The sequence below is a fragment of the Macrotis lagotis genome, chromosome 3 (genome assembly GCF_037893015.1).
Source record: "Macrotis lagotis isolate mMagLag1 chromosome 3, bilby.v1.9.chrom.fasta, whole genome shotgun sequence".
In the NCBI taxonomy this organism is placed as follows: domain Eukaryota; kingdom Metazoa; phylum Chordata; class Mammalia; order Peramelemorphia; family Peramelidae; genus Macrotis; species Macrotis lagotis.
In genome coordinates, this window is record NC_133660.1 from 290,663,415 (window position 1) to 290,732,345 (window position 68,931).

The following is a 68,931-nucleotide window of genomic DNA, read 5'->3' on the forward strand; positions in this document are numbered from 1 at the left end:
GATATGTTATTGTCTGATCTTGTTACCTCTTAGAATTCTTGTCTCTTCTCTAAGGATATGATTTCTCTCTCATCACACCCAATTTGGATCAAGGTGCAACATGGAAACAAAGTAAAGACTGACATTGCTTTCAGTGGGGGTGGGGTGGGGGAGGGAAGTAAGATTGGGGGGAAACTTGTAAAACTCAAATAATATCTTTAATAAAAATTAATTAAAAAAAGAAAAAGAAAATACTCATTCTAAAAATTTAACAGTCAGTTCTTCTAAATCTCTTGACAATTAAGAGGCTAATGGGATCCACAGGCTGCTTCTGGTTTCATTCCAGTGTGATCATGACATAAGGGATTCTAGAAATAATTTTGTTAATAAAATTATTAATAATAATATCTGACATTGATATAGTACTTTAGAGTTTGCAAAGTATTTGTCAAATATTATCTGATTTGGTCATCACATTTTGGAGGCAGGGGCTATTGTTTTCCTCCTTTACAGATGAGGAAATTGAGTCAGTTAGAGGTCAAATGACATTTTTAGGGTTACACAGATAGAAGAATCTAAGATCAGATTTAACCTCAGGCCCTCTTGACTCTAAGTCCAATGCCCTTACCTATTGGGACACCTAGCTGCCTAGTCCACTCATTTTATGGATAAGGGAAAAGACCTAGAGAGATTAATTAGATGGCTTCCCCCCAAATTCACAAAGATGTTAGCAGCAGAAGCAGGACTTGAACAGAATCTCAGAAATGAAAAGATCCCAAAAGAGCATCTTGTCTCACTGGTCCTTGAACAGGAATCACTTCTGCAACAATGCTCTAATACAGTCATGGGATAACGAGATGGTACAGTGTTATAGAGCACCAGTCCCAGAGTCAGGTGGATCTGGGTTCAAATTCAACTTCAGATACTGTGTGACCCTGAGCAAGTCTCTTAACCTCATTGGGAGGAAGGGCAGAGAGGGGGGGAAAGGAGACTGACATAACAGTCATTCATTCATACATATATACATACATACATACATACTCAATAATGGGGAACCCATTACCTTTATTTCATCTTCCATCTCCATTCCTTTGTATAACCATACCCCTTACCTTAAGCTTTCTCTGATTCTTAGAACCCTTAATTTAACCATTTACTATGTGGCCAAAACTATTATAAGTCCAGAAGCTTCGAAAAAAGACAATAATAGTCTCTGCTCTGAAGGAGCTTTCATTTTAATTGCCAATATAACATGCAAACGTCTCTATGCTAATTATATACATACCTGCCAGCATACAAAAGATAAATTGGTGATAATCTAAGCTCAGTTCAAATGCCACCTCCTAAATGAAGCATTTCTTGATCCTCCTAGCTACTTCTTTATCCCCTAAAAAAGTAATCTTGTGTGTATATATATATATATATATATATATATATATATATACACTTGTATATAGTTTGTTAACTTGTGTATTGGGTATATTGTCTCTCCTGAGAAAATATAATAAACTGTTTCATTTTTGTAACTAGTAATATGGTATCTGCCTATACTATACTGTTTGCAACATACTTAGTTTGTTTAATTTTTTCAGTTTCTCATTTTTTTTACAGTTAAAAATGATCAAAGGATTTTATAGAGATTTTTCTTTTTTTTCTAATTTTTATTTAACACAAATATAAAATGAGAAAAAAAACACTGTCATATACACAGTAGACCATAATAGAGGATTCCATAAAAAATAATAAATTTCCATGTCAAGAAAACCTATATAGTAAATGCTACATGCTGTTTTCAAAGCTACCCAACTTTGCTTCCTTGTTGGTTTCTTTCATTCTCTGTGGTATATATACTTTTTACTATATTTTCCCCTCTCCCCAAGAAGTCTATAATTAAATGTGGATATATATGCATAAATATATATTTATACATATATATTTCTATATACATAAATGTATATGGACATACATACATATATACAGGTATACACACATAGATATCGCTAAACATGGGAATAGATATCTGTAAACATATATGTTATGTTAGACTGTGCTGTACTTATTTCCTCCCATCTGTTTTTCTGAAGGTAGATATAACATCTTCCTTCATAAGTCCAAATCTATGTTTTTCTAAATTAACCAGTTCATCATTTCCTTTACCACAGAAATATTCCTTTCTTGATTTTCCTTTTTTATGTTCTTTAAGGTTATTATTTATTATGTTCAGAATGACTTGGTTGCTCAAGACTATTCTTAAAACAATACTTGTTACTGTATACAGTGTTCTCTTGGTTTTGTTCATTTTACTCTTCATTATTTTCCATGCTTTTTTTTTTAATGTTTTTGCAAGGCAAGTGGGGTTAAGTGGCTTGCCCAAGGCTACACAGCTAGGTAATTATTAAGCGTCTGAGGTGGGATTTGAACTCAGGTACTCCTGACTCCAGGGCCAGTGCTCTATCCACTGCACCACCTAGCCACCCCTCCATGATTTTCTAAAATCATTGAGCTCATTTCTTGTAACAGAGCAATATTCCATTCATGAACATATAGCACAATTTGTTTAACCATTCCCTAATTGACAAACATTCCCTCAATTTATAGTTCTTTGCTACCACAGAGAAAGCTGCTATAAATATTTTAGAACATAAAGATTCATTTCCTTTTTCTTTAATCATCTTGGGAAACAATCGTAATACTATTGCTTGGTCAAAGGGAATAGGCAGTTTAACAACTCTTTGGGCATAATTCCAATCTCGCTCCAAAATAGTTGGATCAACTCACAGTTCCACCAATGAATTAAGGTCTTGATTTTTTCACATTGCAACATATTTTTGAACCAAATTGAATGACAAAGATAGAAGGGGAATCCAGGTTGGAGTTAGATGCCATAGAAGAGGAAGTAAACATTCAGAAAGGGAAACACTAGTTACAAAGCACCAGCATAACTTCATCAGTATGATTTAATTTATTATTTCCTTTTTCTTGGGTGCTGGTGGGGGCACTTAAAATCAAATAAGTGGAAAATTGCAGTTTAAGTTGTTAAGTTGTAACAAAGCATTAGATAGAATGTGTCATGTTCTTATGGAGAAGATCAAGATGCTTAGGCCAGAGACGTCATTCTACTTTCAGAACTGTTCAGAATTGTAAATTGGATTTAGAGCTGTTAGAAGAGCAATTAGATTTGATCAGTTGGAGCCCAGAGGACAGAATCAGGAGCAAGGGCTGGTGGAAGTTAAGAGGCCAGATGAGACTTGATGGCAGTAAACATTTCCTAACAAGAACAGTTGTCCTCAAATGGGATAGAGGTTGCCTCCTTGGGATATATATTGGTTCCTCCTCATCAGATATCTTCAACCAAAGACTTAGTTTCAGTAGAGTGGACCGACCCTTCAAGCACGGTTTAATGAATAGGGTATGAGATTTGGATCTGGGTTCAGATTCTGCCTCAGAAAGTGGATATTGTTTGACCTCTGTGTTTAGGTTCCCTCACCTGAGGGGGAGGAAAACTGTGGCTTTCCGGTCTCTTGTAGTCTGAAATTTTTTATCCTTTGATCCTTCCAGCAAAAGTGCTTCTGGTGCCCCAGGTGCTGCATGCCCAGGTCCTTCCCTCCCTGGGAAATCCTTGGATTTCTCTGAGGTCCTGGACTATTAGCCCATGACCTCTCTACCCCACCTCTAGCTCCCTAACTGCAGACTGAGCAATTGTTCATGTTGGAAAATATGTTTGTATATATTATATATGTGTGTATTGACAAAATATAATTTTTGTGTGATCCTCTCTAATAACAGCTATAAATCCCCCCACCCCTCTATGCCAATATATCAACAATCACAGGATAAAATTGACATCCTAAAGGGAAAGATTCCCATGTTTTATGGAAGAATATAACATAGCTGGTAAGGAATAATTATCCTGAGTTAAGAGGAGACACTCCTACTCCCCAATGAAATTTCAAACAGTCATGTTAGCCATGAAGCAAACATCCTGAATGAGGGAAGGAAACTATAATATATATCATGACATCTTTATGGCACAATATAGAATTTCATTGACTTTCACCAATAATTTCATGATCTTTTGTCTAGCTTAGAGCTGTTCAAAATGTGGCCCATGGACAGCCCTGCAGTACAATTTATGTGGCCTGCCAGTGGGTTTACTAAAGGCTTTAGTAAATGAAGCTGAGCTACCACAGAGCTTTCACTAAAATGACAAATCAAAATATATTGTCTATTGTTTCAATAAAAAATTTTAAAAGTAAGGTCGGAAAGCCCTGGCTTAGTTCTTATAAATATGTCCCAAAAATCTCATGTTTATGCATACAAAAACAAAAACTTAAAGAACAATAAATATGTATGTTAACCTAAGTCTGTTTGTTCTTCCTTAAGACCAAACTCCAAAGATAAACGCATGATGGACTAATTCTATTGCCCTTTATTAGGGCAAACTCTGGAGATTATCAACATATATTTTATATATATATATTCATATATAGGAAAACAGATATATGGATTTATAATCTACATAGAGACCTATACATTGTTTAGCTGTGTCTGACTCTTTGGGACTCCCATTTGAGTTTTCTTGGCAAAGATACTAGAGTGGTTTGGCATTTCCTTCTCCAGCTCATTTTACAGATAAAGAAGCTGAGGCAAACAGGATTGAACAACTTGCCCAGGACCACACAACTAATATGTGTCTGAGGCTTGATTCCAAGCCAGCATTCTATGCTGGCTAGCTCCCCAGAGCTATATCTAGGGTGGCCCAAAAGACTTAGCACAGATAGACCTGCACTGACCTTTGGGACAGACTGTAAAGAAAATGAACTGTTGGATTTAGAACTGAAAGGGACCTTTGAGATCTGTTAGCACAACCTCCTCCTTTTACAAATAAACAAGCCTGAGGGACCAAGGCCAGCAAGTATCACTTATGAATATATAGACATTCTATATGAGTGTAGGGCATGTTTAAGGAAGACTAGTACTTCTAGTGTGATGGATGCCGAACTTTTTCAGGGTGACTTTCCACCTTTGATGTGTATCTGAGCCACTTAACTCTCACCAGTAAGCTGTGACATGCAGTGGGCACACCCTAGTAAACCATTTCAGCAGACAAGCTAAACCAGGATGAGGATAAACTGAAGGGTCTCAAACCCATTTGGAGAATTGGGGGGGGGGTCTACCCCAAGCATGTGAAGTCTTCCACAGTGGAATGGGTAGATGAGAACACTTCATTCCGACAGCCATGAAAACAGCTGAAGCAGGTGTGGAGTGCTTAGACACGGAAGAGGTCAAGGTCATCCACTTCATCTAGAGCCATCACCTGTTGTCTGGGCTCTGAGTTTCCATTAGAGAGTGAGGTTGGTGACTTTCTGCAATTCTGCCTCACTTCAATCTAATTTATGCATGCATCAAAAGAAATCACCCCCAAAATAGTAATGTCATTTTTGGTCTCCTTCGATAAAGGATCAAGAACCACCATAGGTATATCTAAAATTATTGAGGAGAGGAAGGTACCACTTGGGTCTGGAGGGTTGGGTACTTAGTTGAAACTTTGTCATTGACATTGCTGTGTGACTTAGAGCGCATCACTTTGCAAAATTTAAAGCTTTAGTCTAGACAAATGCTAGCAATTATTGTAATTAGCACAGGAAAGGAGTAGTCTTATGCCTTCCCAATGCAGTTATCAGGCAACGTTGAGGAATCTAATCATCCATGTTTGTGCTGTACCCTGCTACTAAAATGAATACAGAAGAGAGGGAGGCATGAAGGGAGGCTGGAAGAGAGGAAGGAGAGAAAGGTTGGAAGGGAGGAAGGGAAAGGAGGGAGAAATGAAAGGAAGGAAAGAAGGAAAGAAAAGGGGAGAGGAAAATTGGAAGGAAAGAAAGGAAAAAAGAACAGGTTGGGAGGGAAGAAGGAAGGAAAGAGGGAGAGAAGTTGGGAGGGAGGAAGAGAGGTAGGGAGAGTAGTTGGAAGGAAGGAGGGAGGGAAGCTGAGAGGAAAGAAAAGAGGAAGGGAGGGTGGTTAGAAGGAAGGAAGGAAGGAAAGAAGGGAGAGACGTTTAAGAAGGAGGGAAATTAGAAGGAAGGGAAGGAGGGTGGAAGGAAAGAGAAAGAAAGGAGGGAGGTTGGGTGGAAGGTAAAGAAGGAGAAAGAGGAGGGAAAGGGGAATAAAGGGAGGAAAGGGAAAAAAGGTGGAAGATTGCGAGGGAGGGAAGGAGGCAGGGCGGTTGGGAGGGAAGGAGAGGAGGAGGGAGAGTGACGGAAAGGGAGGGAAATGTGAGGTCCAGACCTGGCTTCATGCCTGCCCGGCCCTTTCTTGAGGACACAAATTCGCCCTGACCTCCACCGCCCCGTTCTTGTGGAGCCCCCCACAAGCACACCCTCCAGGGCCCCCACGGGGCTCTCAGCCCCTACACAAACCGCGCCGGCGCGGCTCCCGCACCCGCAACCCCGCGCAAGGCCGGCGGCTGCCCGGGCCCGCTCCGCCGCTCCGATGCGGGGCCACGGCCGGCCCCCACCTCCGGGTCCCGGGCCCCCGCCTCCCCCCGGGCCCCCACCTCCGGGTCCCGGGCCCCCACCTCCGCGTCCCGGGCTCCCCGGGGCCGGCCGGGAAGAGAAAGAAGGGGTGCGGGAGGGGGGAAGGGAGGAAGAGGCGGCAAAGCTGGGAGGAGGCGGAAGAGGAAGTTAGGGAAGGGGGGGCGAGAGAAGTGGCTCCGGATACCGGAAGGCGGGAGGGGAAGGGGATGGGCGAGGGGGGCAGGGCGGGGCAGCCCCGGACCCCCCCCGGGCCACGTGCTTCTGCGGCCCCGGGGCCGCTTCCGGGGGGCGGGGCCGGCGGGGCCCCGAGGCCCGTCAAGGTCAAGGAGGCCGGCCCGCGGGCGGCGAGCCGGCGCCGATCACGCGGACGGACGTCTCGCGACGCGCAGGCGGGGCGCGGCGGGGGGCGGGGCGGGGGGCGGGGCGGGCGGCCGCGCGCCGGGGCAGAGCGGCGCCCCGAGACCTTTCTGCCGCGGGCCGCGGAGGCCGGGCGCGCGCCACATCCGTCCCGGGGCGGCCCCGCCCCCGGCCCCGCCCCCCGCCCCCGCGCCCCGCGGCGGGGCGCAGCGCGCCTGCGCACGCCCCTCCGCACGCGGGCACGCAGGCGGCGCACGGCGGCGGCTGGGGGTCGCGAGCCGGCGGAGGAGTGGCGGGCGCGCGCGGAGCGGCCCGGGGCGTCGGACGCGTCTCCCCCCTCCCCCGTCCCCCTCCCGCTCCGCCTCCTCCCCCCCTCTCCCTCCCCCCCTCCCCCCGACGATGTTTCGCTACGAGGTGAGCGCGGGCCGCCGGAAGTGGCCCCCCGGGAAGAGGGGGCGCGGGGGGCGCGGGAGGGGCCGGGCCCGGGTCTCCCGTTACCGCCCCGGCGGCCGCCGCCCCGCCCGAGGAGCCGGGGGGCCGAGGCCTGCGGAGGGCTCGGCCGCTGCCCGCTTGGGGGTCCCTCGGGGGAGCCCCTTTGTGGTCTTCCCCGGCCCGGGGCCCCGCCCCAACTTTGGGGGACTTTCCCCGCCGCCCGGGGGGCCACGCCGGAACTTTGAATCCCGGGGTCCCGCCGGCTCGTGCCGACTTCCTTCCACTTTGGGGGCGCCCCGCCGCGCGGGGGGCCGAGGGGGCCCCGGGGTGGGGCTGGGGCAGGACCCGCCCCGCGGGGCCGCGGGAGACTCGGGGGAGACCCTTCGGCCGCAGCCCACCCGGGGTCGCCCCGAAAGTCGGAGCCGGAGCTTTCTCAGAACTTCCCCGGGCTCGAGAACGCCCAGACCCCCCGGGGCGAGAGGGGGGGCGGCCTTGAACTTGGAAGTGAGTTTGAGTCTTAGCCTTGCGGCGTAGGAGACCCGGGGCCCCGGAACGGCCTCAGGCGGGGGGGGGGGGGCGAGGCTGGCACAGCCTCCTCGTTCTCCGGGGGGGGGCGAGGCTGGCACAGCCTCCTCGTTCTCCGGGGGGGGGCGAGGCTGGCACAGCCTCCTCGTTCTCGGGGGGCCGAGGCTGGCACAGCCTCCTCGTTCTCCGGGGGGGGGGTCGAGGCTGGCACAGCCTCCTCGTTCTCCGGGGGGCCGAGGCTGGCACAGCCTCCTCGTTCTCCGGGGGGGGATTCGAGGGGACTTGGCTGCCCAGGGCACCGGCCGGGTTCCAGAATCAGAGCACTGACCGGAACCTGCCCCTTCTTCTGGTGCGCTCTTTGGGTGACTTGGGGCAAGTCTTTGCTTCTGTGTACGACTCAGTTTCCTCCTCAGTCACACAAGGTCGAAGTAAATAGCTTTTGATGCCCCTTCCAGCTTGGATGCAAATGCACGTGCAGAGTCATTTCTGATAGTGGGGGATGAACCATCAGGAAACATAAATGAGCTCCGAAGGGTATAGAAATTCTAAGAGGTTCCTATGAGGAGGGAGTAGATTATAGATAACATAGACTTGCCAAGCCTCAGTTTCCTTCTTTGTCCAGTTCTAAAATTATGTGATTCCTAACCTGGTGACTTTAAGGAAAGTGACTGACTTCTGAATTTCATACAATTGTGGCTGTAGAGCTAGAAGGCACCTCCCATCAGCTTGTCCATTCTCCCTGGTTTTACAGATGAGGAAACTGAGACCCAATTGACTTCACAAAAACCACAAAGTAATAAAGGGGGGCAGAGCTGGAATTTAGACCCAGAACCTCAAACTCCAAGACTGTCATTCTCTCCACTGCTCTAAATTGCCTCCCTCATCTTTAAAATAGTCTATTTCCCCATTCATTCCCCAACTTCTTGAACATCTTGATGTCCTCTGATTCTAATAATTCTAAATAAAAATTAATTTATGTAATGTTAGCACTTCTATGCTCTGTGATTCTAATAATTATTAGTGATAACAATTTATACAATGCTAGCAAAGAGCATTACAAATATCTCATTTGCTCCTCAAGACAACTCTGGGAGGGTTGTCCCTTTTGCATATGAGAATTACTGGTAGGCAAATTGAATGATTTGCCCAGAATCACAGTGCTGGTAAGGATGTGATACAAGTTTTGAACTCAAGGCTGCTGACTCCCAAGTTCAAAACATTAGCTAACTTAGAGAACTGAGTCGCACAGGATGACCCTAAGTCTCTGGTTCATTTACCCCTCTGGAACTGGCAAGAAGTCTCCCTGGAGCCTTAACATAAGCATCCCCATACTGTACTATCTTTTGATAACTGGAAATAAGGAATTAGGGATAAATGGATTCTTATCCTTTTTTTTAAAAGCAAAAAAAGAATAATTGAACAAATTGGAGGGAAAAATTCCTATGCCTTGCATTTGTGGTTGTGTAAGGCCATAAATCATCTGATTTATCATACTGTGCTTTGTTGAAAAATGGGATGAATCATGAGACTAAGGACTTGTTATAGTGGCATTTCATTTCCCAAGGTAGGGGTAAAAGAATGTTGGAAAATATTTAAAAGAAAGGAGTGATAGATTGGGAAATAAGTTTAAAGGGGGGAAAATACTAAAAACTCAGAGCCAGAATTAACTTTAAATTCCTTTTATTACTTTAACCAGTGAGATAAGGAAGTTGAGTATTAATTTCAATTTTAACTTACTTGTTGAGATTTAAGAAGAAACCCCTTTACTGGATAGCTGATGAATCATGTGAAATGCTGCAATCAAAATAGTGTACACAATATAAATATAGCCGGGTGCAAAAATGCAAAGAAAGGCAACAAAGCTGAACTTAAGTACCACAAAGTTGCCACCAAATGATTCAAGCCCCCAGCTATTCTTTGTGGTGACAACCAAAAAGTGCAAGTGTCAGTGGCAGGTGAGCCATTTTCATCCTTTGGAAAGCTGTTTCAGAGGAATGTGCTTAGCAATTTGGGATATCAGAAAGCATCTATGGTGGCAAAAATGTAACAACAAAAACCAAGATTTCTGAGAAGAGAAATGAAACTTGAGGAAGCAAAGAGGAAATAGGATAACTTCTGAAATACAACACTACACCGAAAGAAAATTCACTTTCAGAAGCAGTGTCTCATGTTAGATAAAGTTGTGTAGAAAGACAGACATCAGGGAAGTTAATGGACCACATTCCTCAACAGAGAAGACAATTCAAAACTGAGTATGAGTAGGGGTGTGTGGCCTTATTGAATATATTAACCCTGTCTCTTGCCTCTTCAGTCCCTGGAAGATTGTCCTCTGGATGAAGACGATGATGCTTTTCAGGCTCTGGGGGAGGAAGATGAGGATATTGATCAATTCAATGACGACACATTTGGAGCAGGAGCCGTTGGTAAGTTTCTAAGCCTGTGGCAAGGAGAAGTCACCATTTTAACATCCCTGTTCTGTGTCTCTCTCTAAAACTTTCAACACCTCTAAGTTTTATTACATGGTTGGGTTAAGATGAAGATGGGGGAAAGTGATAAGAGAATACAAGGATGGGAATTGAATCCTGTAAAATTCCTTAGAGGACTAAGGAACTGTCATTAACAGAAACAGCATTGTCTGGGTACTGACCAGAACTTTAAGATAAAGGGACCAAAGGCCTTCTGAAATGGGCCCTTGACTGTGGAGAAACCAGAAGGATGCCGTGTTCCAAGATGTTAGAGACTGCTGCTACAAGAGTGAAAAGGTCATATCTTTATGACAGTAGCATTTGTAGACGGCTGATGGTACAGTATAACAAAATATTGAGTGCTAATACCTAGAACCAGTTTATCCTTTAAGAGCATGTTCTGTTTCTGCCCTTTCACAAAATTCTTCAATGTTAAACTTAGAATTGGTTTATGGATATAGCATCATTATGTTTCAGTTTTTTGGTTTTTTTTTTTAGATTTTTCAAGGCAATGGGGTTAAGTGGCTTGCCCAAGGCCTCATGGCTAGGTAATTATTAAGTGTCTGAGACCAGATTTGAACTCAGGTTCTCCTGACTCCAGGGCCGGTGCTCTATCCACTGTGCCACCTAGCTGCCCCTTATGTTTCAGTTTTAAACCTGCAACCATGGAAAGAATGATCTTTGCTCCCTGAGTAACTTTCAGTATTGTTCTGGGAAAAGTTATTTGTTTAAAATATATTCCCTCTAAAAATGGAAATGATATTACTTTGTAAGGCTATTGGGGTATATGGTATTTAACCCCTCTCCCAACCCCCCCCCCCCCCATATGCACATCACTGTATCTCTTGGAACATTTAGAAGAACAGAATGCAGCAAATAGAGAGTCAAAATAATTTCCTGTGAGGTTACTTGCTAGCCTGGAGAGGAAGCGTGACTAAGAACTTTTCAGTCAACACATTTCTAAACAAAGAATTTTCTGGGATAGGGGATTTCCCTTTGAGAAACTCTTGATAAGAGACTGGAATTAAGAATCTATTGGCAGATTTTAAACATACACAAACACATACACTATGCTCCTTTTCTTCAATAATAATAATAAATAGCACCATGTAAATATCATTAATAGCAATTAGATTAATGAGCTTCTTTAGCCTGTTTTGTGTAATGGTTATATGCTCAGAGACTCATCTTTTTGATTTAATTAGCCTGCCAACACTGGTAACTGTGGGTAAGGGGTACCAAGTATCAGACTTCTTTAAGAAAATGTGTGATTCTGCTCTGTATAGGTTAAGTTTTTATTCTCTTGGAATAGCAAACTTGTACAATAAAGTTTTAACAAGGCAAAAACTTGTATACCAGACAAACTTAAGACTTGTTCACCTGTCATCTCTCCTTTATTGAAATTAAGGTATTTTTTACCTTCTAAAATTATAGTCTGTCTTTCTTAGGGATTGTGATGTCCCCAAGCTGTCTCCCTTAATGTCCTAATTATCTCTCCTGCTCTCATCCATGAATGTTCTCTGATCTTTCAGGGTGGCCTCAAGGCCATCTGGATTTACTACATCGTGGCTGGTGGGGTTGTCTGAGTCTAAAAGCAGCTAAGTACATGAGAGTCTGTCTTAATCTTTCCCTTCCTTCTCTGCCTTCCTTCCCCTTCTTCCTCCCCATCACACTTCTGTTTCTTGTTGACTTGCAGTGACACTTGTGACCTACATGGATTGAGATCAGACTTTCATATCTGAGTAACTGCATTCTTTAGGTCATGTGAAAAGTATATAGAGTAAAGTATTGCCACATAATGAGTGCACTAGAGCTCAAAGTGCCACCCACCATGTTTCTAAGGAACCTTAGACATTTACTGAAAAAAAGAATGAGACTGATAAGATTATGGAACACTCTGCAAATATGCCCTTTTTATTCAGGATTAAATCTCTAATTTTAAAAATAGAACTTCTTCCCCAGTGGTTTTATTCTTTTCAGTTTAGAAAAATCTATATTATCTCATCCAAGTATCCCTCCGATTGGAGAAGAAAAAAACAAAAGCCTTGTAACAAATACACATTGTAAAGCAAAACAAATTCCTGCATTGTCCACGTTCAAAAGCACATTTCAGTCTATGTTCCCAGTCCACCTCTTTTATCACAAGGGTAGGTAGTGTGCTTCATCAGTCTTTTGGAATCATAAACTAATGGTTTTAAAAGATTGCTCTTCCTGCTTTCTTTCTTCATTTGGTACCCAGATAACAGTAGGATCTTAATGGGGGAAAATGGCAAGTAAGAAGATGTACAGTGATACTCCTTGTACTGAAGGAAGCATGACCGGAAATAACTCATTATTTGTGTATTCTGTAGTTTTACAGACAAAACATTATCTGTTAGTTCCATGAAAATTTTTGGAATTTATAGGTGACTTTCTCAGATTTTTTTTTCAGTAAAAAGGAAGATGATGTGAAAATTGTCATTGAGCAGTTTAGTCCCATAGATAGGGAATTGTTGAGCAAGCAAGGAAGTCATGACTGGGAAAGCACCTTACATATTGGTACCTTTCTGTAAACATACTTGGTATGTCTTCCAGACCTTCCATCTTTGGTATCAGAATCAACCACTATTTCAGGATCAGGGAAGGTCCTTTGTTTTCTAATTAATGTTTCTAAAGCTGCAATGCTTCTCAGTGTTTGGTGAAAAATAGAAATGTTGTCAAATGTAGTTCTATATGGTTCCAAGGTTTGGGAAATTCTCTCGTTCCAGGGTGCACTGGTTTGCCATAAAGTTGATGAATATAAGCAATGCTTTTGTTTTAAGGCAAAAAAAAAAAGAATCAAAGGACAAGCTAGAGTCTTGCAATATCACAGAAATTCAGACTTGAAGGAACCTCACGGCCAATGTAGTCCAAACTGTGCTTTAACAACAACTCTACAACTACGTAAGAGTGGTTGATCCAGCCTCTCCTTGATCTCATTCAGAGAGAGGCAACACAGGCCTTATGGCAAGCCTGAATTTTCCTCTTCAAAGCTTTCCACCCATTGCTACTTGTTTTGCCCTCTAGGGCAAAGTAGAATGAAGACAATCCCTTTTTCCAACTGATAACCTCTATATATATTTTACTTCCCTAATCCTTGTCACAAACCTTTGCTAAACAAACCCATCTTCTTTAGGCTTTGTTTGGCATGATTTCAAGATCCACCAGTTCTCTGGTAGAAGGATTTATAGCTCATCTTGGTCTTTACTAAAATGTGAATTGAACACCAAATGCCAAACATGGCTTGGCCACCTGGTAGGGCAGCAGAACCCTTGCCTTTACTACCCTGGCTGCTTCCCTAGTTTCTTGCTGACTTATATCAAGCTTTTGGTCTAAAAATCCCAGATGCCTCTCCATTCATGTGTTTATAAGTTTTGTTGTTGATGGTGTTTGGTTATGTTCAAATGTAAAGAGTTACATTAATCTATGTGACTGAGTAGAAAATGTCCTGGATTAAGGATTAGAATCTGGATTCTAGTTTTGGCTCTGCTTTTTTTTTTTTTTTTAAGATTTTTCAAGGCAATGGGATTAAGTGGCTTGCCCAAGTCCACACAGCTAGGTAATTATTAAGTGTCTGAGGCCAGATTTGAACCCAGATACTCCTGACTCCAAGGCCTGTGCTCTATTCACTGTGCCACCTAGCCACCCTCTGCTTTTTTCCCTAGCAAGTTTCTTCTTTTGTTGCTCTAGTTCCTCATCTATAAAATGAAGGACCCAAGTGTTAAATGTTACTCTATGTAAAGAAGATTCTGTTTGCACATAAAGAGTTAGACATTTGTCCTTAATCTCTTGTTTTATATTGCCAAAAATAGACATTACTGATACATTTTCAGAGAATGTACAAAGAATTTATCTACAAGTTTAACACAATGTTAAACATAATAAGGTATACAATGAAAGTGGAACATTACTTTGTGAATGGCTAAAGAATCATTGATATTTAAATGAAGTGGAGTTAGAAAATTGTTTTAGTACCTTATCAAGCATCAGAGAGGCCAGAGATTTTCAGTTCTTTGGTGAATGAGATCAAGCTTGGCACTTATCTGAAAAGAGTGTTTCACATAGATACAGAAATGGAATAGTTATGTTAAAGAAGTTCTGGAAGAAATAAAAAGGTGTGTTTTAGGAAAGGTTGATGAGTGGTGATCAGAGCTCTGGTCATCACAAGAGTGAGGCCCAAAGACACTGGGATGGCATGGTGGTAGCAATAGGAAAAGATGCCTGGCAAAAACTATCACAGATTGGGGTAAAGGTGATATTAGGGCCTGGGAAGGGGAAAAAGCATATGCCAGTAAAATCTAAGCAGAAGCTGGATGAGGATTGTTAGAATGAAGAGGAAGAGGGGAAGAGGCAGAGTTGGAAGATGATGTAAGTACAGGAACATAGTGCAATTCTAATTTAATATTTCTGGGGTGGATCAGATTTGAGTGGGACCCACTAGTGGTGCCACCACAAGTAAGTCTCAGTAGCTTTTTTTTTTTTTTTTTGGCAAGGCAAATGGGGTTAAGTGGCTTGCCCAAGGCCACACAGCTAGGTAATTATTAATGTGTCTGAGGCCGGATTTGAATTCAGGTACTTCTGACTCCAGGGCCAGTACTCTATCCACTGCGCCACCTAGCTGCCCCTCAGTAGCTATTTTTAAAGATGCCTTCAAATCAGTTCCATCTATGCCAATGATACAGTAGACAGGACATTGCTCTGGTAAGTGAGGCTTTATCTGAGTTCTGATGTTCTTGAATCATGCAGTGGCTTTTATCTCACTTTCCCCCCTCTTTTTTAACCTACTTTATGGATTGGATTAACATGAAAACCCATTCAGCATGCATTTATTGAACTCCTTCAATGTTTGAGATGGGGTAAAATGCAAAAAGAAAAAAAAAGGAAATGGGCTCTCTGTGTTCCTGGAGTTAGACTAGAGAATACATGTACAGATAAGCTAATTTTAAGGTCAAAAGTGGGAATTTAATGAGAAATGCAAAGTACTGAAAGAGATGAAGAACCAGATTCTTTGTGGCTGGAAGGATAGAGAGAGAGCTTAGAATTGACAAGTAAAGGGGTGGCTAGGTTGCATAGTGGATAAAGCACCAAAGCACCAGCCCTGGAGTCAGGAGTACCTGGGTTCAAATCGGGCCTCAGACACTTAATAATTACCTAGCTGTGTGGCCTTGGGCAAGCCACTTAACCCCATTTGCCTTGCAAAAAAACCTAAACCCCCCCTCCAAAAAAAAAACCCAGAATTGACAAGTAAAGGGGGTTTAGGAAGCATTCCAGGCAGAAAAAATGGTATCAGTAAAAGCCCACAAGCAAAGACCTTTAAGAGCAGACATCCATATTAAGAAGTGGCAATTTGGTTAGAGGGTAGAATGTAAAATTGGAAATAGTGGCTAATAAGAAGAGAAAGATTCATTGTGGTCACCCAAATAATGGCAGGCCTTGAGTGAGAGGTTTGAGCTTGGGGAGATTCTTCAATCTAACTGGTAAGGAACTCCAATTTGCATAAATTTTCATTTCCTCTAGTCCTAAATTTCCTTGAACCCTTAGGTTCTAGGACTTCTGGGATATTTGGGACCTTGGATTTAATATAGCCACACATCAGAAGCCACAAAAGAACCAGATTCTTTTGAACACCAAAAAGAAGATGTTGGTGGATATAATCAGGATATGTACTCTACATTTTTTCAATAATGAATATTTTAATCTCAGGTATATCAAAGTACCCAGCATTGAGCATTTATTAAGCACCTGCTGTATACAAAGCTCCTGTACTTTCAGGGAATTTATACTCTCACAGATACTTGATCCAACAACATACAAATTTATCTATAATTAGTTCCATATAATAAAACTGAACCCTGATTTTTCCCCCCTTTTTAAATTAAATTAAATTTTTTTTACATTGTACTTAAAGATTTTATTTATTTTGAGTTTTACAATTTTCCCCCAATCTTACTTCCCTCCCCCCACCCCACCATAGAAAGCAATTTGCCAGCCTTTACATTGTTTCCATGGTTTATATTGATCCAAATTGAGTGTGATGAGAGAAACCATATTTTTTTTTTTTTTTTAGGATTTTGCAAGGCAAATGGGGTTAAGTGGCTTGCCCAAGGCCACAACAGCTAGGTAATTATTAAGTGTCTGAGCCCGGATTTGAACCCAGGTACCCTGACTCCAGGGCTGGTGCTTTATCCACTGCACCATCTAGCAGCCCTGAGAAACCATATTCTTAAGGAAGAAACATAAAATATAAGAGATAGGAAGATCAGACAATAAGATATCAGTTTTTTTTTCCTAAGTTAAAGGTAATAGTCCTTGGTCTTTGTATACAGATGGTATTCTCCATTGTAGAGAGCCCCAAATTATCCCTGATTGTTGCACTGATGGAATGAGCAAGTCCATCAAGGTTGATCATTGCCCCCATGTTGCTGTTAGGGTGTGAACCCTGATCTTAAGCACAGAAAACAGTTATTTCAATAAAGGGAGCACGGATAACTTTTGTCTTTGTATTCTAACCACCTAACATAGTATCTGGTGCATAGTAGGCACTAATTAAGTTAGCTCTCCTAGACCTTCTGGGCTCTATCCCTATGGCCCAGAGGTGAGAATATGGTGAAGAGAAGAGAGAAAAGAGGTGGCAGAGAAGTCTTTTGTTCCACATCTCATCTGCAGGTTAGAGCAGTACTGGCTTAGCTGACAGGGTTAGGAAGGAGCTCCAGGGTTCTGTTGGTTCCTTAGGAGGAAGAGGAAGAAAAGTGAGAACAAAATTTCCAGGTTCCTGCTCCTTTCAGAATAATCACCCAAGGCAAGAAAAGGATGGGGAAGATGATGGGCCAGAAATCAAGAAGCTTTTAGTCATGCTACATCACAATTTTATGTTCTTTTTCAGAATCACCTTTTTACAGGTGATTGCAGAGCTCAATCAAATTGAAATCAGTTTAGATTTCATTAAGTTAGCTTATTTTATTAAGTTAGCTCAGTCATCTCCCTTATCTTAGTACATTTTATTGATTCAAGAGGGTTCTAATCTATCTCTGATAGGAAGTCACCCCCTCAATGATGACTGTTTGAGGAGCATTCCTGTACTAGTGGATGAAGGATGTGCTTTTTTCTACCCTCCTATTAAATATAGCATTGCCAGCTTGTGGAACTGGGGATTCCTCCTAACAAATATATGTACATATGTATGCATGCACATCCATATACAGAGAGAGAAAGGAAGGGGGGGGGATTAAAGGCAGGTAAATTATATAGGAGTTATAACAAACTAATGAAACTTTGAAGGTGGAATTAGAAATAAAAGGGGGAGCGGCTAGGTGGAGCAGTGGATAAAGCACCGGCCCTGGAATCAGGAGTATCTAGGTTCAAATCCTGTCTCAGACACTTAATAATTACCTAGCCTTGTGGCCCTGGGCAAGCCACTTAACCCCGTTTGCCTTGCAAAAACCTAAAAAAAAAAATATTCTATTTCTAAAATCTTTCACAACCAGTCCCTTTTTTTTTTAAGTTTTTTTTTTTCAAGGCAGATGGGGTTAAGTGGCTTGCCAAGGCCACACGGCTAGGTAATTATTAAGTGTCTGAGACCGGATTTGAACGCAGGTTCTCCTGACTCCAGGGCCGGTGCTTTATCCACTACGCCACCTAGCCGCCCTGAAATAGAATATTTTTCAATGTAAAACATTGCAATTAATTAGAGATGTAGAGAGCAAGAGAAAGGGAAGAATCTACAAATGCTTTGACATTTTAGTCCTGAGCGATTGGAAATTAAGGGAGATAGAGGGAAGCAGGTTTTAGGGAAAGATGAATTTCACTTTGAGTTTGAGGTGCCAGTGTAGTAGCTTGGTTCAGAAGTTAGTTGGAACTTTGGCTAATGTAGCTCGAAGAAAGAGAGATCCAAGATTAGAGACATATCTTTAAGCCTCTTCCCCTTAGAGTTGATAGTGGAAACTAGGAGTTGAGGTAATTCTAAAGGAAGAAGAGACAATATAAAAAAGAGGTCCAAGAACAAGAGTTTATCTACCTCAGTGCCTTGCTGCTTTATAACATTGCATCTTTGTGATTTTCTTGTAGATGATGATTGGCAGGAAGCACATGAGCGCCTGGCTGAATTGGAAGAGAAGCCAGTGGCGACTGTTCAACAGACAGGCAATGGAAGCACTGACGAGATGGACTTGCTGGGAGACCATGAAGAGAACCTGGCAGAAAGACTCAGCAAAATGGTGATTGACAATGAACTAGAAGACCCCGCCATTATGAGGGCCCTGCAGACCCGGCCCGTTGTACAGGTGAGGGATCCCATCCTTGCAGTGTAATTGAATGACTGCTTAAGCTTGTAACTTTTTTGTGGTGCTGCAGTTCATAATAAGCTTGTTACTAAACATGAATAAAAAAAAATACTTCAAGGAGTGGTAGGCCTACATATAAGGCTGAGTGGTAAAACATGTTTTCTCAAATTGTTGATCTCTGTGTCCTCATTCAGGGGAATAGACTAAAACAACCAGGAATTTCAAATTGTTCCGGAATTCCAATAATTACTCATCTTTATTCTTTTTTTGCATCTCCAGCCTGGAGGTCTCAATTCTAGCATTTGGGATGGCTCTGCAGTTCTGAGACGAATACGAGGACCACTGCTTGCTCAGGTAGGAGCAAGGGTACGCAAAGGGTACACTCAGGGTACACAGAGGTTTACCATTGTGAATTAGATCATTATTTTAGCAGATTGTAAGCTCCTTGAGGAACTTTGTATCCCCAGTGACTTGTACAATTCCAAACACATGAATCCTGAAGATTGAATTCCACAAACATTTATTAAGGCATGGTAAAATGTGAAGTAACAGTAGTGACTGAAAAAAACCTAGTCTAATATGACATTTGTCTCCTTAAAAGAAAAAAATTCTTTTTTACCACTTCAATTTACTACTTCAATTTTACTATTGACCACTATAACCATGCCATGATTAGGTCATATTATCTCAAAATGTTTTAGTATCTCTGGAAATTACTAAAGCCACCTACATGTCCAGTTTTCTAATTGCTGTTTTTCAATCAGGAAATGCCTACGGTGTCTGTGTTAGAATATGCCTTGCCTCAGAGACCCCCTCAGGGTGCAGAAGAGGAGCGGGATCTTTCTGAGCGGGCATTACCAAGGCGTTCAACTTCTCCGGTCATTGGGAGCCCCCCTGTCAGAGCAGTCCCAATAGGCACCCCACCTAAGCAGATGGCTGTACCCAGTTTTAACCAGCAGGTATGTCTCACTCGCAGACACTCAGCCCAGGATATTGGGAATCTGGGCAAAATCATTTAATGGATTTGTTCTGGGAGGAGGGGGGGAGATTTTGGTAGGCACTGAATTAGAAAGGAAAATAGCCAATTTAGAGTAAAGACAAGAAAGATGCCCCTATCATCATCTGCTGCTGCTGCTGCTGTCTAATAATTGAAAACAAATAGGTTCCCACTCAGTGGTATTTTAAAAAAATATTTTGGTGACTATCCAAAACACTGCCAGATAATTAAAGGCTGGGGGGAATGGGAACACACAGTGCTGTCCACATCCCTTTGTACCCTTAAGATGTCCCTGCTTTCCCTAGAGCCTGTGCAGTCCTGTTCCATAGACTTTCCTCCACCTGAAACCAGCAGCTGAAAAGGAAGGCCCATTTGGAAGGTATGGGGGGAGGGAGGTACTGGTATGGCCCAGTCAGGATCACTTCTATCTGAAACAGTAGAAATAGTCACAGTGCATCATGAAGCTGCTGAGCATGGAGGCCATATCAGAATGCCACAGTCTCCAGAATGAGCCTTAGTTAATCCTCCAGCTTTCTTATCCATTCCCTATCCCTAACTGTTTGCTATGATGTGCCATCATGGGAGTGAGATTTTGCAAGTCCAAGAATTTGCTAGTACCTCCCTCAGCATGGAAGGGGTGGGGATACTGGAGAATTAGCTAAATCTCCCTCAGCTAAAATGGGCACAATGTTTGTGAGAGAGAAAAGAGCAGGAGGCCCATGCTTGAGCCACTTGAGAAGCAGAGTCATTGATTTCTATTTTACTTTATACCAAAATCTAAGGGGAGGGACACTTAGAGTAGGGGAAAGAGAAGCTGACTTGTATTGAAGGCCAATTCTTTGGGCTTTTTTTTGACCTTTTAGATTCTTTGTCCGAAGCCTGTTCATGTTCGTGCTCCGATGCAACAGCGATATCCTGCTCCCTATGGCGAGAGGATGTCTCCAAACCAGCTCTGTGGAGTTGCGGTATTATATGTTGCTACTTGCCATGGATGTGCATGTGTTTACATCCTCTCCCATCCTCTGCTGCCCTGAACCTGGATGTGTGTTTGCCTCCAACCTCTCTACTAAATTTCTTAATCTCAAAAAGTTCATGTTGATCGTTATTTTTGTTACTTCAACTTTCTCTTCTTTACAAATCCATATGCTATTAATTTGATCACTTTACCTTTGATTTTTTTAAGCCTTGTTTCACCATTTTCTTCATGTTAAATCACTAGTTTACTTTTTCTTTATCTTTCTCCCTTTTGTTCCTCCTAGAGGATAGCTTGAGTGTCCGAAGTTGTTAAATTTGTTTTGTTTTTAGGCATGACCCACTTAAATTATGTTTTGCATTCCTCTTGAATGTATATATTTTATTGATTGATTTGATGGTTGGTTTGTTTTGGATTTTGTGGTGGGGGAGGGGGGTTGTTTGTTGGTTTTTTGGTTTAGAATAAGCCTCAGTTTTCTACTTTTCTTTTCCAGAACTCTTCCCTTCTGGGCCACCCGTTCCCTCCCAGTGTCACACCTGTTCTCAGCCCCATTCAGAGAGCACAGCTTCTTGGAGGAGCTCAGGTAAAAAACCATGACTATCGGGGGGCAGCTAGGTGGTGCAGTAGCTAGAGCACTGACCCTGGAGTCAGGAAGACCTGAGTTCAAATGTAACGCTTAATAATTACCTAGCTGTGCGACCTTGGGCAAGTCACTTAACCCCATTGCCTTGCAAAAACCACGAAACAAAACAAAACTGACTCTCACACCAAATCAGGCTTCTGTCACTCCTTAGTATGTTTTGTGCTTTGCTTTTCCCAGGAAAGCTAGTTTAAAAAATTATTTAGTATTTTTTTCCCACCAGTAAAGTTATTTATTGATGAAAGAAATACTCTGGTGGATAAAAAGATGCTGATCTCTTGGTTTAAAGTCTTCTGCGGGGTGAAATGAAGGTTTTGTCCCTTTTTGGTACCCGAAGCCTGGACGGATGTCTCCCAGCCAGTTTGCTCGTCTCTCTGGATTTGTAAGCAGTCCCCTCGCTTCAATGAATCCCAAGTTGCTTCAAGGACGGGTTGGCCAAATGATTCCCCCAGCTCCTGGCTTCCGTGCCTTCTTTGGAGCACCTCCACCAGCTACACCACCCCCAGCACAGCAGCATCCCTCCTGCCCAGGACCTCACTTGCAAAACCTAAGGTAACTAAACGAAATCATAATCATTACCTACTAAAAGCATTTCGGCTAAGTGTAACTCATCTGGTTCATACTGGCCCCATGCCTGTTTCTAGATTGAGAAATTTAGCAACAAAGGGAGCTACCTTTGCTGGCCCTTCCCTCAAGTGTCAGATCTTCCTTCAGGAGATGCATATTCCCCATAACTTTCAGGGGCTTGCTTGTCAGCTACTTTGATATCGGTTCACTAAAGTCAGGGAAGTAGCTCAATGCCTACAGCAGGACTGTCCAACCTGTCTTTTAAAAGTTTTTATTGAAACAATAGACAGTATATTTTGATTTGCCATTTTAGTGAGAGCTTTGCAGTAGCTCGGCTTCATTTACTAAAGCATTTAGTACACCCACAGGGGGCTGCATTTTGGACCCTGTCCTAAAGCGACTTTCACTTGTGAGCCAAGTGATGAGCAGCAGGGGAATGACTCTCCTGACACAGGAGTACTTCTCACTGGGATGACTTCTGGAGGTATTTTTGTTTTTCCACAGACCTCAGGCCCAGTTGTTCAGACCGGACACAACCCACCTTCATCCCCAGCACCGTCGCCTCTTACATCAGAGACAGCAGCAGAATAGAAAGTGAGTACTAGCTTCTCCTGAGTTTAGATGGTATTAATAAAAGAGATTGTTTTTGTTTCACACCAATTGTTTTGATATTTATTGAATGCCCTTATGAATTAGACAATAACTACAACCACAGCAGTAATAAAAATAATAATAGTATTGATAGGGCAGTTTAAGGTTTGCATTGTCTGTTACATGTGTAAGCTCACTGGTTCCTTCACTATAGGGAAGCACCATTATTATCCCCAATTTACAGATGAGAAAACTGAGGCAAACCAAGGTGAAGTGACTTGGTCAAGGTCACACAACAAATATGTATCTGAGGCAAGGTTACAACTCAGAACTCCTGAAAATATATTAGTTCCTTTTGTATGTGTAAAAAAAAATAGAAAAAAGCATTGGGGAACAAAGGAAGGAGATAATCTAAATTTCACCTATATAGTTTTACAGTTCCCAGATATTCAGTTATGAATATGTAGCTATTAGACAGTGTGGTATAATGGACAGAGCGGTGGTCTTAGCTTCCAAAGATCTGGAGTCCAATGCTAGGTGCAACACATTTTAGCTTTGTGACCATGGGCAAATCACTTCACCTCCACAATTGGTTTCCTTACCTATGCAAAAATTTGATATTGCTTATACTACCTGCCTTGCAGGGCCTTTGTGAGAAGATTGCTCTGAAAATCTTAAAACATAGACATGGAAGTTGTTTGTTTTTTGTTGGGGGGGTTTTTGTTTTTTTGATTTTTTGCAAGGTAAAGGGTTTAAATGACTTGCCCCAAAGTCACAAATGTCTGAGCCTGGATTTGAACTTAGGTCTTCCTGAATTGTTGAACTACTTGTAAGAAATACTCTGTGTAAATTTGAATTTTCAAAATTATTGGTAAATAATATAAGCTTTATCTCTAATTATCAGAAGGATTCATATTAAATTAAAATATTTTGCATTTCGCTGACAGGTGTTTGATGCTCATCCTTTTAATTCTCTAGACTTTTACATTCCCCTCTTACTTAACTGTTTTCAGTCTCCTATCTGGGACCTCACTCACTTGACTTTGTTCCTGCCTGCCTGCTTAAACTTTGCCACTTTACTTGCTAGCATTTCTACATGCATGACAGAATACAAAAAGAATTGTAAGGGAAACAATGAACCTCCAATTTGTTCAAGTTCCACATGTTACTTTTAAAATGCCCTACTTCTCCATACTTGCTTCTTTGTACTTGGGAACGTGCTTCTATGGCCGGCAAGCAATCTCAATCACTCTCTCTCTCATTTTTTTAAATTCCCCATAATAATAATAAAAAACAAACAAGAGAAAGAGGAAAACCAAGGAAGCATGACTAAGCAACATGAATACACAAAGTGGTCATCTGTAAAGCTAGGGCTCTTTCTGCACTTTGAGTCCATCACCTCTCTCTATGAAGCTCGGTCACAGATCCCTCCCCATGACATGCTTGCTCATTTCTTTGTTTGAAGTTCTTAAGCCTTTCTTTACAATGGTACTTCTGCATAGATTATTCTCTGGGTTCTGTTCACTTCATTCTGCATCAGTTCATTTCTTATGCCACAGTATACTCCATTACCTTCACATACCATGGTTAGTTCAGTCATTCTCTTAGTTGGGGGAACCCATTAATATCCTTTTCTTCTCTTTTTCCACCCTTTCAATATTCCCTTAAGGATCAGGATGTTTTGTTTGTGGCTGTTCCATTCCTGATATCTTCTTCCTCCTTCCCTCTGTCCCCCAACTACACTTGTTTCCCTGTTGAATTTAATACAGTTCCACAACAAACTGTATGTTTAACCCTCTTGTGTCTATGTCGGATAAGAGTGCCATTTATCTGATGCTATTCTTCTCCAAGATTGTATTCTCTTCTTACACCCCTCTACTATGAGTGAGTTCTATCCCTTCCTTCTTTTTCTACATTAGTATTCTCTTTTCTCCTTTCTTCTCTTAAAGCCCTCAGAACAGAAACAGTCCACCCCCAAGTCTTTGGTTTTTCTTCCTCAATACCCTTTGAAGAAATTAAAGTTCTGATGGGACATTTGTTCCCCCCCCCCCCCATTAGAATGTTAGCTCTGCATCAACATATATTCCCTTTCAGTTGCTCAGATAAATTTCCCCTTGTAGGATTCTCTGAACTTTTGAGTTTATATTTCAAAGTTCCCACTCAGCTTTGGTCTTTTCATTCAGAAATGCTGGAAAATCTTCTATTCCATTAAAGCTCACTTGTTTTTCTGTAGGTTTATACTTAGCTTTGCAGGATAACATCTTTGGTTGTAAGGTTATCTCTTTTGTTTTTTGATTAAGTAGAAGTTACCAGGTCTTCTGTGATCTTGACTGTGAGGTCTTGATACTTGAACTGCTATTTTCTGAATCCTCACAGGATTTTAATTTTATCTGAAAAATCTCAATTTTGGCTATGATATTCCTAGAATATTTTCTCATGGAATGTTTACACGTAACTCCAAGAGTTACTACTCTCCATGGGTATCTGTTTGAATACATTGTAATGTGATTCTTTTGTAATGTTTTTAGTTGAATATCTTTCACATCTAAGGTTCTAGAAAGAAACTTCTCTTGCTTCCATTTTGTTACTTCATACTATTTCCCATCACCTTGCGTTCTGGCTTTTGATCACATCCCTTAAATAAAATTACCTTCTCCAAGGTTACAGATAACTTAATTTGTCAAAATCAGAAATCAGTGGCCTCTTCTCATCACTTAACTTTCTTGACTTCTTTACAATCTTTGATGTTATAGAATACACCTTCCTGCTAGATATTTTTCCATGCATTTTCATGACACTAGTACCTTCTAGTTCTCCTACATCTCTGGCTGTTTTTGCAGAATCATCATCCTTATCTCACCTCCATGTTCTTCGTTTTCATAATTGAAGATCAATATGAGCTTGATGTCAAGGTCAATGTATAGTATCTGACTGTGACTAATCAATTCAGAAGAGCTTTAAAAACTACCAGAGGTCCCATATTATACTGTTGGGGTTCTACTATACCCCAGTGTCCTCTTCTGGGCCCTTTAAATTGCCTTTATATAGCACAAATTGACTATTGACTATCTCCACCTGTATGTCTTGTAGGCATCTCAGACTCAACATTTATCAAACAGAATTTCCCCCCTCAAAAAAAAAATCATCTATATTCATATTCTTATTTCTATTTAGAATACAACTATTCTTTAGTTACCTAGGTTTAAAACCTTACAGACTCAGAAATTATGAATTATTTTCAGTTCTTTACTATCCCTCAAATTCAAGGAGTTGCCAAGTCTTATTTATTCTAGCTTCAAAATATTTCACCTCATTTCCCTTTTTCTTCATTCATATAATCCTCACCCTGCTTCAGTGCTTTATCACCTTTCACTTGTTACTATTACAGTAGACTACTAATTGGCCTCCCTACCTCAATTCTCTCTCCTTTCTTGTCCATTTTCCACACAGCTATTGAACTGCTATTCCAAAAAGACAGATCTGACCTGCTCAAGAAACGCTTGTCTCCAGTATCTCATCCTGATTCCCTTGTTTAGCCCTTAAATCCCCTCATAATCTGACTTGAACTCCTCACACATGACTTTACTCCATCCAGTCTACATTCCTGTTGGACTGACCTTCTCACTCTTCTCCTTGTAGGTAACATTCAGTCTTTCATCTCTGCCTTTGCATTGGCTTTCCCTATTTTTGGAATGTTCTCTCTTCTTACATCTGTTTTGCACTAGAATTCCTCATTTTCTTCAAAATCATCCCAGTTAGCACCTTCCACAAGATCCCTGTCCTCATCCTCTCACATGCTAGTGTCGTCCTCAGAAATGTGTGTGTGTGTGTGGGGGGGGGTGTTTTACACACATATAATTCCCCCCCCCATAGACACTTCTTAAGTAGAGGGAGTTTTTTTTTGTCTTTATATTCCCAGTATCAAGTACATAGGAAGTACTAGTAGATATTTATCAAAGGAACTTTTGGTCTTAGACTTGATGACTGTCTACCTAGTGTCCCTCTTATTTTTATATTGTATTTCTCGTGGATTAATAATATCAGATGCTTAGTGCCTGGAAAACTTTCCTACTTAATCCTTGGCCTTTTGCATGCTCTCACACCTTTTGTCAAATCACCTTTCTGTCCTTCAGCATAACTTCTGCTACAATTAATTGGCTATATTTACCCTGTTATTTCCAGGAATGCCTTGACATGAGTGTAACTTTGATTCAGTATGTATAATATATAGTTAGCTGTATGTACTATATTTTCTATTTATTCATTCATTTATTCATTTATTGGTTGTTGCAAGGCAGTGGGGTTAAGGGACTTGCCCAAGTTCACACAGCTAGGTAATTATTTTGTGTCTGCGACTGAATTTGAACACAGGTCCTCCTGATTCCAGGGCAGGTGCTCTATACACTGCGCCATCTAGCTGCCCCTGTACTCTTCTTAAATAGGGAATATTCCATACGTGTTCTTGCCTGACAGTAAAAGATGAGGTGTTGAGATCAAACATAATCTTATGGCCAAGTGACAAATAGTTATCAAGCTTTCTGACCATAAAATTTAGTGAGTTATATGGTTTTCCATGTGCTCAAAGAGTTTTTTAAAAATTTAATTTATCACAAACTTCTCCAGTGGAGAGCCAAAATATGTCCTTCCATTTTTATCAGGAGGATATGGAGCCTTGAGATACAAAGAAGCATTAATCAGTTCAACGTAAATCTTTCTAGTTTTTGCAAGGCAAATGGGGTTAAGTGGCTTGCCCAAGGCCACACAGCTAGATAATTATTCAGTGTTTGAGGCTGGATTTGAACTCAGGTACTCCTGACTCCAAGGCCAGTGCTCTGTCCACTACGCCACCTAGCTGCCCCCAACATAAATTTTTTTTTAAATTTCTTTAGTTTTCCAACTACATATAATAGTAGTTTTGAGTAATTTTTTTCCTATTTTCTCCCTCCTTTTCCTCCCCCTCCCCTACAATGCAATGTAATATAATTTCTTTATAACAATGCTCAGCATAGTCCCTAGAAAGCAAGCAGTACATCAGTTATATATGTGAAATCATATGAAACATTTCCATATTAGCCATATTTCCAAAAAAAAAGACAAAGAAAGTAAGATAATGCTACTTCAATTTGCACTCAGAGATCTTCAGTTCTCTCTAGAGGTGGATAGTATTTTTTCTTCCTAAGTCCTTTGGAATGTCTTAAGATCATTGTATTGATCAGAATAGCCGAGTTTTTACAGTTAATCATTACAACATTGCTGTCACTGTGCACAATGATCTCCTGGTTCTTACTTCACTTTGTATCAGTTCATATGGGTCTTACCATGTTTTTCTGAAACCACCCTTCTTGCCCTTTCAAATAGCACAGTAGTGTTCTTTTTTTTTTTTACAGGTTTTTGCAAGGCAGTGGGGTTAAGTGGCTTGCCCAAGGCCACACAGCTAGGTAATTAATAAGTGTCTGAGGCCGGATTTGAACTCGGGTACCCCTGACTCTAGGGCCAGTGCTCTATCCACTAGCCACCCCACACAATAGTGTTCTATCATAATCACATGCCACAACTTGTTCAGCCACTCCCCAATTGATGAGTATCCCCTCAATTTTCAGTTCTTTGTCACTACAGAAAGAGCTGCTACAAATAGTTTTTACTTATAGGTTTTCTTTTTTTTCTTTCTTTTTTTTTTTTTAAGTTTTTTGCTAGGCAATGGGGTTAAGTAGTTTGCCCAAGGCCACACAGGTAGGTAATTACTAAGTGTCTGAGGCCAGATTTGAACTCAGGTACTCCTGACTCCAGGGCCGGTGCTCTATCCACTGTACCACCTAGCCGCCTCACAAATCTAGTAATAGTATTGTTGGATCAGAGGATTTTTTTTTTTTTTGTTGGGTCATAGTTTTGTAGCCCATTGGGTCTAGTTCCCAGTTGTTTTCCAGAATGGTTCAAGTGATTCACTATTCCATTGACAGTTAATTAGTGAACCTATTTTTTCCCAGAGGGGAAGAATCTCTCTTGTTTTGAGACTGAGTTGGTAAATACTTAAGTATTAATACTGTCGTTTTGTATGTTTCTTGTGCCCTCATGTAGTTATGATAGGGCTTTAAAAAGAAGATGACAAGACTCTATCCATAGATTGCCAAGACCATATATACAGAAAGGAAGAAATTTGTCAGTTCACCTATAAACTCGGATTAAGGTTTACGCCTGACTTTTCATGTTGTATGTTGATCCAAATTGAGTATGATGAGAAAGAAATATCCTTAAGGAAGAAACAAAAAGTATAAGAGATAGCAAGATCAGACAATAAGATACCTGTTTTTTTTCCTAAATTAAAGGGACTAGTCTTTGAACTTTGTTCAAGTTCCATGGTTCTTTATCTGGATACAGATAGTATTCTCCATTGCAGACAGCCCCAAATTGTCCCTGATTGTTGCACTGATAGAATGATTGAGTCCATCAAGGTTGAACATCACCTCCCATGTTGCTATTAGGGTGTACAGTGTTTTTCTGGTTCTGCTCATCTCACTCAGCATCAGTTCATGCAAATCCCTCCAGGCTTCCCTGAATTCCCATCCCTCCTGGTTTCTAATAGAACAATAGTGTTCTACATACATATACCACAGTTTGAAGCCATTCCCCAATTGAAGGACATTTACTTGATTTCCAATTCTTTGCCACCACAAACAGGGCTGCTATGAATATTTTTGAACAAGTGATCTTTTTACCCTTTTTCATCATCTCTTCAGGGTTAGACCCAGTAGTGGTATTGCTGGATCAAAGGGTATGCTCATTTTTGTTGCCCTTTGGGTGTAGTTCCAAATTTCTTTCCAGAAAGGTTGGATGAGTTCACAGCTCCACCAACAGAGTAATAGTGTCCCAGATTTCCCACAACCCTTCCAACAATGATCATTATCCTTTCTGGTCATAATGACCAAGTCTGAGAGGTGTGAGGTTGGTAACTCAGAGAAGCTTTAATTTGCATTTCTCTAATAATTAATGATTTAGAGCAATTTTTCATATGATTGGATTGCTTTGATCTCCTCATCTGTAAATTGCCTTTGCATATCCTTTGACCATTTGTCAACTGGGGAATGGGTTTTTTAAAAAATATGACTCAGTTCTCTTTATATTTTAGAAATGAGTCCTTTGTCAGAATCATTAGTTGTAAAGATTGTTTCCCAATCTACTACATTTCTTTTGATCTTGGTTACAATGATTTTGTCTGTGCAAAAGCTTTTTAATTTAATGTAATCGAAATCATCTAGTTTGTTTTTGGTGATGTTTTCCATCTCTTCTTAGTCATAAACTGCTCCCTTTTCCATAAATCTGACAGATTAAACTAGTCTTTGATCTTCTAATTTGCTTCTAATTTTTTTTTTTATGTCTACATCCTGTGTCCATTTTGATCTTATCTTGGTGTAAAGGGTGTGTGAGGTGTTGGTCTAATCTAAGTTTCTTCCATACTAACTTCCAATTTTCCCAGCAGTTTTTTTCAGAGAGTTTTTATCCCAATAGCTGAACTCTTTATACCTGACTTTTCTTCTTTTTTTTTTTAAAGCAATAGAGTGTTTATTAAAGATATTATTTGAGTTTTATAGTTTTCCCCCAATCTTGCTTCCCTCCCCCCACCCCCACCCCACAGATAGCACTCGTCAGTCTTTACTTTGTTTCCATGTTGTACCTAGATCCAAATTGGGTGTGATGAAAGAGAAATCATGTCCTTAAAGAGAACAGAATTCTCAGAGGTAACCAGATCAAACCATAAGGCAGCTGGGTTTTTTTTTTCCAAATTAAAGGGAATAGTCCTTGTACTTTGTTCAAACTCCACAGCTCCTTATCTGGATACAGATGTATACCCGACTTTTCAAAGAAAATCTCATTTGATAAATCTCTTCCCACCAGATTCTGGACTGTCTTTTGTTGACCACTTTAATTTAGATATTATGTTCTTGAACCTGCAGTGCCAAAGATGTATCATTCCAAAATTCTTCATTTTTTTTAGATTAATTGTCAACAGTCAGTCAACAAGCATTTAAGTATCCAGTCTGTATGCTTTACTGAAGCAAATGCTGGCGATACACAAAGAAAAAGCAAAAGGCATTCCTTACCTTTGAGAGCTCTTAGTCTGATTGAAATTTGGATTAACTAAATACTATGTATGTTCAAAAATAGAGTAGAACACTATGTTCAATTGGACAATAGCAAAGCTCAACAGAAAACAGCTGCCAGTAAAGAAATTCTGTGAGGTTCAGTGGTTTCTGAATGAACCAAAAATATCAACTCTTGAAACCCCAGAATTATATATTAGCCTGGACAAATTGATTTTCCTTCCTCACGTGTCTCCCTGTCACATTTCTATTCTCTTTGCCCTCTCACTGCCCGCAGTCTCCATAAAATGGGTGCTTTATTGGGAGAATCTCAGTGAGTAGATTATGAAATACAAAATTCTCCGTTTTTAAAAAAATACTCTCTCACTTTAAATGGAATGCAGTGAATTTTCTGCTTATACTTTTTCACATTGTTTAGTCATTTTCCCTGAATTATGACTTAGTTACATATCCCCATCTAAAAAAATTTTTATTTGGTACAGTTTACTTTTTTGCTATGCTTTACATCATTGCTCCAGTTCCAACATCTTTTTTCTTTTCAGTTTCTATCTTGCAGTTAACCATACTGTGTGTGTGTGTGTGTATACATATATAATATTGTAATATAATATGTTATTCTCTAATCACAAATCCATTCCCTCTTGTACTACAGTGTTCAAAACCATGCTAACTCCAGCCCTAGATTACTCCTGGCATCTGCCTTCTCCATTCCTCCCACATTTTGCTTAATGGAGTTGGAGGAAATCATACAACTGAGATGACTATTAAAAGCCAATATTATGGAATGTGGAACTCAAAAGCTTGCAAAAGGATGAATGTTGAAAACTATTTTTGCTTATAGGAAAAAAAAACACTGAAATAAGATATTCCACTAATGCTTTCCCCTTTAAAACCCAACAACTTGTTCTTTCTGCAGGTGGTTTATTAGCCATGCATGAGGCTACCATATGAGGGTTGCCTCTCTCTAGTTTATTCTTCTTTTAACTTTGCCATCTCAACTTTATCCACATCCCAAATCTTTGAGTGAATTAAGCATGCCTTTCTTTTCCTTAGTCAACATCGAAGTATAAATGGTGCAACAGGGGATCGAGGAAGTCACCGGAGTAACCATCAGGAACAACTACGAAAGGATCCATATGCCAACCTTATGTTACAGCGGGAAAAAGATTGGGTTTCGAAGATCCAGATGATGCAGTTACAAAGCACTGATCCCTACCTGGATGACTTTTATTACCAGGTATATGCCATTTGCCAATTCTTTGATATCTTTTTGGATTCCTAACTGGTTATTTTAATCAGTTAAATACTTGAATGGCTTTGTGATTTCACTCACGTATGACTACTTTTAGTGATGCAGATTTTGATACCTGTACTTGCCTATTTCCCCGTTGAGATTCTTGTTCTTGTACCACAGCTACTCTATAGTGGAGTAACCCACTGGAGGGTAGATTTTAACTTACTGTTGGTACCATAACAGCATTTAGGCTGTCAACCTGTTATCCTTCACCCTTTTTTACACTGCTGATACACATCTCTTTCAAAATACATTTCTTGGACAATAATTTTCTTTTATTCCCCCCTTAAAAAACAAATATCTGTGTGATCTTTTGAAAACCCTAACTGGTTCTGGACTTGTAAATTCTGTTCTTCAAGCTGAATGCAACATATACCAGTCCTGTGATGTAGTGGAATGGTTTATTTATTTTGGGGGGGCTCATTTAAATTATTTCCAGTAGATCTTTTTCAGTTAAATGCATTAAGTCCTTTGTGCATTACCTTTACTCACCATTCTGGTTCTGTCAGAAAAGAACACTGGCAGCCTTACACAGATGACTCATTATTTCTAGACTGAGATTTTTCTTCTAAAATAAATACTTGTGGGACAGCTAGGTGTCAGAGTGGATAGAGCACCAGCCCTGGAGTCAGGACTACTTGAGTTCAAAATCCAGCTTCAGACACTTTATTTTCTTCAGCATTTTTTTGAATCTCCTTGACTAAGTTGCTGACTTTTTTTTCATGTTTTTCCTGCATCTCTCTCATTTCTTTTCCCAATTTTTCTTATATCTCCCTCGCTTTATTTTCAAAGTCTTTTTTGAGCTCTGTCATAGCCTGAGCCCAATGTCCATTTTTCTTGGAGTCTTTGGATGCAGAAGCTTATACTTCCTCATCTTCAGATTGAGTATTTTGATCTTTTTGGGATCATAGACAATGTATTTCTCAATGGTGTTCCTCTTTTTTTCTCTGTTCACTCATTTCCCCAGCCTGTGCCTGGTTTTGGGGTGCTTCCTGAGCTTTTGAGTATTATTGGGACACCCCCCCCCCAACAAGGATCTCAGTGTGTGAAGCTCTGTCTTCCCTCCTGGTCTCTACCATGGGGCTAAGGTTGGGGAGGCCTGCTGTTCTATGGGAGGCCTAGACTGTGATTAGAATCTGAATGTGGTCAGAGCCCCAGAGTCCTGTTTCAGGGACAGAGGACAGACTTGGGAAGTCTCTCCACTCCCCTACCTATGGTAAGCTGAGAATTCAAGGCTTAGTTGCCTGGCGGCTCCTGCTTGTGGAAGGCCTCCTTTCTTGGATCTGGGCTGCCTAGGCTACTGAGCTTGCTGAGTGCCTGCACTTGCTCTGGCAGAAGTTGTCCATTCTGTACCCCCCACCCCACCCCGCTGATCTTCCAAGCTGTGTCCTATACTCCCAGGGGTGTAGGTCAGGAAACTGCCTTTGCCATGAGGTGGGGCCCCCAGGTGCCCTGGGGCTGCCTCCAGTAGGCTGAAGTTCCTTCACTCTGGCAGGCTACCCCTCTAACCATGTGGAACAGAGCCTTTCCACTATTTTCCAGGTTACCTTGGTCTGGAGAATTGCCTCACTTAGATCTTTCTGTGGGTTCTGTCTCGAAAATTTAGAGTCATAATTTTATGATTTTTGAAATATGGCAAGAGCACCCAAGAGAAGCCCTTTTCTTGCTGCCATCTTTGGCTCTGCCTCCCCCCTTAGACACTTAATAATTACCTAGCTGTGTGACCTTGGGCACGCCATTTAACTCCATTGCCTTGCAAAAAAAAAAAACCTAAAATAAATAATTGTCACCCACTTCATATTCTTGAATCCCTTTTCACCTCCATCCTGCACTTGCCATATCCTATTTTTTCTGACCATCCTTCTGTTTTGACTTCTAGAATTCCTTCTAGAACTTTCCTTCATTTTAGCCTCATCTTGTGCTCCTTCTATCTTCTGCTCTTTACAGAGACCTAATTAACCCTAGATAATACTGCATCCTCGACTACTCTCTTTTAGCACCAGCTATACTTTTTTAATTTTTATTTTCATTTCATTTTATTTTTGAATGAATCTTGGTTACTTATGACTTCTCATCAATGGCTTTGGTCAAACTACAGATTTAAAAATGAAAATTTCTCCATCAACATTTAATTATTGTTCTATTTCTGCTCAATATGATTTTCTTTTTCTTTTTTTACTCATTTCCTACCTAATTAAGCACAATGAGGGAGATATCTCTGATATTCCACTAGTGAATATTCCACGAGTCTATTATTGCCCTTTGGGTATTTCCAAGTTCCAAATTCTCTCCAGAATGGAAAATGTCATCCACATCCAGAATAAAAACTAGGGAATCTGAATGCAGAACAAAGCATACTATGTTCACTTTTTAAAGCTTCCTTTCTCATGGTTTTCCCCCTCCCTTAGTTCTAATTCTTCTTTCACATGACCAATATAATAAACATGATTATACATGTACTGCTACATCAGATTGCTAACTATCAAAGGGAAGGAGGGGGAAAGGAAGGGTGATAGAAAAATGTGGAAGTCAGAAGCTTGCAAAAGGATGAATATTGAAAACTATTTTTCCTTATAATTTGAAAAAATAAAAACTGAAATAAGTTATTCCACTAATGCTTTCTCCTTTAAAACCCAACAACTTGTTCTTTCTGCAGGTGATCCATTAGCCATAAATAAGCCTGCTATATGATGGCTGTCTCTGCCTAGTTTATTCTTCTTTTAACTTTACCATTCAAATTTATATTTACATAGTAAATAGTAAGGCTACTTCAGGTCCAGTTCTGAAGTTTATGAGTTTTTATTTGCAAGGAAGCTTTTACTCCTGTTGCATTGAATGGGCAACTACATACTTCTATAATTTGTTGTCAGATGTTGCCAACTAGGTTGCAGTAAGGCCAGAGAAACATTTCAGAAAAATGCTAAGTTTTTTTTCTCTTCTGCATTCAATAAGGTGTTGGGTGTGTAAGTAATAACAATGCTAGTTACAACATAGATCAAAACTAACAAGCAGGATCATGACTTTTGGTACCTATTTTATCCTCTTTAATAAACTAGCTATGATCTTGTTCAAAAAACCCCCAGCTTCTTCCCCTTGGTCTTAGATACCTTGTTTCAAGAAGACTTCCATACTTGGATGAGGTCTGTTGATGTGGGGAGACCCATCATGGATGTAACTATATTTTTTAATGTATCCTAGCATTGTGGTTCCAGAAGAAGAGTTGCAGTACTTCATGTCCCTCCTGACCCCTTAAAATATTTTAGTAAACAAAGACAAAGCTACAGCAGAGCTCTCAACTAAAATGGCAAATCAAAATATATTGTCTTTTGTTTCAATGAAAACTTTTTTTTTTATTTTTGCAAAGCAGTGGGGTTAAGTGGCTTGTCCAAGGCCACACAGCTAGGTAATTATTAAGTGTCTGAGGTTGGATTTGAACCCAGGTACTCCTGACTCCATGGCTGGAGCTCTATCCACTGTGCCACCTAGCTGCCCCTTGATGAAAACTTTTAAAAGCCCTGCCCTATGCCATTTAGGAGCCTTTGTCAAGATATTCCATGTCCACTCCAGTCTTTCTTTTATACACCAATATAAAAAGTGCCCTTTTACTCGGAGACTTCAACATAGGTGAATATTCTCACAAATACTTTAAGCTCCAAATTCCTCAGGCTCCTTAAGAATCATGACCTTCGGGGCGGCTAGGTGGCGTAGTGGATAGAGCTCCAGCCATGGAGTCAGGAGTACCTGGGTTCAAATCCAACCTCAGACACTTAATAATTACCTAGCTGTGTGGCCTTGGACAAGCCACTTAACCCCGTTGCCTTGCAAAAAAACACTAAAAAAAAAAAAGAATCATGACCTTCATTCCACCTCAGCTACACATGGGATCTTTCACATCTTTAACTATTCAGAGCTTCTCATCACTACGCCCTCAGCAGAAGACTTCACCTTATACTTTGCTGAGAAAATTAAAAACCTTTTCCTATGTACTCCCTTTTCTTTCCTCTAGAGTTCAAACTTCCTTGATACCATCCCCTCTTTTCTTCTCCTTTACTCCACTCCACTCTGAAGAGGTAACCTTCCTCATCAAGACCAGCCCCAGGTACCCCAATTCTCTCTCCTTCTGCATTCTGTAACAGATTAGCTCATTAAGATTCTTTTCTCTAAATCTTGGAAGGTCTTGAATGAATTGATGCTGACTGCAATGAGCAGAACCAGAAGAACATTATACACATTAAAAACAACATGGAGTGATGATCAGCCATGATATACTTGTTCATTTCAGCAGTGCAATAATCAGAGACAATTTTAAAACATTTGTGATAGAAAATACTATCTGTATCCAGAGAAGGAACTGTGGAGTTTAAATGAAAATCAAAATTTATTATCTTCAATTAAAAAAAAGATTATTTTCTCTAATCTTAAGCTTTTATCTACCGATTCTTTACTGCCCACAAATATACCTGTCTTTCATCTATTTTAAAATACCCTCAACAGACTTTATAGTCTCCTCAAGCTTATGTATTATATCTCTTCTATCTTTCTAAACCAAACTCAGGGAAAAAACTTGCTCTCATATGTCTGGCTTCCAGTTCCACCCCTCAACTTAAACTCAGTTTTATCAGTGATCTCTGAATTGTTTGATTTAATGGCCTTTTCTCAGTCTTCATCTTTTGAACCTCTCTGTTTCATTTGACATTGTTGACAACCTTGTCTTCTTGGATATACTCTTTTCTCTGTTTACATAGTAAAGCTTTTTCTTGATTTTCTTCTTGCCTGTCTGGCCTCTTCTCAATCTCTTTACTGTTTGATAATAACTATCATGCCCGCCCCCCCCCCCCCACTTTGTTCTGGGCCTTCTTTGCATTCTCACTTTGTGACCTTATAAACTCCCAGAGATTTAATTATCTTTATGAAGATGACTTCCAGATTTACATTTCTAACCCTTCTCCCTCCCAAAGATCACTCATCTTCAACTTCTTTACTGGCCATTTCAAATAGGATAATTTTCTCATTCATTATCTGTTCCCCAAAACACACCCTTTTCTCAATTTCTGCCAAGGGCAGATCCAATTGTGGGTACCCAGGTCTGAAACTTTGGTGTTATCATGACTCCTCACTCTCTTTCAACCCACACAGCTATCAGGTGCCAGCTCTTGTCATTTCTACCTCCTACAACATCCCTCACATCTGTCCCCTTCTTTCTACTCATACAGTCATCACATTGCTTGAGACCTTCATTGTCTTTAATCTGGATTGTTGAAGTAGTCTCCTAATTGGGTGCACTGCTTCAAGACTCTACCTCTCATACAGCTACCAGAGGAATTTTCCTAAAGCACAAATTTAAGATTGAACTTCTCAGGGCAGCTAGGTGGCACAGTAGGTAGAGTACTGGACCTGGAGTCAGGAATATTATTGGTCTTCCTGAGTTCCAATCCAACTGTGTGGATGATGTTTACAGAGCAAAACACTTCACTCTGTTTGCCCCAGTTTCCTCATCTGTAAAATGAACTGGAGAAGGAAATGACAAACTTCTCCAATATCTTTGCCAAGAAAATGCCAAATGAGGTAAGAAGAGTTGGACATGACTAAAAAAAGGATTAAATAACTCAGTAAAGTTGTAAAGTGCAGGGCTCCTATTTTAACTTGTTTTCAAATATAAACACCTGATTTGGTTTTAAAGCACTTAACAACCTGGCCTCAACCTGCCCTTCTAGTTTTGTTCTTTGACTTCCCTTCCTGCCTTCTGTGGCCTTGCTGTTTCTTTATACTTCATCTTCTTGGTCTAAATTGCCTGTCCCCTAGTATGTTCTCCTTCACCTCTAACTCTTAAAAGCCTTTGTTTCCTTCACAATTCACCTCAGGAACCATGTTCTACAGGAAACCTCTTTCTATCTTCCCTAATGGCTAGGACAACTCTCCACCCCCCGCCAGGCCCTTATATTTATTTCTCGTGTGTGTGTGTGTGTGTGTGTGTGTGTGTGTGTGTGTGTATTTCCTTTTATATATGTATGTGTTGGCACCCCAGTAGAGTAGATGCTCTTGGAGAACACTAGTTTATTTTTGTCTCTGTATCCTAAGTCTTTAGTACAATGTCTGGCACTTAGATTTGTTGAAGGGTTGGATCTCTCACAAAATAGATTCTTAGAGTTTACACGTATACTGGAATATCAGTAAGCTGAACACTCTTATTACCCTTGTTAGTAGAATTTTACTGAGATTGAGCCGGCCTCTATTCTGAGTGAAACAGTATCAATCATCAAGTAGTGGTTTAAATTTATTACTTTCATTGCAAGGAACATTTGCAAATCGAGATTAATCCAGTTTGTTGTAATGGTAGCAGAAATTATATACATGATCATAAGTGTGAAGGGAATGCGGAGATGGATCATAGAACAATTGGGTTTGAGTGATTTTTCTCAGGATAAGCCAGTACAAGACAATAAAATAATCATGGCAAGGCTCGAGAGTCACAACTATCCAAATAGGACAGCACAAGTGTCCTTGATTATATAGTCTTGGGGGTAACCTCATTATTCTGTTTGGGTATAGAACAAGTTATACAGGTCAGGAAAAGAATGCAGGCTTGTCAGAATTAATGAATTGCTCCAGGCAGCTTTGTTTTCTTTGATTCCCAGACCAGAGTCTGCCTATGAAAAGAGTGCTCTGAGAAACAATTATTAGTAAATTCATTACAGATCTCATATTGATCAGTATGAAATCATAATCCCATTCCCAATTATTTTGAATCATTAATATTAGATGGTCAAGGTATATGTCAATTGATGCAAAAATTGTATTATAATTTACTTTGAAATAAATTTTTCATTATGTCTTATTTTCTTGGCTTTTTATATTAAAAAAAAATATGCTGTCAGTTGACCCAGCTTAAATTCTGGGTCTTCTGGTGTTAAAAATGATTTATAATATGAAACTTTGTTTAGCATGGTTATACACATAGAACCTGTATTAGATTGTATTCTGTCAGGGGGTGGGGGGGAAGGAAGGGGGAGAAAAATGTAAAACTCAAAACCTTGCAAAAAAATGATTGTTGATAATGACTGTTGCTTGTAGTTGGAAAATTAAAATATTTTTAAAATAAAATTTTAAAAATTTATTTAAAATTTTGAATTTTTTAAAAAATAAAATACTTGAATTTTTAAAAAAAGAATCGTACGTTCAGGCAATAAATATTATCAGGCAAAAAAGAAAAGATAATTTATAATTCTTTCTGCCCTCTAGAACTACTTTGAGAAACTGGAGAAACTCTCAGCTGCTGAGGAAGTACATGGAGATGGCCCCAAGAAAGAACGTACCAAGCTGATCACCCCACAAGTGGCAAAGCTGGAGCATGCCTATAAGCCAGGTGAGTGAGTGCCTTATCACCCCATTCATCATATCAGAGACTGAGATTATTGGAGGTAGTTCAGGGCTAGTTAGTCTGAAGTAATACAAGAGGCTATGGGTGCTTGGTAAACATAGTGGCCACATCTTAGTGCAGCAAGCACATTTCCCATGACCTCTTAAAATAAAGAGGGAAATATTTTCAATTATTATTTTGATCTGTGTTGAAATTGCTTAAGAGATTATTGGGAAATCTGCTACTCAGAGTTTGGACATAAAGGATTATATTTTTTTCTCATAGTTTGTTGAGGAATTAGCATGTTTTTAAAAGCTGTCTGCCAACATTGTTGCGGTTGTTTTGTTTTTATTTTTGTTTTTACAGTTCAATTTGAGGGCTCTTTGGGAAAGCTTACTGTCTCTAGTGTGAATAATCCCCGGAAAATGATTGATGCTGTGGTAACATCCCGGAGCGAAGATGATGTAGGTGTTTAGCAGTATTGTCTGCTTACAGGGATCTGGATCATCACCTTTTCCTCTATCAGTGCCTTACAGCTGTGGGGTGGAAAAAAGAGTTGTTGTTTGTCTGGCATCTGTCTAGTTCTTGAGAGTACATCATGGTTTCTTTGGCATTCCTCTCCCACTCTTGTCTCCTATCGGGGGTGTGTGTGTGTGTGTGTGTGTGTGTGTGTGTGTGTGTGTGTGTGTGTATGCACATGCAACATACATACATGCATGCTCATACACATACTTATATATGTATTCGCTTCCCCTCACCTACATAGAATGTTAATAAGTATGTTTGATGTCCTTTGTTCAGTTCTCTTGATATCCTTTCTATGGCACTGTCCACCATAGTTTTTTCACTTTCAGCAAACAAAAGCTCCTTGTATAGCTGAGTTTACACAATCCTATTGCTATATTACCTGCAGGTTGATATTTAGAATGTGCTTTGGGATGGGTCTGCTAAAAGACACTGCACTGAGACATTTGTCTTTTCCTAGGAGACCAAAGAGAAACAAGTTCGGGACAAGAGACGAAAAACTCTCGTTACAATTGAGAAAGTGAGTTCTAATTATTATGCTTGCAGTCATTCAACCACTCTTTATACACATAGACTCCTAATCACACACATACTTAGAGCTCTTAAATATGTGTTTATGTACAAGACACATGAATATAATGAGGGAAAATTTGCCCTTTGCCTTTTGTAATTATAAGAAGGATTTAATCAAGTGTGTGTGTGTGTGTGTGTGTGTGTGTGTGTGTGTGTAATCTGTTCTTCTTGCAGCAAACACTACTCTTTCATCAAACATCTCTAGAAAACATTGTAGCTTGAAGTTTTTGAATACAATCCCAGAATTTTTGTTGAAAATTTAGTCAAAGTCTAGACCTATTTTTGCCACTTATAGCCATCTGGAGAAAAGCTAAGTGGGAAGGAGATGGGGCAGTTCCAACGTTGAGGGAAGTTCCAAGTTAGTCCAGATCTGTAGTATCCCAGGTTAATTTCACTACTAGTCAAGTTTTATTTAATATCTCTTGTCATTTGGAGTTGGGAGGGAGCAGGGCTGACAGCACAATGCCCTAACCCAGGGGTCTCTGATTGTCCCACTTAGACATACAGTCTGCTCCTGGATGTGGAGGATTATGAAAGGCGCTATCTTCTAAGCCTGGAAGAGGAGCGACAGGCACTGATGGAGGAGAGAAAACAGAAGATATGCGATATGTATGACAACCTGAGGGGGAAATTGCCTGGGCAAGAGAGGTAAGAGCTGCTGTCTGAGAGAGCATAAGTCGAATAGCGTCTTTGCATCTTGCCTGCAAGGAGATTATCCATCATCTGCCCACAAACTCAGGGCTTTTAGAATAGTTGTTTCTCCCAAATTATTGATGGGCAAACCCCTCCTTTTCAGTAAGTCTTTTTCCAGAATTGGACTGATAGAAGTCTTTTTATTTTGGAGAAGCAGAAATGAAGAAGTGAAATCAAACATGACTGGAGTCCTTTGCCCTGTCTGATAACTCAGAAAAAATGTAATTTTCTCTTCCAGTTCAGGAATCAACTAATGACATATTGATGAATTTTAAAGGAGCATTGAACCTGAATAGGTCCCTATGTGAAGTGAGCTGGCTCCCCATTTTTTCAGTAAGGGTTTCTCCTGGCGAAGTATGCATATAAATATAAAATACATACTAGATCTTTTGACAAAGAAAATAAATGAAATGGTTCAGTACATTGACCAAAACATTTTCATGCCTAGAAAGTTATTTTTTATCTTTGAGAGTAAGCTTTGAGTTTTGACCATGTATATGATAAATCACAGTTAAGGAAACCTTGTATGGGAATTTGGTTGGCAGAATTTTAAATGGAATAAATTGGGAGCTCCCTGTACTATTTTTGACTTTGATATAATTTGAAATTCTTTGTCCTTTTATAGGCCAAGTGATGACCACTTTATGCAAATCATGTGTATTCGTAAAGGGAAGAGAATGGTTGCCCGTATCCTCCCTTTCTTGTCCAAAGAGCAAGCGGCTGATATCCTTATGGCAACAGCCAGGAACCTGCCCTTTCTGATCAAAAAGGATGCCCAAGATGAGGTAAATAGCACAAGAGACACCCTGCCTTCACAGTTCATAACAAGTTAGACTTTCAACTTTCCTTTGCTTGAAGGAAAGAGAACTCTAGAATGTGAGTTCTGGTCATTGTATGTTCTGACCTTAAGTTTTAAATTACTCGGGAGGTAGAGAAACAGACTGTGTAGAGAAGGAGGAAGCAACTGGTATATTGCTGTGGATTTGTGGGGTTGGTTTCTTTCCCATTTAGCATGTTCTTCGTGGTGTGTTCAAAGTGTAGTTTCTGTCTTTCCATGGATTCTTCTCAGGAAGTGTTTATTAAGTGCTGTGCACTAGGGAAATTGGGTACAAAGACTTGACACATCCCACTGGAAAGAAGCTTCCGTTCTAATTTGGGAGAAAACAAGCAGATTTATAAAGCTATGGCTGTGATTCAGCATCAGTGAAAATGAATCAAGTAATGTCCATGAAGCCCAGGCTAATATTTGTAAAACACAAGATGGAGAAAATCTGGGAAGAACAGCAGAAGAGCAGAAAGAGGTATAGCAGACTGTTTCAATCATAGTCATCTGGGGCTGCTACTTGGAAAGATCTTAGGAGCCTGGAGTAGAGAACCAGAGGATGTTCGTTCCATCTGGAAAGGGCCTTAGAGATCACTTTGCTTAAGTCTTACTTTATAGTTAACTAAGGGCCCTAGAGACGAAGTTAATATGTTATTATATTCGAGGAAAGAATATATTTGTCTTAGCATGATGAAAACACTAAAGAAGGGGCAGCTAGGTGGCACAGTGGATAGAGCAGTGGTCCTGGAGTCAGGAGTACCTGAGTTCAAATCTGACCTCAGACACTTAATAATTACCTAGCCGTGTGGCCTTGGGCAAGCCACTTAACCCCATTTGCCTTGCAAAAAACTAAAAAACAAAAAAAACCACTAAAGGAATGACTTTACTCTCTTAAAGTATACAAAAATTGTTTTGAGACACTGACCATTTATTTCCTTAAAGTACTAAATGGTTTTGTATTATGGTGGGTTGCATTAACTGGGTGGATACCTTTGAAGATAGAGTGGGTAATAATAATAGCTGGCATTCTTATCTGGCCAGAAAAAAATGAGAGATGGGACAAATGAACTCTTAGATTTCCTTCTAATTATTCAACTCTTGGTTTTTGGAGTTTAGTACCTCAGTTGTATAGTCTGGACCAAAAGTTTCCTTTTTTTTATCTTAATGATAGTTTTCCTAGTTATATGTGAAGATAGTTTTCAGCATTTATTTTTGTAACATTTTTCTCCCTCCCCCCATAAGACAACCTAATATAGTTATACATGTTCAGTCATATTAAACATATTTCATATTACTCTTGTTGTGAAAGAATGTGAAGAAGAATTAGAATAAAAGGGAATAAAATATGAGAAAGAAAAAGAAATTTAGAACATGAAAATAGTAAACTTTAGTCTTCATTCAGACTTCATAGTTCTTTCTCTGGATGTGGATGGCATTTTCCATCACAAATCTTTTGGAATAGTCTTTGATCACTGTATTGCTGAGAAGGTAGGCCGAAAGGTCTTAACTTGCGATCTATGAAAAATATATTGATTAATGTGTTTCTAGTTGGTTTAATTTGTGCAGTCAATTCAGTTGCAATCCTGTGTATTTTATACATTTTAAAATGTAATTCTGAAAAGGATTCCACTTGACTTCAGGCCATTTCAGGGTCCCCCAAAAGGCTAAGAACCCCTTGTCCTCAGCATTGTGATCAAAAGGATAGTATTCTTGTTTTGGTAAGCAGTGAATTCATTCTGTGAAGGTAGGCAGGTCACTTTGTCTTTGCTTCTCCATAAAATTCCTTAAGAGGACAAAGGAGATAATAGATGTGAAAACACTTTAAACTTTAAATGTACTCTACAAGGGCAGCTAGGTGGCACAGTGGATAGAGCACCAACCCTGGGATCAGGAAGACCTGAGTTCAAATCTGGCCTTAGACATTTAATAATTGCCTAGCTGTGTGACCTTGGGCAAGTCACTTAACCCCATTGCCTTAAATAAATAACTTATTTTGAGAAGTACTCTACAAGCAGTCTAGAAGTACACAACAAAAAGTTACAAAGAGAATTTTATCCTTTGATTTAATGATTCCATTGTTGCAAACAGCTCTGACAAAAATAGCTCTCCAGAGGTTTTCATAGCAGCATTTTTTGTAATTAGAAAGGAAAAAAAACTGGAAATAACCTAAATGTTCCAAAAGTAGGGGAATAATTAAACAAATTAGGCTACATTGATATAATGGAATTCTCTAATGTAACTAAGAGAAGGAATGTAGGGGAATCTGGAAGGACTTTTATGAAATAATGCTAAGTGAAAAATAGATGATGAAAAATGAATGAGAATTAATAGGAAAAATCCTTATGGGATCATAATGTGAGGTCCTGAAAGTTTTATATTTTCAGCATTAAAATTATTGCTAAATAATTTGTTTCAATATATTGAATGTTAGATTGTTAATAAAATATTAAGCATTTAAGTGGTCTCTAAGTTCAAGATAATTCTATTTGTTGGATATTCATAAAGGGATTTCATGCCTTTGAGGTGGTGTGAAATTGCTAATAACATGGACTTGATGTTGGGGTGCTTTAGGGCATATTTAGAGGGATATATCAATTTTAGCCCCAAATGATTTAGAATTCTCTCATTGTGATATCTCCCCCTTTTATGGAATCTTGTTTCAGATGATTAAGATTGAAACAGTCTGCCCTTTCTCTTCCCTGCTTTGGCTGGAGGGAATATCCAGTGCTAATTTCTGATGCTTTTCTTTCTTCTTAGGTATTACCTTGCTTATTGAGTCCCTTCTCCCTTCTCCTTTATCATCTTCCATCAATGACTGTCACCAGCCTTCTGCAACAGCTAATGAACCTACCTCAAAGTGCAGCTGCACCAGCACCCGCCAACCCACACCTCACTGCTGTGCTCCAGAACAAGGTGCTCTTGTGTTCTTCCTCCCTCTGAACTCCAATATGGCCTGCATTTTCAATCTGAGCTAAGTTGCAGGTCCAAGCTAGCTTACAGGGACTTATGTAAGAGTCTAGGCAGGAACTGTTGGCATGTTTCATGTATATCACAATTTCGGATAAAAATACATACTTTAGATAAACTGGGTGGAAATAATTATGTCTAATCCTGCTCATCTTCTTTCTCCTTTGGGTCAGAATTATCCAAGTAGTTAAATGAACTGTGTGTCTGTTTATTCCCATTCTTTTTTTCTTTTTTTTGCAAGTCAATGGGGTTAAGTGGCTTGCCCAAGGCCACACAGCTTATTAAATGTCTGAGGCTGGATTTGAATTCTAGAACTCTAGAACCAGTGTATTCACTGCGCCACCTAGCCACCCCCATTCCCATTCTTTTCTAAATACTAAGAGTAATAAGGATATTTTAAAGACAATAAAATTTGTTTCTCAATTTTGTCATATTCAAAAGGATAGAGATGTACATTCCAAAACATCCCTAGCTTCCTGTTTTGATTTAATTATCATTAAATTTACTACCCAAGTCTTTCTGGAATCTGTTCATATTTTCTGCTTTAACAATTTTAGAGATAAAAAATTATCTGACTTTATTGATAGGAATTCCTCTTATTTTGATATCTCCAGGATTTGGTAAATAGGTCTTTGTTTGCACTTTCCTTGAAATTTCTTATTTGTAGGGGGCCCTGGAATCAGGAGTACCTGGGTTCGGATTTGGTCTCAGACACTTAATATTTGCCTAGCTGTGTGGCCTTGGGCAAGCCACATAACCCCGTTTGCCTTGCAAAAAAACCCTTTAAAAAAAGATTTCAAAAAAAAGAAATTATTTGTAGTAATTATAATTATATTTCTTAGTGTTTGTATCTATTTTGAGATTTTACTTTCAAAAAGTCTGTCCTCCATTAATTACCTTGATAATTTAGCTGCTTTACCTAGACCATTCTCATTTCTTCTCCCATGAAGTTAGTCTTATTAACAAGCCTTGACTTTTTTTCCTCCTTTTTTGTCTGCATCATAGTTTATGGCTTCCCATTATTTGATGGGTATAAGTTTTTAGGAAGCAGATTTCAGTTCAATTCAAGGAAGAGCTTCTCAATAGTTAAAGCCATCCTGTATGATTTTTTTTTTTTGCCTTTGGCAATGTCTGCCCAAGCCAGTTGACACCTTATCGGGGATGTAGATAATAAATAGGGGCTGGGTTCATTTATTGCTCAGACTCCATCCCATCTTGACTTTGTTTCTATCACAGTGAAGAGGAAGCAGTAAGCAAAGTTAGGCAATTCTTTTCTCTCCCCAGAAGGGTATTAGTCATGCTATCCCGAGTAGGGATGACTCCTGTTTACTCTTTATTATTGACTCTGTTTACTCTCAGATTTTCATCTTTTAAGTGTAGAACAAGTGAAGGGGCAGGAAATGTTAGTATAGGGTCTCTGATTGAGGTGGCAGAAGAGGATGGACAGACCTACATTATTCCCACCATCCAACTCCTTCGCTCCTATTCCCAGGCTGCTTAATGGAGCTGGAAGTCATATAACCTTGCTAACTAGATAGGTTAAATTCATAAATTCATAAACTAAATTCATAAATTCAAGTAAATCCTATCTAAAACATGGCGATCCCTTTGTTCTTCTCTAGTTGGTTTCATATCTTAACAGAAAAGCTTTTCTAAACTTTCCCTCCTCATCCAGCTAAGGATCTTGTCTCCTATCTTACTGAGATGAAGCCATTCAATGGGACTACCTTCTACATACCTTCACTTCCTTTCAAAACCCTTTCACCTTGTCCCTGATTCTTTTCACTTTCCCCCCAATATCTAACAATGATATCTTGTGCTTGACCTACAGCCAAACTTTTTACATATTTCCTTGGTTCCATCCCATTTTGTCTTCTCCAGCTGATTATAACTTGTCGCCATCTTTTCTTCTTTAATCTTTTAACCTCTATCTACTGAATCCTTTCCCTGTTGTCCAGGTATTCCTTATCCTTAAAATAGCTTTCAATAGGGGCAGCTAGGTGGCGCAGTTGGTAGAGTACCAGCCCTGGAGTCAGGAGGATCTGAGTTCAAATCCAGCCTCACCTAGCTGTGCAACCTTGGGCAAGTCACTTAACCCCATTGCCTTGCAAAAATCTGCTTGAGACAAAATGGCAGTAAGTTAAGCTGGGACTAATCTTGAATACAGGAAACTAGATGGCTCAGTAGATAGAGTGCTGAGTCTGAATTCAAATGCAGCCTCAGATACTTAGCAGTATCTTAGTAGTACCACTTAACCTGTGTTTGCCCAAATCCCATTGAGAAAGAAATGGCAAATGAGTCTAGTATCCTTGCCAAGAAGACACATGGACAGAACAGTCCCTGGGTCATGAAGAATGTGACATGACTGAATGACTGAATAACAGCAACCTTCCCTTGAAGCTACAGTGCTGTATCTATCTATACCTTTGCCCTTTTTGGCCAAACACTTAGAAGTTGTCTCTGTTCCTCCTCAACTATTGATGTGCTGATTTCTGACCTCATCACGTGACTAAAACTCCTCCCTCCAAAATAACCTATGCTTTCTTAACCACCAAATAGAATTCCTTGTTTATGATTCAAATCTGAGTGTTCCTTCTTCCTGCCCTCTCTGCCACCTTTAACACTGTTTAAGTGCCAGGCCCTGTGGTAGAGCTTTATACTATCATTTGATCTCTGACAAAGGTGGGATTATTTGCATTTTACAGTTGAACACACTGAGGCAGATGAAGTGAAGTGACTGGGATATTGTGACACTGCTCTGTCCCGGTTCACTTTTCCTTCTCCATCTCCTTTGCTGTTTTGTCCTCCATGTCCATCCCCTCCTAACTATCTCTGTCACTCCTAGGTTCCCCTGTTCTTTTCTCTCTTTGTGCTTTGTCAGGGACCTTGCTGGTTCACATGGATTTACTTGGAATCACTCTTAGATCACTTTATCTTGTTCCAGTCCCCTCCACTCCAACCCCCAACTTCATCATACTACCATTTTGCTACTGGACATTTCAAATCAGACAGCCCTAGGGACATTTCAAGCTCACCATACCAAAAACAACCAATTAACTTCCTGCCACAAACCACCCCTCTGCCACATTTCTTGTATCTGCTGAGGGCACCATCCTGCCAGTCTCCAAGGTTCATAGCCAGCATTAGCATTGACTTCTCTACTCAATTGCCAGATCTTTCCATTTCTACCTCTAAGTTATTCCCAAGCTTTTGTCTCACCTCACACAGCTGCCACCTTTGTTTAGACTCTATCATTTCTCATGTATGTTACTGTGATGACTTCCTGTTTTGCCTACCTGCTCAGGGCTCTTCCCACTCCAGTAAATCCTCAACAGTGATCCTCAGTTAATTGTTTTAGAGCTCAGATATGATTGTCTCAGCCCCTAGTAAATGTACTCTAGTGATTCACAATTGCCTCCAAGATAAAATAGAAATCCCACAGTTTTAACTTTAAAGGCCTTCACAGTCCTTTTTAAAATTTTCTTCCCTTTCCATACTCTGTGCTTCCATTTCCCACCTCTGTAAGCTGGCACAGGCTGTCCTGTCACCCATCCCTCCTCATCTCTCCCTCAAATCTTTCAAAAAGACATGGCTCAAGTACTACCTTTTCCATGAAATCTTTGCTGAGCCCTTTCAGTGTCCACTCCCCACCCACCAAGCTTCCTATTAGGAGAGTCCATCATGGGGGCAATGATCAACCTTGATGGACTTGCTCATTCCATTAGTGCAACAGTCAGGGACACTTTGGGGCTGTCTGCGTTGGAGAATACCATCTGTATCCAGAGAAAGACCTATGGGGTTGGAACAAAGACCAAGGACTATTAACTTAAATTTAGAAAAAAAAAACTGATATCTTACTGTCTGATCTTGCTATCGCTTATACTTTATGTTTCTTCCTTAAGGATATGATTTCTCTCATCACATCCCATTTGGATCATTGTACACCATAGAAAACACTATAAAGACTGACAAATTGCCTTCTGTGGAGGGTGGGGGAAGGGAAGTGAGATTGGAGGAAAAATTGTAAAACTCAAAATAAATAAAATATTTATTTTAAAAAAAATTTTTAAAAAAGGATAGAGTCCATCTCTTTAGATTGAGTTTTTATAGACTTGGCTATGGCCTTGGTTTTCTCCCCTGGGAGTAGGGATAATCTCCTTCCCTCCTCCTGTATCTCTGGCACATAGTAGGCTTGCTTGCTTGCCTGACCAGCAGACGGCTGCCTTTTTGCTCTCTGTACAGTTTGGCCTATCATTGCTCTATCTGGTCCTGAGCCGAGGAGAAGAACTACAGAGTTCAGACGCGGCTACCGAGTTGATGCAGGACAACCAGTGGTGAGTCAGGGAAGGGGTGGTCATAGTGCCAGGCCTTTGCCCGGCTTCTGGCACACTAATTGAGCAGTTCCTTTCTCTTTCTCACATTCCTTTTGTGGCTTTTTTTTGGGCAGGACAGAGCTGATGTTCATGGCCACAAGAGAACTCCTGCGGATGCCCCAGATGACCTTGGCTAAGCCCGTCTCCACACCTGCAAACCTCACATCCCTTTTTTCTCGATATGTTGACCGACAGAAACTGAACCTGCTTGAGACAAAATTGCAGTAAGTTAAGTTGTTCCTAAATCTTGAATACAGGAGCAAAGTTAGATGCAAGGCAGGAGAGGGAGGTGAAATTGAGGACAAAAGAAGAGACTAAAGAAAGGGATGTCCTGGTAGAGAGTAATGTTGGATTGAAGATAGGAAGAAGGGTGGGATCCTGGAGGAGGAGGGAGTGGAGGCATTTCTCTTGAGAATTTTTGGGGAATTCAAGGCATCACCAAAAGAGCTGGAGGCCTGCAGGCCTGAGTTTAGATGCACCTAACTGAGATATTTCCTAGCTGTGTGTCCTTAGGCAAATCCATCTGCCTCAGTCTGTTCAACTGTCAGAGGATCAAATGAGAGATTATAAAGATCTACCACAGGGCCTGGTACTTAATATATATGTTTGATCCCTTCCCCTTGTATAAACATCCTCGCAGTGTCTACTAGATGACTTCTTTTTGGCTTTGTTTTCCTCATAATCTCTCTTTCTCTTTAGGTTGGTTCAGGGGATACGGTAAAAGAGCTCTGGAGGCACCTGTATCTCCAGGAGGCCGATATCTGCACTGCTGCCATCACCAATGGAGTGTTTTCAGTGGGGGAGGGAAGGTGGCTCCTTCCCCAAAAGCAAAGCCTTGTGGAATTGTTTCTCATCGATAACTGGTATTTGGAGACAGCTCTGATCTCCTGCCTCCTCCTCTCAGCTCGGGGAACCTTGGCTGGCTATGACTTTTGCTGGTTTCTACTCCTCACTACTAGGTCACAATTCTGCATGCCCTGCCCTGCCCCAAATTCTTTTTAATTTCTCTGGGGTTTTTTGGCTAGAGTCACAGATATAATCTCTTTAATCTGATATTTTCCTATCATTCATGCTTGAGAGTAAAGTATAGCCCACCAAAAATATTCTGCCCCCTACCCTGTTTGATACTTTCCAGTTCCTCACCCCTTATTAACAAGTCTCTAGGAGGGGACATTAGATAGATATTTGTGTTGTCTCCAGAGGTCTAAAGGAGTGATGTGGTGGCTTGAGGGGGAAAAAATCTTTCAGTCAACTCTAACTAGCAGACAGCTGGAATGTGGGGAATGTGTCTAGTCCATCCCCAAAACTAAGTGCTGATTGCCCTTCGTGCTAGCTCATATGGATATAGATATGGGTATCCAATCATAAGATAAATCATTGAGCAATGCCTTATCTTATTAGGTGCCCAACCCTGTTCAGAAATCCTCATTCAGCTCCTGATAACTCCTCCTCCTGTTTTCATCTCCTTGCTGTGGAGACAGCACATGCTTAGTTCTTTTCATCCTTCCTGAAACCATAAGAGAATTGCTTTCTGTCCCCTTCCTTGAGAGACTGCACAGGATGATTGACTCTCTCCCATAGTCTGCATTAGCAGCATAGGAGCTTAACTGCACATCTTTGCACACTTACCTACCCTGTCTTCCTGGGAATGCTTTAGAAAGCTCTCCTGTGGCTCTTCTCTAACCCTTTTTCATTTGGTCCTTAAAGGGTAGAGGCCTCCAACTGTAACCATGAATTTTGAATTTAACATGGTCCTCCCTTCTCTCCCCATTCCCACCTAGAAGTAGAGCTGCTGTCCCTGCTCTGTTTCACTCAAGTCCCATTTCCCAATAATTGTGGGGCCTGGGTTTGAAGCCCAGCCGGAACAGCCCCTTGCTTTGCCCTGATTTCCTTAACAAAATTAACCAGGGGGACTGGGTTTTATCCCCAGCAGGTATAGCCCCCAGGACAATTTGATGAATTTTCATAATCATCCAATACTGTTTCCCGCTGTTCGCACCTTTTGGAATGTGGTGGAGAGGAGAGGTTCTTTTATTTAAGAAGATGAACATTTTGCACATATATGTATTGTACAACCAGTGAAATCCTCCGTTATAACCAGCCTCTCTTCCATCACTTTTGGTTCACCATCTTTTCCCCTTATCCAGCTCCAGCTTCTCTCCCAACCATCCCCCCCCCACTCACATTCAGTTTTTCTCCCAACCATCATTTATTGCATATTTCTACCTGTGCACCTTCCTCTCCATCCTTCCCCACCAGCCGATCAAGTGAACATTTCATTCTTTTTTTCTTCCCGTGCTTTTACTTTTTTTGTTTGGTTCTGATTAATGAAAATAAAAGTTTCTAAATTTACATTTTTATAGGGTATTGTAAATAAAAACAAATTGTATACTTGAGAGTTATCCTGGAGTTTCTGTTTCTAAATGTGTGTTTCTAAGGTGTCCCATCACATTTAGTCACTAAGCAGATACCTTGAAATGGGTGGTGAATGGAAATATCTAATAATATTAACAGAAGAATCCTCATCACGACCTTGGGAGATAGGTGGTATTATTTCCATTCTACAGCTGGGAAAACCGAAGCAAACAGAGTTTAAGTGGCATGCTCAGGGGCACCCAACTGCATTTGAACTTCAGGTCTTCCTGACAGCAGGCCTAGTGTTTTTCCCACTACATCACCACCTAGTTATCTCTCTGCTTCTTATTTAATATTAAGGGAGAAAAAAATAAGTAACTTGTGTAAAATGACTTCGAGAAGAGACTGTCTCCCACAGTGGCATGTGCCAACTTGTGAGACCCTGGTTAGGGAGCCCCAGACAGCTTTCTGAGTCTCCAGATTACAGAGCAGTTGCCAACAGTATAGAAGGAGTCCTTACACAAATCATGGGTCCAGATTCCCACAGGTTCCATCCTCCCTGTGTAGTAATTTGGAATATTTCTTTAAAATATTCTGGATATCTTTATGATGCCTTTGTGCAGAATAGAATCCTACTCTGAACAGAACATCCAGTATATTTTGTCTCTAGGAATAGGTCCATGACTCCTTTTTTTAAAAGCTAGTTAGGAAAAGTAAGTCTGTGTTAACCTACCCATTAGAAGGTTTGGCAGCTCCTGTTTTCAGTAAAAGTGCCCAAACCTTTTTACTTCTGTTCCTTTCCTGCAATTCCACAGTAGAGATGGAGGAAAACTGCCTGTCAGCCATTAAGGCTACCAGCATACACAATTAGCCTTTTTACAATTTTCTCACCTTACCTCTGATTATTACCAATTTTTAAATGTACTAAGAGACCCAAGTGTGGCTTCTGGCCTCATTGTTGGTAGTCTCTGACTGAGTAAGTCACTTGTATGGCAAGATTGTAAAGAACCCTGAATTTAGAGTTCCGAGACCTGAATTCTAATCCAGTCTTGATTTCCTAATTGTATGAACCTGAGCCAATGCATCACATTTCTTTAGGCCTCAGTTTCCTTATGAAGTGAAGAGGAACTTACCCTTCAGTCTGGCTCTCTGACCAGGCCCTTGGCAACATCCGAACTCCAGCTTCAATTATATGTATGAAAGATTGAATAGCTGCACAGGCAGAGATAAAGGATGGAAGTAGTTTTTCAAAACTTTTAGTGATTGACTAAGGCTTAGTACTCGGCAGGGTGGGACTTCTGAAACTGAAGCTTCAAACAGCAACACTCCCATTTGGACAACCTATAGAGCCTTCTGGATCCTTCTAATAACCACCACTTTGAATCAGCTCTGTACGGCGCTGACTCAGTGTCCCAGGTAGTAACGTGGCCAAAAGGGTGCTCATTTCTCCCTTTGAAATCTTTTGGTAGTAACTTCAGAAACCCTAATATGAATATAGCCTGAGAAAACCAAAGCCAATTCAATTGAAACTGAACATTTAAGCAGGCTCCAAAATTTGGGGATTCTCTTAGATCCAAAGCAAATAGGGTCCTTTGTCTTATGTCAAGCTTCAATCACAAAATTAGTTCCTAAGTAAATCCCATTTCCACCTTTCTTAACTTTTTAACCTTTTCATCTTTGTTATTTTCTGCATCATTTCCATGTTTTTAAACTGTAGCAATCGCAATACTCCAGTTGATAATCTGGCTGGTTACTCAAGCTAGAGAGTAGACGAAATTAGTTATCTTTGTGCTCTTATAGAAAGATGAAGTATTTAGGTAGACACTTAAAAGGTGCCCAAACCTAAGTCAGAGGGGCACTTGGGATAGTGCTGTCCCCAAAAGATGATGTCTAAACATCAGTTAACCCATTTAGCTAAAAATCCCACTTGCATAGACATGTAAGATTTTATATATAAAATCACAGACTCCTAGGATTTTAGGGGTAATAAATGAGTTCAATTTTGACCTGCCCAGGAATCCCTTTTTGTCTCCCCACTCCCAACCCTTACCATTCCACTTCACACTCACTGCTAAACTCTAGGAAAATTTTCCTTTCCTTACACTGAATTCACTTCTACCCATCCCAGCCAGCAATCTGTTATATAACACCCAGAGACACCTCAAAAGTAATTAGATTATGAATATTGACTATCATTAAACTTGCAATTCATTACCGAGCTTCACTGTTCTTTCTCCAAGACATGGAGAAAAACAGAGAATATCCCTTTTCTCGAGCCCCCTCTCAAAGAATACATCTGCAGTCTCATGGTAGTTGCAACCTAGGTGGAATAGTGGATAGAGCATCTGAAGTCAGGAAGACCTGAATTCAAATCCAAGCTAAAACAGACACTGACTGTGCCCCTGAGCAAACCACTTAATCTCAGTCTGCCTCATTTGTAAAATGATAATAATAGCACCTCTCACAATGGCAATTAGGAGAATCAAACAATTCATAGGTAAAGTGTGTTGGGAACCTTTAAAGTACTATAGAAGTGCTAGTAATTTGGGGAAGGAATGTTCCCCAAAGAAAGTTCCAAAACAAAAGACTGGGTTGTATCCTGCAAAACTTAAAGGACCTAGGGGCAGCTAGGTGGCGAAGAGGATAAAGCACCGGCCCTGGAGTCAGGAGTACCTGAGTTCAAATGTGACCTCAGACACTTAATAATTACCTAGCTGTGTGGCCTTGGGCAAGCCACTTAACCCCATTGCCTTGCAAAAACCTAAAACAAACAAACAAACAAACAAAAAACTTAAAGGATCTATATAGTGGGGAATTGGAGTTGGGGCAGCTTGGTGGGACAGTGGATAGAGCATTGGACTTGAGGTCCAAAAAACAAGTTCAAAAGCATATGAGACTCAAAAGCGGTCTCATATACTTTCTAGATGTGTGACCCTGGTTCCACTTCACTCTGCCTGGTTTCTTCAATTTTTAAAATGAGCTGGAGAAGGAAATGGCAAACCAATCCTGTATTTCTGCCAAGAAAACCTCAAATGGGGTCGTCACAAAGGGTCAAACAGGACTGAACAACTATCAGAGGTATGGGGTAATAATAAGAGCTAGCTTTTATACAGAATTTTAAGGTTCACAAAATATTTTCCAAATGTTTTATCTTCAGAATGAACCTGGGTAAGTAGATAATATAATTATGCCTATTTTGATGGTGGTTTTGTCCTTTGTTCTCAAAGACAAGCATGATATCAGGATTGTAATGCCATGATACACATGTGAATTAGATATGAGTGAGGGGGTGCTGTGCTAAGCCTCACTTTTTCTTCTGCAGCCATCTGGGTCCAGTGGACAGACAGCTATAAATCAGGACCACTGGAGATGAGAATGGATGTGAGGTGATCAGGGGTAAGTGATTTGCCCAAAGTCAGTCAGTAAGAGTCAAGGGTCTGAAAGCACCGGCCCTGGAGTCAGGAGGACCTGGGTTCCAATCCGGTCTCAAACACTTAATAATTCCCTAGCTGTGTGGCCTTGGGTGAGCCACTTAACCCCCATTGCCTTGTAAAAACCTTTAAAAAAAAAAGAGAGTCAAGGATCTGAGGCTGGATTGAAACTCACCTCCTGACTAATTCTAGCACCCTATCCATTAGGCACCACCTCACGGCCTTTTGGAGGGTTCTTCCTTTACCCACATCTACTGTAGCTCCTCTACATGTTGGTTGGCGGTCTTCCAAGAGTAGAGCTAAAATATGTGTTGGGGTCAGTAATGCCAGGTCCAGACTTGATCCTTTATAATTAATAGCATTGTGCTCAGGTAGCCCAGCCTTTGAGAAGTCAGCTCCACAGCATGATGGGTAGTTGGAGGAGGATTTTAATGGAGAAAGTTAAGGGAAATATGGATAAACAAATAAGTGAATAACTCCTTAGGGATAGCTGCGACAGGGAGAGGGGATTTAGCTCTCCTGGTGCAGATACAAGACTTGTTGAATCCTGTGGGTTATTCTTCATACAAGGAGTGGTGATGGAGCGTGCTACCGCAAACTTCTGGAAGTTCTGAATCCATTAAAGAGGACCTTAACCAAAGTCATATCTTTTATTGGCAACATCCTCCCCAACCCCATCTTATCTATTCCAGTTTCATTCTAGGATAAATGAGAAGACTAAGATCTAAGAGTGTGGTGGCAGATCTCTGTCATCGCAACTTTGAGTGATAAAGAGGAAAATTGACCATCACAATGAGATGACCAGATGTTCCTGTGAGGAGCCTGATACACAGAGGTGCACAATCACTCCCCTTTCTAGTTTTTCCATCCTTTAGTCGTCTTTGCTGTCCCAATACAATTCAATCAATAAAATATTGAGTATCGAACTATCCCATTGGTATCTCAAAGTCAATGTGCCAGAAATAGCACTCAACAATTTTCCATACAAACCCAGCCTTCTATTTCTGTCAAGGATGTCACCCTTTTTCGAGTCATCCAGGATCACATCTATTGTTTCTTCCCTCTTCCTTCTCTCCCGTATCTAGTCATATGCCAAGTCTTGTCTATTGTAGTGACTCAACACCTTTTGCCTCTTTCCCCTTCTCTCTATTTACACCCTAATCCCCTTTTTTTTAGGTTTTTTTGCAAGGCAGTGGGGTTAAGTGGCTTGCCCAAGGCCACACAGCTAGGTAATTATTCAGTATCTGAGACTGATTCCAACTCAGGCACTCCTGACTCCAGGGTGGGCACTCTATCCACTGCACCACCTAGCTGCACCCTCCCAATCCCTTTTGTCAGACCCTTTATCACCTCTTGCCTAGACTTTTGCAATAACCTCCAAATAGACCTTCCAGCCTCTCTACCCTTTCTGAATACCCCACCACCTAGCTGCCAAATCAACATTCCCAAAGTTCTCATCTAGCAATATCACTTCTCTGTCCAAAAAGTTTCAGTGACTCCTTATAGCATTTAGGATAAAATATAAATACTTTTGCTTAGTATTTAGTATCAAGTTAATTATATATTTTCCCCCCACCTCATATATGATGTCTCATATTTTCTTTTTTTTTTCCCTAGGTTTTTGCAGGGCAAATGGGATTAAGTGGCTTGCCCAAGGCCACACAGCTAGGTAATTATTAAGTGTTTGAGACAGGATTTAAACCCAGGTCCTCCTGACTCCAGGGCCGGTGCTTTATCCACTGTACCACCTAGCCACCCCTCATATTTTCAAAATTCATATTTTGCCCCCCACCCTCATGCTTTTCCTCATTTCTGGAAAGTTCTTCCTTCTCACCTGTCTCTTGCAACCTTGAGCTTCCTCAAGGAATACCTTCTTCAAAAGGCTGTCTCTGATTCCCCCCAGTTGTCCCACATGAACACCCCCAAATCACCACATTTTTATTTGCACCTATCCTTTATTTCCTTAGCTGTGAAGATATTGTATCTTCCTGAATAGGTTGTAATAAGCTCCTTGGAGTCAGAGATTGGCTCACTTTTATATTTGTTCCCCAGTGACTGGCACAGTATCTCAAATAAGATAAGTAGTTAATTAAATGCTGATTGAATGATTGAAATAAGCCTTCCTGAACAGAAGGGATATATGGATTATCTGTGCAATAATTCCTGGCTATCACCCTTAGCTCGCTCAAGCCGCAGCCAACTGGCTACCCCTCAAAACCTCCTGTCACTGAGAAGGCCAAGATGTTACTGTTTTCAGACTTGGACTCAAAGAAGAGATACTTAGCTGGATGTGCCCTGAGCTGGAGTCAGTGAAGACTTGGTTGGGCAGGGAAGCAAGAAAAGAGTCTTTTGATTTCCCTCCCCCTAAGAGAGTATCCCAAGTCAATGAACTATTGAGCCTTTAAATTCCATTTTTTTAGACGGGAAATTTTCATTCTGAGAACTAAAAGACCAGCAGTAAGTAATAATAGCCAATGTTTTTATAGCATGTATCAAGTGCTGGGCTTTACAAATATGATTTCATTTGATTTTCACAACAACCTTGGGAGGTAGGTGCTCTTGTTATCCCCAGTTTACAGATGGGGAAACTGAGGCAAATAGCAGTTAAGTGACTTGCCCAACATCACATGACTAGTAAATATCTGAGGTCAGATTTGAATTCGCTTCCTTCTGACACCAAGCCCAGCCCTCTATCCACTGTTCCACCTAGCTACCTCATCACAAGCTCCCTGATGAAGAAAGCTAGGTAAAAATGTCCCTGATTCCAATGAAGAAGAGATGAAGAGATAATCAGTTGACTCTTGACAGTTGTTGAGGAAAGGAGGGAGGGAGAGAAGGAGCGAAGGATAAATTATTTTCACAAATCTGATCTCATTTGACTGTCACAAAAAATGTTGGAGTAAAAGTACCTGAGGCTGGATATGAACGCAGGTCTTCCTGACTCTAGGCCCAGCACTCTATCTGCAATGCCAATGTAGGTACCAACTACTTTACAAAGGGTTGTGAGAAAGATTTGCCCTAAAATCAATAAAGATGTAGGCACCTACTAGGTCCCAGGTGCTGATAAAAGTATTGAAACAAGCCTTTATCTCGACAAGCTTAAATTCCAATGCAAATAACAAGATTGTATAAACACATAGCAAGGATATAAAATGTATTAATTTAATGAATTTATTTAGTTTGAAAGGGTTTTTTTTTTGGGGGGGGTATGAAAGCCTTCCTACAGAAGATGGTAGCTGAGCTGTCCTGAAGGAAAAGAAGCATTCTGTGATTCGAGACATGATTGCCAGCTGGCACAAAAGCCCGGAGATGAGATATGTCACCTGTGAGGAACAGAGCGGCTGGTTTGCCTAAATTGTAGAGTGCAGCAGGGGAATCATGGCCAAGGAGTCTGACTAGATTGTATAAGATTTAAACTTTAAACATAAGAATTTCTATTTTGTCCTAGAGGCAATAGGAGACACTGGAATTGGCTGAGACATCTGTAATGAGCATCTATCAGAGGGGCTTTTAGCCACCAAACAGCTGCCTGGGAGATCTCCCACCACACTCATGCAGAACCATTAGCATCTACACTTTGAATCCAGTCACCCAACCAGTCCTGAAGCTTTCAGACTCTATTATTGCTTAAACCCTATTTCTCAGTCTTCCCATGAGAATAATATAAGACCTATCAAAAGCTGTACTAAGACCTAGGTAGTCTATGCTCAAAGCATTCCCCTCACCTAGTTTAGTAATCCTGTCAAAAAATAAATTAATCTGGAATGCTTGTTCTTTAAGAAGCCCTGCTTTCTATCTGTCATCCATTTTCTTTCATGATGTTCTAGACTTTTGCCCAGAATTGAAATCAAATTTGCTGGCCTATAGTTTGGACAATGCTTTTATTCCCTTGTTTTGACAATACAAAAACAATTTGCTCTTCTCCAATTTTGTAGCATCTTTTCTGTGACTCATGACCTTTCACACAACTCTGACCTTGGTATTGTCCACAAGATTGTTCTTTTAAGTATTTAACCCTTTTTCATTTATTCTTGGGTAGAATGTCCATTTGAACTCTGAACACAAACTTTGAACCACACGGTTAAAGAGGAATTCAATTGAAAACCATCTCCATAGTGAGCAGTCTCCACCCAGGCTATCCTCCCTTCTGGATCCATGAAATCCACCCCTAGAACCACCCGGAACTTTGATTGATGAACTTTCTCCTTATCTTGCCCTTATCCATGTCTCCACTTTACTTCCTGGTCACCCCCCCCCCAGTCCTTATGGTCAGGAAAAAAACCCTCCCCCAAGTTTTCCTGTTATTTATTATTTTCCCTCATTAGAAGGATTATTCCAGAGACATCATACATGCAAACATCTAAAACTGTGCTCCTTCCCCCCAATCCCTTTTCTCTTCCCAACTCCCCTATTACAAAGGCACCACCATTTCCCCCTGTGTCGCCAGTTCATAAACTTGACATTATTCTGTCCTTGTGCGCCAGGCACTGTGGGTTCAGAGACAAACATGACATGGTCCTTGTCCTCATGGAGCTAGTTATTTTCTGAGGTTCCTTCCAGCTCTTAATTTCTTTAATGATCATCACAGTATATAAAAGGCATCTTATGTTTTATTAATACATTCCAGTAACTGTCCAAAGGAGAATGGATTTATTTCACTTGAAACTGGGAAGGCTTTTCTTTTTTTTTTCCTTGATTTTTTCTTTATAATTTTTTTATTATTAAAGATATGATTTAAGTTTTACAATTTTCCCCCATCTTACTTCCCTCCCCCCCCGAAAGCAATCTATCAGTCTTTACTTTATTTCTATGTTGTACATTGATCCAAACTGAGTGTGATGAGAGAGAAATCATATCCTTAAGGAAGAGACAAAAAGTCTAAGAGAAAACAAGATCAGACAATAAGATACGTTTTTTTCTAAATTAAAGAGAATAGTCCCTGAACTTTGTTCAAACTCCACAGTTTTTTCTCTGGATACAGATGGTACTCTCCTTTGCAGACAGCCCCAAATTGTTCCCGATTGTTGCACTGATGGAATGAGCAAGTCCATCAAGGTTGAACATCACCCCCATGTTGCTGTTAGGGTATACAGTGTTTTTCTGGTTCTGCTCATCTCACTCAGCATCAGTTCATGCAAATCCCTCCAGGCTTGAGAAGCCTTTTCTAAAGAAAGGTCTCATCTCTTCTATACCTTCCAAATTTCATATTAATTTTCCAGTCTATCGAATGCATGAACTCAAACAAAAGAGCAAGGTTAAAGGACATTTACCATAGGAAAACTTAGTCAGAAATTCAGGAAAAAGACAAGTATGAACCTTGGAAGGATTACAGGTATATTTCATCACTTCTCTTCAAAAAGTTCATTTAAGCCCCATTGCATCAACATGTCTACTAAGTGGCATTTTTGTCCCTAGTACAGTTCTTCCTGTCATATAGACTTGGAGTTACTTTGGATACCTCTCTCCCTTTTATCTCTGTATTTAATCGGTCACTGACGCCTGTCTGATTTACCTATTAAATGTCTCATCTCTCTTTTCCTACAGTCTCTACCCTAGGCAAGGCTCTCTGTAATCCTAGGATCCAAGGTAGCCTTCCTGACTTCATTTGATAGATATTTACAGTGTTCCTGAAACACTTTATAAACATTTTAAAAATTTCTTTATAAATGCTAGGCATTATTATCATTATTATACCCTAAATATCATCCCCAGGCTTACCTGAAACTAGCTAGGTAGCACCCTGGATAGAGTGGAAAGAGCTACAGGTCAAGAAGACAGGTTCAAATTTGGCCTCAGATGTCTCAGAAAAGTTACTTTAACCTTTACCTTTCTCAGAATGAGAGGTAAAATATGAAGTCATAGTAGCATCTCCCTCCTTTCCTCCCTCTCTAGTGAATGACTAGGTGATATGTTGGATTAAGTTTGGAATGAAAGTTGGGGATTGATTTCATAAAATAATAAGGGAGAATGTGGGAGGTGGAGGCAGCCTTGTTCTATGGGGAATGAGCATTCCTCAACATGAAGAGGGGAGAACAGTTTGTTTTGCCACTAATTCCACTCTTCCATGAAAAGTGCCCACCCCCATTTTCTAGTCACCTTAACTATTGTCCTTCTCACATTATGCCAGTTCTCCCTGGGATTCCTGTGTGTGTGTTTTGTCATTTTACAACTTATTTTCCAAGGACAGATTTCATTATAGATTTGTAGTATTGATTTTTACAGGCAAAAAAAAAACTCCCCCAATTTTCAAAATTCTTTTAAAAAAACCTTCTGTACCTCTTTCTTTTGCTTTTTGTTGCAGGGCAATGGGGTTAAGTGGCTTGCCCAAGGCCACACAGCTAGGTAATTATTAAGTGTCTGAGGCCAGATTTGAACTCAGATCCTCCTGACTCCAGGGCTGGTTCTTGTGCCACCATGCCACCTGGCCACCCCCACCTCTTTCTTTTTTCAAGAGGAGAAGGCATGCCAAATTACTTTGGTTTTCTCTGTTGTCTACATTCCATGTCAGAGAGAAAAATCTGAGAGACATTTTTCACTTGGTGCTTTCTTCAAATATGTTTTTCTCTCCCCCTAATAATCTCTGTATCTGCTGATATATTTTTCTTCAGGTTTGTTTGATTTTTAAGGGAAAAAAGGAAAACGGAAAAATAGGAGCAGCTGGATGGCACAGTAGATAGAGGTAAATCAGACAGGCATGGGCGGCTGATTAAATACAGAGATAAAAGAGAGAGAGGTATCAAAGGTAACTCCAAGTCTATGTGACAGGAAGAACTGTCAGGGACAAAATGCCACTTGGTAGACATGTTGGTTCAACTTAATTGAACTTTCTGAAGAGAAATGATGAGGTAGACCTGAAATCTTTCCACAGTCCACACTTGCCTTTTTCCTGGATTTCTGAACAAATTTTCCTATGGTAAATGTCCTTTAACCTTGTTCATTTGTTCCAGTTTGTGCAACAGTCTGGATCATTAATCTGAAATTTGAAAGATGTAGAAGAGATGAGACCTTCCTTTAGAACAGGCTTCCCAGTTCCCAGAAATATCTGAGTTCAAATCCAACCTCAGACATTTAGTAGGTCTGTAAACCTGGATGAGTCAGTGAGTCAGAGTCTCAGGAACACCAGAGAAGAAAATGGCAAAACATTTTAGTATCTTTAAGAAAATCCCAAATGGGGTCATGAAGGGTCAGACACAACAACAAATTATCATCTCCCTTAAACAAATCTGTCAGGTCACTTCTGCTAAATGCTCTTTACTGGTTCTCAACTTTCTGCCATGTTATACCTGAACTGATTGGTTTTCATGATCTTTCATAATTTGGTCTTCCTCAGCATATCCCACTACTCCTCAACACAAAGTATTGGAAAGGATGTCACAGTTTACAAAATACTTTCATAATATACAAATATATTTAATACAACAGAAAATACTTTCTAATACTGTATACTTTATAAGAACTTGGATGTCTGGGACTGCTAGGTGGCCCAGTGAATAGAGCACCGGCCTTGGAGTCAGGAGTACCTGGGTTCAAATTCGACCTCAGACACTTAATAATTACCTAGCTGGGTGGCCTTGGGCAAGCCACTTAGCCCCCATTGCCTTGAAAAACCTAAAAAAACAAAACAAAAAAACTTGGATATCTTTAAATATTAATAAATAGATAGATGGGTGAATGGATGGAGGAATAATAGCATTTATGACCATCGTCCCCAAATCTCTAAATTCAATCCCAGGTTCAAGTTTTCTCTTCAATTTAATGTTTCTCCCTCTTTGCCACTTCCCCTTTCTTTCCACCAAGCTCTGAGGAAATCTGAATAAAGTTTAGGTATAATTTGCATGTTGGCATCACCAAATGTACCTCTTCTACAAATAAATTGATACAGCCTATGAAATGTGGGGCTTCCCTCACCACAGAAAATGTGTAAGACACAAAGGATTCACAGACACATGTGAACAAATGCAGGTAACATGACTCATTATACTATTCTCCTCCTATAAAGTAAAGACACCTGGGGTGGGGTAGGAGGACCAGCACTGAACAAATAATGGCTCTTCACCTCAACTTCCACGATCAGAGCAATTCACAGCACTATGATGGAGCACTGGTAAGGAAAGGGAGTAGGGTACAGTGGAGGGGCTGTTCCTTTTTTTTTTCTTTTGAGCTAGAATCCCTGGGTTCAAATTCTGACTCTGGTACTTCGTATTTGAGAGATCTGGGGAAATGATCTTGCCTCTCTGGGCCTTTCAGGTTCTAAATCTCAGATCTTCTGATCTTTTTCCCTGCCAGGGCAAGGCTCTTCCTTCCCTCTCTGAGATGTGTGCTCTTATGAAAATCTCCCTTGTGTGAGCTCTCGAGCTTTTGGTACTTGAGTAAGTCAATTTCTCAAGGCTGGAAATATCCATTTTCAGGATCACTCATTTTTGACCTGGGGGCTGAAAGAAAAGAACAAAAAAAGAGAAGAAGGAAGGAAGGAGAGAGGGAAGGAAGGAAGGAAGGGAGGGAGGGAAGGAGGGAGGAAGGGGGGAAGGGAGGGAGGGAGGAAGGGAGGGAAGGAGGAAGGGAGGGAGGAAGGAAGGAAAGAAGGAAGGAAGGAAGAAAGAAAGAAAGAAAGAAAGAAAGAAAGAAAGAAAGAAAGAAAGAAAAAGGAAAGAAAGAAGGAAGGAAGGAAGGAAGAATGGAAAATCATAAACTCTTCCTTTCAGGTTCACAGGGGCAAAGCAGGTCACTCATCTCCTGCTTCTCATACAAGTTCTAAGTTGTCTTTTGTGGGGCAAGGAAAACAGGAGAGCATGAGGGTCCCCCTTATCTGTTGCTACACCAGTATGGAAGTCTAAGAAAGACAAAACTGAGGAAAAGAAAGGAGTGGGTGGGAGGCCGACTGAGCAGGGGATGCCCTGAACAACTCTACTAAGGCATCATCTAATGGCACAAGCTCTCCGAGGTAAGTAGAGGAGATGTGGCTATCCTCATTTTATAGAGGAGGAAGCTGACTGAATGGAATCAAACCACTTGTCCAATGCAGTCGTTCAGGGAGAAAATGAGGGAAACAGAACTTCAGCTGAAATCTTCTGATTCCAAACTAATAATAATAGCAATAATAGCTCAATTTAAGGTTTGCCAAGTGCTTTCAATGTGTGAGTTCACTTGATAACCCAGTGAGGCAAGTACTTTTATTATACCCATTTTACACCTGAGGAAAGTGAATCTTGGAGCACTTAAGTGATTTGTCCAGAGTCCCACAGCAAATGTGTACCAGAAGAAGGTTTCGAACCTAAGTCTTTCTATCTCTGAGACTGGTTCTCTAATTCATATCACACTGTCTCTCTGCCTGGCACATAAGTGGCAACAACAAATGACTGTTGTCAAGGCTTTACAGCTGCCAATCTTTTGGCTTTTAAGTTCAATGCTCTTCCTTCCAGGCTAGTCTTCATTATCAGATCTCTGCTGTAGCCAAAACCAATTTCCAGAACATGCCATGTTTCTCCCCCCTTCTCTCTTTACTTTATTTACAGTTCCCCACTCCAAATCTAGACTACTGTCCCCTTTCTACATACCCAAACCATATTTATCTTTCAAGTTCAAGCTTAAGACAATTGGCACGACCACAATTCAATAAATGTTTAATTTACATCATAGACCTGAGGAGTTCAACTCCATCTTCACTAGTCATATGACCCAGGGCAGTCACTTAACCTCTGTTTGACTCAATTTTCTCATCTGTAAAATGAAGGAACCAACAGGAGGAACCAACCTACTTCCTAGGGTTGTTATGAGACTCAAATGAAATAATATTTGTAAAATACATTGCTTAACTACTAAATAAATATAACTATTATGATCATTATTATTATTATTATTATAATAAAAAGTACCTATTGTGTACAAAATACTAATTGTTTTAGGGCTAAGGCACTAAAGATTATAAACAAAGTAGATGACCAAGTTTTACAAGATTCTTTGAGAGAAGTAAAACTGCAGTTAACTTGCTCAATGATCATCCTCATTCTTAACAAGTAAAGCATCAAATATAGATATTGATGGTAACTCATATTTCTGTAGCACTTTTAAGACTTAAAGATGTATTATTCCCATTTTACAGGCAAGAAAACTGAAGCTCTTGAGATTTGTAAGTGATTTGCTCAAACCTCAGTAAAAGTCATGATCTACCAACCCTAGGTCCATCATTGATGATGTCCTATACAAAACTCTAAAAAGAAGAGAGATTACTTAAAGGTGGGGGGATTCTTTTATTTTTGAAGTTTAATTGAAGATTTTTAAAATATACTGCACTTCCCATTTACCCTACCACACCCCCACCATCTCTTGTGACCACAAAATCCAGTCAAATAAAATGAGTAATTGGATGTGTATATGGCTTTTTGTCATATTTTCCCAATCTCCCAGATCTCCCAAATGCTTCTGTTTATGGGTATCATTGTGTTACCTGCATCATGCCCCATAACTCCAATTGTCAGGCTGCCCTCTTGCCCTTTCAACAAGGGCAATCTCCTTTCAACAAATACTGGGGAGCTGAAGGAGGCTGCTTCTGATTCAGCTAATCTACAATAGACAAATGTGAGCCTTCTGCTTTCATTCTCTATTGCTATCTGTTGCTCCAGTTCCGTGTAGGCACCTTAAGACTTATATAGCAAAAGATGCCCCACTCCAAGCTGCACAAGACTAAGGACTCCATAATCCTTTCTCATTTTCATCTGTTTTTGCCTCTCTTTACCTCCCCAGCCATTTGATTACTTAGTACCTTCATTTGACTTCATTTCTCCTGCCATATCTGGTACAGTCCAAGAAATCTGTTCTTTGCTAGAAGGTGACAACAGATTCTCTAATTATAGTGGTGGTTAAAGGTTCAAAAACAACATTGTTCCCAAATTCTCCTCCCAGGCTATATATATTTTCATGTGTAGCTTCTACGTGTTTTTCTAGTATATTTTGCCAACTACTGCTATACCTTGGACAGGGAACACCCACTCTCAGGGACTTCCCACATGAATTGAAAAAACATTGGGCAAGTTCTGCCCCAAGGGTTCTTGGAGGGGAGAATTTGTACAACCCCAAGCTCTCTCACAATCCCAGATCCCAGGTCTATTCTGGAAAACAAGAGAAAAGGGGATTCTACAAGCTTTCTTATAGATCAGCTCAGAGATAAGACTCCTGCAACAAGATGAGAGCCATCCAAATTATTATGAAACCAGTTCCAGTCATTGAAACTCAATAGCTAAGAGATGCCAAATGGTAGCTCCAAAGTAGTCAATTTGTCCTAGGGTAGCCTCAGGCTCTGAGACATAATTGGGGGCTATCTTTTTGTCTTAACCAGGTACCTAAAAGTCCTCTTAGAGAGCTGACCATTGAAATAGTAACCTCTGGATTCAGGTTCAGCCTGACACATACTAATTGTGTGACCCTGGTCAGGATGACTTAACTTCTCTCTCTCTTTTTTTTTTTTGGTAAGGCAATGGGGTGAAGTGACTTGCCCAAGGTCACACAGCTAGGCAAAGTATTATGTGTCTGAGGTCACATTCGAACTCAGGTCCTCCAGACTCCAGGGCTGATGCTCTATCTACTACACCACCTCATTGTCCCTTGACAGCTTCTCAATGCTTTAGGCAACTCTGTAAGACTGAAAGTTAGAGAACTGAGTCATATGTTTTTTTAAAAGCCATTCCCCAATTGACAAATGGTCACAGTATATGCAAAGGCAATTTACAGATGAGGAGATCAAAGCAATCTATAGCCATATGAAAAATTTCTGTAAATCATTAATTATTAGAGAAATGCAAATTAAAGCTTCTCTGAGGTACCAACCTCACATCTCTCAGACTGGCCAACATGACCAGAAAGGATAATGATCATTGTTGGAAGGGTTGTGGGAAATCTGGGACACTATTACACTGTTGGTGGAGCTGTGAACTCATCCAACCTTTCTGGAAAGAAATTTGGAACTACACCCAAAGGGCAACAAATATGTGCATACATACCCTTTGATCCAGCAATACCGCTACTGGGTCTAACCCTGAAGAGATGATGAAAAAAGGTAAAAACATCACTTGTACAAAAATATTTATAGCAGCCCTGTTTGTGGTGGCAAAGAATTGGAAATCAAGTAAATGTCCTTCAATTGGGGAATGGCTTAGCAAACTGTGGTATATGTATGTCATGGTACACTATTATTCTATTAGAAACTATGAGGGACAGGAATTCAGGGAAGCCTGGAGGGATTTGCATGAACTGATGCTGAGTGAGATGAGCAGAACCAGAAAAACACTATATACCCTAACAGCAACATGGGGGTGATGATCAACCTTGATGGACTTGCTCATTCCATCAGAGCAACAATCAGGGACAATTCTGGGCTGTCTGTAATGGAGAATACCATCTGTATCCAGATAAAGAGCCATGGAGTTTGAACAAAGTTCAAGGACTATTCCCTTTTAATTTAGAAAAAATCCATATCTTATTGTCTGATCTTGTTATCTCATATACTTTTTTGTTTCTTCCTTAAGGATGTGATTTCTCTCTCATCACACTCAATTTGGATCAATGTACAATATGGAAACAATGTAAAGACTGACAGATTGCTTTCCATGGGGGGGGTAAGATTGGGAGAAAAATTGTAAATCTCAAATAAAATCTTTAATAAAAGAAAAAACAGACTGAAAGTTGCATTAACAGGAAACTCCCTATACCAATAAAACCAGGGAGCCATTTTCCATCCCTACAAAGTGCTAATGGGCATGTTTACATTTATATTCTAGTGCAAGAAATACTTTCCAAAGACATAAGCTCATTAAGATGATTAGAGTACTTCATTATTCATTTTCTCCTTATAACATGAAATGGGTCTAGTCTGTGGCATCAAACTGAAAGAAAAATGGTAGCCACTAAACTAGCAACATATTGACTTACAAAATTACATATAAACATTGATTGTATTTTTATTTATTTTGTTAAATATTTTCCAGTTGCATTTTACAATAAGGGAGTGTTGTGAGCTGCAATAGTTTCTGGTTGTTTGCTAAGTTCAAACCTGTTTGATATGTTCAATTTAGTATGATTTCACTTATGGTATTATTTTGTAGCAAATTTATTTTAACCCAAGTGTGAGACTTTATATAGTTTTGGCTATGTAGCCTGGAGACAGCAGCTCTGGGCTTACTCTCCCCGCACACATAAGGAATACAAGTCTCATCCCCATTGGGCAGGTACATCTTCTATCTGGGTCTAGGAATATATGTGAGAAGTTGGGGTATTTTTTTGTTGATCTCTTAACAACAAATCCATTGCATCAAGGGTCACTGCCTGTGCCAATATCCTGGAGATTCTACATTGCTTTATGAAGGTGCTTAGTATAACTGATAAGGCACACCCTTTATGGAATGTCTGATATCTAGCTGGGGGCCACTCCCTTCCTCCATGGACCAGCCAGAAGTAGCTTTTCAGATCCCACCTTCTTGTTTTTAAAAACCCCTTCCAAAGACTCCATTTTGGAAGTCTGGTTTTCTAATCTAATCAGACCCCACATGCACATGCCTACATAATCAGTGAACTTAGAGAAATATTAATAAATGTGTATGTTAACCTAATTCTGTTTTGCCAAACCCTGGAGGTTAATATTTGTCCCTTATTAGGACAAACTCTAAAAGTTAACGTGTATTTAATTATTATTTTTAAGGCCAAATTCATGAAGGTCATCACTTATAATACAGTCAGCTTATGACCTCATTCTGATGTGTTTCTCCACAATATCAATAGCCTGTGCCATTTATCATCCTTTTATTACTGATTAGTCAGTATTAGCAGCAAAATTTCTAACCAATTGAGTTTTTCCTCTATATCATTGAGAACTAATTTCTTATTTAGCTTACAAAAGAACATTTACTGAAAAGATATAGCAAGTGGAGCAATTACCAACAGTTTCCCTAAGGGCAAGTACAGTGCCTTGATTGCCCAAGATAGTGGCTCAAACTTATAGCAGTTGCTACAAAATCTTGATCCTACCATATTTTCTTCCAAATGTTGCATAGTGATGGGATGAATCACACACGTGTTTGTGTGTGTGTGTGTGTGTGTGTG

At 40.3% G+C, this 68,931-nt stretch overlaps 1 protein-coding gene across 2 annotated transcripts; it reads left to right on the forward strand.

Annotated features, from left to right (window-relative positions):
* Nucleotides 1-7,177: 7,177 nt before the first annotated feature.
* PATL1 (PAT1 homolog 1, processing body mRNA decay factor) lies at nt 7,178-51,473 on the forward strand. Of its 2 annotated transcripts, none has more exons than XM_074231412.1 (19): nt 7,178-7,283; nt 10,138-10,249; nt 18,374-18,588; nt 18,868-18,942; nt 19,353-19,547; nt 20,449-20,550; nt 21,052-21,141; nt 21,536-21,750; nt 22,270-22,359; nt 31,506-31,689; nt 38,986-39,109; nt 39,470-39,567; nt 40,089-40,148; nt 40,701-40,849; nt 41,520-41,679; nt 44,475-44,630; nt 48,927-49,018; nt 49,132-49,281; nt 49,757-51,473. In XM_074231412.1, exons 1-19 carry the CDS (start codon nt 7,269-7,271, stop codon nt 49,776-49,778), a joined length of 2,304 nt encoding a protein of 767 aa, XP_074087513.1. In that variant the 5' UTR covers nt 7,178-7,268; the 3' UTR covers nt 49,779-51,473. The 2 variants fall into 2 exon arrangements, with proteins under 2 accessions (XP_074087513.1, XP_074087514.1); XM_074231413.1 differs by lacking the exon at nt 7,178-7,283 and adding an exon at nt 7,672-7,805.
* Nucleotides 51,474-68,931: the final 17,458 nt, after the last annotated feature.

Excerpts from the sequence above, each read along its gene's own strand:
- PATL1 (XM_074231412.1), top strand. Across the intron at positions 20,551-21,051 it reads ACCAGCTCTGTGGAGTTGCG|AACTCTTCCCTTCTGGGCCA; the intron begins GTATTATATGTT and ends TTTCTTTTCCAG. Across the intron at positions 49,019-49,131 it reads TTGATGCAGGACAACCAGTG|GACAGAGCTGATGTTCATGG; the intron begins GTGAGTCAGGGA and ends TTTTTTGGGCAG.